The sequence below is a fragment of the Myodes glareolus genome, chromosome 10 (assembly GCF_982192425.1).
Source record: "Myodes glareolus chromosome 10, mMyoGla1.1, whole genome shotgun sequence".
Classification (NCBI taxonomy): domain Eukaryota; kingdom Metazoa; phylum Chordata; class Mammalia; order Rodentia; family Cricetidae; genus Myodes; species Myodes glareolus.
The window spans coordinates 74,368,667-74,427,948 of record NC_142035.1 but is presented as its reverse complement, the minus strand read 5'-3'; the positions used below and the strand labels follow the sequence as shown (position 1 = coordinate 74,427,948).

At 44.1% G+C, this 59,282-nt stretch overlaps 1 protein-coding gene across 3 annotated transcripts; it reads right to left on the bottom strand.

The window, feature by feature from the left end:
* Positions 1 to 7,627: 7,627 nt before the first annotated feature.
* On the bottom strand, positions 7,628 to 57,751 carry Tcp11l1 (t-complex 11 like 1). 3 transcript variants are annotated; one of them, XM_087911342.1, is made up of 11 exons: positions 57,539 to 57,751; positions 56,110 to 56,326; positions 51,377 to 51,563; positions 37,056 to 37,188; positions 35,715 to 35,835; positions 34,673 to 34,893; positions 29,699 to 29,835; positions 27,070 to 27,266; positions 16,040 to 16,221; positions 13,289 to 13,461; positions 7,628 to 10,403 (listed from the first exon to the last, which is right to left on the bottom strand). In XM_087911342.1, the coding sequence occupies exons 3-11, from the start codon at positions 51,537 to 51,539 to the stop codon at positions 10,201 to 10,203; spliced, it is 1,530 nt and encodes a 509-aa protein (XP_087767468.1). In that variant the 5' UTR covers positions 51,540 to 51,563; positions 56,110 to 56,326; positions 57,539 to 57,751; the 3' UTR covers positions 7,628 to 10,200. The 3 variants fall into 3 exon arrangements, with proteins under 3 accessions (XP_087767468.1, XP_087767467.1, XP_087767469.1); XM_087911341.1 differs by having other exon boundaries at positions 56,119 to 56,326; positions 57,539 to 57,749; XM_087911343.1 differs by lacking the exons at positions 56,110 to 56,326; positions 57,539 to 57,751 and having other exon boundaries at positions 37,056 to 37,184; positions 51,377 to 51,517.
* Between the last annotated feature and the right edge of the window lie 1,531 nt (positions 57,752 to 59,282).

Here is a 59,282-nt window from a genome sequence, read left to right as displayed (position 1 = left end):
CTCCAGCTCCAGGATCTCATACCTTTTTCTGGTCTCCGAGGACACTCATGGACACACACATAGCCACAGACATACAAAAATTTAATCTTTCTAGAATCAACTACTTCTACCCTAAAGCAAACTCCATTTACGGAAGTAGCTCAAAGGGTCACACTGAGCTTCTAACGGATTGGTATATTTTCAATATTTTAGGCTTATTTTATATGTATGAGTGATTTGCTTCCATGTATGTATGTCTGAAACATGACCAGAGGACACTGCGCCCTCTGGAGCTGTGAACTACTGTGCAGGTGCTGGGAACGGAACCTGGGTCCTCTGCTCTCCCCACTGAGCTCTCTCCAGCCTCAGAAATTCTAAGAGTTTCAAACAAAATCCTGGTGCCATGTTATTAAATCTTCAATATTCAATGCAGGTATCAGTGTGCCATGCTAGGGTGACAGCTAGGCATCTCGGGACATGGGTGTGTATGTCTGCACTTCCAGATGCCCAGGTGCGTGGAAGGCTAAGGCAAGAGGAGAGGAAAGCCCAGGATTCAAGGCCAACCTGCATAACAAAGGAAGAGCTTTCTCTCCAACAAAACCAACTGTTGGAGCCAAAAAGGGCTCAGTGGTTAAGAGTGGCTGCTCTTGTAGGATCCAGGTTTGAATCCCAGCACCCACATGGAGGCTCACAACCAAGCTGTGAGATCTGATGCTTCTTACCCTAACGGGTTACTGCAAGCATGTGGTGCACATACATACACTCAGGCATACATACATGTGCAGAGAGAATTTTTGGTTTTTGAGACAGGGTTTCTCTGTGTAATAGTCCTGGCTGTCCTGAACTCATTGTGTAGAAATATGTTTTAAAGCAACTGTTGTTTATAAAAGATCCCTAGTCTGAGCACTTGCCACAGTTCTGTTTGGAGCATGCCAACAGGGCTTCAGATAGCAAAGACAGAAACTGGGCATGGTGGCACATGCCTTTGGTGCCAGCACTTCCGAAGCAGAAGCAGGAGGACCTTTGTGAGTTCAAGGCCAGACAGGGCTGCAACAGTGAGACCCCCAACAAAAAGACCTGTGGGCTGGAGGTATGGTTCAATGATTACTCACTGGCTTCTCTTGGAAAGGACCAAGGTTTGATTCCCAGCACCCACATGATGGCTCACAATGACCATCTATGATTTTAGTTCTAGAGGGTCCAATGCCTTCCAGCCTCTGCAGGACCACACACACATGGTACATAGAGATGTATAGGCAAAATACCCATACATATAAAATAATAAAATTAAACCTACCAAATGAAGACCTAAAGGTGATTAGGTTTAAGGGAAGTGAAATCTGCCTGGCACTGTTAACACTGGACACACCTTCAAAACCAAGTGACACCATCATGCATGGCCTACATCTTAGTTCTGGTTCTTGAGGTCAGAGGATGATATATCCAAGACAGGTAGAGTGGGATATTATTTGTGTTTTAATAAAGCTTGACTGAGGATCAGGGGGCAAAGCAGTCATACAGGCCAGGGAACAGTGGCACACCTTTAATCTCAGGACTCCTGAGGCAGGCAGATCTCTGTGGGTTCAAGGCCACCCTGGTCTACACAAGATTAAATCTGTCTAAAAGAGAGACACCTCACACAAAGGTGATCCCTTGTACTTGCAATCCCACACCTTCAATCTCAGCACTAGAGAGGTAGAGACAGGAGCGATGTGGCTGGGCAGAGAGAGGAATATAAAGGGGAAGAGACAGGAACTCAGAAGTGTGGAGTTCGAGGATTTCGCATCTTAAGTCTGAAGATTTGGTAGGGGTAAAAGGTCTTTTTGGTGGCTGGCTGCTTTGCTTTTCTGATCTTCAGGTTGAACCCAGTGTCTCTGGGTTTTTATTATCCATGCTATAGACAGACGTAACAGAACACCTACATGAGGACATTAGGTAAAACTCTGTTTAAGAGTTATTTCTACAACCATCTATTTCTGATGGTACTAGTGAAAAATCTTTTTACATTTCCTTATGTGTATGGATGCTTTGCATGTCTGTATGTGCATGCCTGGTGCCCACAGAGGTCAGAAGAGGGTGTCAGGTTTCTTGGAACAGGAATTACGGATGGTGTTGCTATGTCCAAGTTTCTGGTCCCCAAATGAATTAATTCACAGAGCTGGATTTCCAATGCAAATTACAAGAGGGTTTTAAATAATATTCAAGCTTAAGTTTGGACCAATACCTTTCCAGCATCCCAGCACAGTGGGTCCAGAAAGTGTGGCCGGGAGCCCTGGGAGGGTAGGACTTTTAAAGGGGAAATGACGTAATCAGGGGACCTTATGTCCTGTCGTTTTGGGATTGGGTAAGGAGGGCATAGGGTAAGGTAGTTTCTGAACCCATTGGTCAGTTTTTGGGCCCGAAAACCTAACAAAGAGCCTTTACTAACTGACAAGGTATCTTCAAGGACAGGATGCCACCCAAGAACATTTGGACTTTGTTAAGTTTTATGGCCTGCTCCCTATCTTCTTAACTGGCCATTTTTAGGGCATCTGGCCAGGTCAGTATATGGCAGAAGATGAAGCCCTTCTTTAAAATGGAACTCACTGGGCTGGAGAGATGGCTCAGAGGTTAAGAGCATTGCCTGCTCTTCCAAAGGTCCTGAGTTCAATTCCCAACAACCACATGGTGGCTCACAACCATCTGTAATGGGGTCTGGCGCCCTCTTCTGGCCTGCAGACATACACACAGACAGAATATTGTATACATAATAAATAAATAAATATTTAAAAAAAAAATAAAATGGAACTCACAATGTGAGCTGCCACGTGGATGCTAGGAACCAAACCTTGGTTCTTTGCAAGCAGCAACAAGTGCCCTTCACTGCTGAGACAATTCTAGCCCTAAGATAACATCTTAGTGGTTATTAAGCTTTAAGGTTATTAAGCTTTAAGGTTGCCCCTCACCCAGACCATGACATTGCTGTAAAATCTGACCAAGGAGGCTGCGCACTGAGAAGTCAGCATGCAAAGCCCGACCTGCAAGTGCAAATCCTGCTGGAGGTGGACTATGGGCTGAGGGCCTGTGCACGTGAGGCTCAGAGCCCAGCCTCAGTTAGCATTCACCCACTCATCCGTCCCTTCGTGTGCTACTCATTCTGTAAGAGTGGGGATGGGCAGAAATCATGGGCGGAGAGGGCTGTCAGGCCGTGAAGAAAGTCTGGCATTCACAACCAGAGATGGTGGAAGTAAATGCCAGTCCTAAGGAGGGCTCAGGAAGGAAGCCCACCCTAGAGGCCTGTAAATAAAATGAGCAACTAAAAGGAGCTCTGGATACTACTGGATCTTGGCACTAAGCAGAAGTACATAAAGGAGGCTACATACTGTTCTTTACTGACACTGGAGAAATTATAGGCCTTTCTTATGTACAAAACATTTGAATGCTCAGTCCTATTGTTGGACCCTAGAGTCCAATCACCGAGGAGGAGTCTCCCCCTGTAAGATTTTAGACAATTCTGAAGCCATTTCTGACAATTCCAAACCCTCTCAGCCTCCGTGCCTTAGTGCTTCCCCTCCTCCCCTGCACGTACTCAGTTCCTGAACAATTACCCACATACGTATGTTTTGACTCAGTCCCCTGGGAAACGGGGTCAAAATGACCTCTTACCTCATCTGATCTGACAATAGTTCTCCAGTCAATTATTGGTACTAGCCCTTTTCGAATAAATCAATCATAATGGTCAAGGAACAACCCGTCTTGTTTCTATGGGGCCTTCTCCTTTAAAAGTAGACTGTACCAGCTAGTCAGGGTCTCTCGGCTTCCCGAATGCTGAGGGACCCTGTCATGACAGAATTAATAAAATCCTCATGCTTTTGCATCGGCTATGATATATGAGATGGTTTCTGGGGGCAACTCCTTCTCGGTTTGGACACTAGAGTCCAACACCCCAAGAGACCATCTCTCACACCACAGCTGATGTAAAAGCATGAGGATTTTATTAATTCTGTCATGACAGGGTCTTTCAGCATTAGAGAGGCCAGAAAGACCCAGAATAGCTGGTACAGGCTACTTTTAAAGGAAAAAGCCACAGAAGCAAGGGGTTGTTCTTTGACTATTATGATTGGCTTATTCAAAAGGGCTACTACCAATAATTGGCTGGAGAGCAGTTGCCAGGTAAGAGGAAACATCTGAGGGTCACTTTGACCCCTTTCCCAGGGGCTGAGTCAAATCAAGTCTCCGGGAGGCCTCCCAACACCTTGCCCCAATTGGGGTTATCTTGCCCCAATTTCTGGAGAACATTCACAAAGACTAATTGTTAGATTCCTGGTTTCCGGGGTGGGGGGGCACTACTGCTGAGAGGTCTCAGAGTTGTCAGAAATGGCTTTAGAGTTATGCTCCACACTGTCAGGAGCATTTCTTTTTCACAGGTGGAAACACGGAGGCCTAAGGGAGAAGACAACCAAGGGAAAAGATCCAAATGCTGTGTGATCATATGACTGTGTTCTGACAAACAAAGCTTGCTTCGAGTCAGAGGACAGAGTTAGCTGTCAGCTGACCAAATCATCCACAGAAGTTCTGGAGGACTGAGGACAGACAGGACAGGAAGGAAGGTAGGGCAGGGAGGGCTCTCGGCCCCTGTGGAGGAAGGCATGGAGCAGGCAGGGGAGGGCTGGTGGCTGCTCTGCTTCTCTGAGTCTTCAGGTTCTTACCTCAACATCCAACTCCTGAATTTTTATTTTTTTGGTTTTTTGAGACAGGGTTTCTCTGTAGCTTTGGAGCCTGTTCTGAAACTAGTTCTTGTAAACCAGGCTGGCCTTGAACTCACAGAAATCCGCCTGCCTCTGCCCAAGTGCTAGGATTAAAGGCGTGCTCCACAGCCGCCCCTGACTCCTGAATTTTTATTGATAAGGAATAATTAGATTAACACTTCACCTAAACCTAGATCTTCTGAACCAGAAGCACTGTCCACCACCCTGTCACAGATGGCCAGAGCTGTTGCTTCATTCTCAAGGTGGAAACGGGGGATGGGACAAGACTACTACGTAACAGAGAATAGATTCCTGATTTTTCCCCCTCACTATTAGCCCTGGTTGGACAGGAACTCTCTTTATAGACCAGTCTGAACTCGAAGAGATCCTTCTGCCTTCACCTCTCCAGTGGAGATTAAAAGTGCACTCCATTATACCTGGCTCACTTAGCGCAGCTAACAGTTACAAGTGGATCAGTAGGGCTCATTCCCTGAAATGTGTTCATATTGGGTTACAGAGCTAGTGAACCCCATTGGCTGCTTCAAATTTAGCAAAATCAAATCCCAAACACCTGCCTGCGAATCCACTCTCCTTTCCACCCAAGGGAGAGCCGAGGAGGCTGCAGTTCCTACTCAGGCTGGGGGATGCTGACTGTGCCCGGTTCTGCCCACGTGTGGCTGAAGCACCAACTAAACGGTGTCACAAAAAGACACATCTGTGCAAAGCTGTTAGGAAATTGAGTGACATCTAATTATCATGAAGCTTTTAAGAATTGGGGCCTCACGCTGCTAGAGAAGGACATCACACAACCTACAAAGAAATGTTGAATGCTTCTTGAGTAAATGATCATCTGTTGTGGCCACACGCTCGTGCGTGCGTGCGTGCGTGCGTGTGTGTGTGTGTGTGTGTGTGTGTATGTATGTATGTATGCACGCGTGCATGTGCATGCGTGTGTATGGCCGGGACCCAGGGCTTCATGCTGCTAGAGAAGCATTCTACCACTAAGCTACACAATACAACCCACAAGTAAATGTTGCCGAAGTAAATGACCTAAGTGGATTTTTTCTAGCTTTCACTGATAATCCTATGAGAAGCTCAGAAAGAAAATTAGGTTATCTTTTTTGTTGTTTTGTCACAGAAAGTATCAGGGGAGAGCACAAACACAGTTCCCCACTAACAAAAATTATTCAGTCTTTTCTACAGAGTGAGCTCCAGGACAGCCAGAGCTGCAACACAGAGAGACCTTATCTCGAAAACCAAATTAAATTAATAAGTAAAATATTTAATTAACTAAAAAAAAAAGAAAATTAGGTTAAATTACTTTCACAGAGCGACAGGTGATTTAGTGACTATCACAGCCACCAACCACACCTCCCTTGTTCCCAAGGAAACCCCGGCAGCAGTTAATACACAAGGGCTGAGCTGGGAGACTGTAAATGCCCAGTCCCAACTCCACCAGTTTAGGAATGGGGGGGAGGCTGAATCTTAGGAGCATTTTAGGGACTTAGGAGACCCCATGTGAGTGATGACTGCACCTTCCACCTGAGGGAAAGCTTTGCCCCCATCCTTGGAGGGGAGAGGAGTCCCAAACAAGGTGACTCGGGTCAACAATGCTGCTGCCATGTGAGGAGGCATCTCAGCCTCAATAAGCAGAGATGCCAGTGAGCGCTTCCCTAAAGGAACCTCCCAGAAGTGGCCTCACTGAGCACACTATAAGATGAGCTTCTGACATTTAAGGTACTCCCACCTAAAATGCTGCCAGCCTGCCCTGTTACAGTGACTGGGTTCGAGGGCTAAGACAAGAGGCAGAGGATACCTTTTGATCTCTCTCCTGGTATCAAACTGTTCAAACCTCACGCCTCAGTCACCCAAATGCTGAGAAGACAGGTGATTACATTCAATCCAGCTTTTTATTTTTATTATATCATTATAGATTAAGAGTCCCTTGAATAACGGTCTTATTATTTCTGACCGAGTTCCTACAAGCAGATCCAAGTCCTTTGTTTATATCCTGGGACTGGGCTAGAGAGGGCTCAGTGGACCTGGGTTCAATTCCTAGCACCCACCAAGCAGCTAGCACCTGTAACTTCAGTTCCAGGGGCTCTAATGCTCTCTTCCGGTATTCCAGGCACTGCATGCACTTGGTGTACAGACTTACAGGCAGGCAAACACCAGTACACAAAAATAATCTTAAAAAAAATAATCAAAACCCCCCCAAAGACATGTCCTACTAGTGCTGGGCCCGGTACGGCAGCACGGAGCGCTCTCCCTGTTTGTTCCCGCTACAATCGATGCCTCCCCCACAGCAAACCCTAGCGTACAGTCAACTCTTCTACAAACACTTCCTGAGCAGAAGGCTCAGAGCCAGCTACTCACACTGAAATGGGCCTTTGGCCCTAGTCATACAAGGACAGCTGCCAGTCTTTCTCAATAGCTTCCAGGTTACTTCTATGCTCGTGTGCATTAGTCTCTGTTATTACTAAATGATTTGGGATTTGGGGTACCAAGGATCAAATATGCAATCTTTAACACGCTAATCAAGCCCTTGATCATGGATCTACATTTCCAGGGCTATACCTAATGACTCTTTCCAACAATCTGTCCTGAAGCCTAAACTTAACACTTTTGTTGTTTTCTAGAAAGGGCCTCATTTAGCCCAAATTGGCTGTCAGACGGCTGTAGCCAATGCTGACCTTGGACTCCTAATCTTCCAGCCCCCACCTCTTAGGTTATGGTATTTCAGGTGTTTGCAGACACTTCTGGCTAAACTTAAACGACTTTCTAGCCAGGTGCTGGCACGTGCCTCAAGGCAGAGATGGAGGGAAATGTCTGAATTTAAGGCTAGCCTGGTCTACAGAGGGAGTTCTAGGACAGCCAGAGCCACCCAGAAAAACCCTGTACCAGAAATAACAAGAACAATCTGAGCACATAACATAGCATACTTTATTTGTTTTTGAGACAGGGTCTCACTATGCATCCCTCAACAGCCTGGAAAGTCACTGTGTAGACCAGGCTGGCCTTGAACTTGGAGTCCTTCTTCCTCTGGAGTGCTGAATTAAAGGTGGCTCCCCACGCCCAGCACATTATTTCACTTGGAAACAAATCAACATTAGGATCATTTGTCGCACATCTTTGAAGAAGAAATCATCCTCAATTCAGCCATTATCTCTTTTTCTTTTCCAGGTGGGGTCTTGCGATGTAACCCAGGCTAGCCTGGGCCTCAGCCTTGAAGCGTTGGGATTTTCCGTGTGCTCCCAGGCCAGGCGCACTGCGCACTCTGCATCCTGCCGTCACTGTCCAGGGAGCCGGCGGGAGAGCACTCCAAGGTCACGGCTCTGCCTCTACAGTAATGTCCTCTCTAAAATACACACAGCCGTGCATAAAATATTCTGTTTTTTGAAGATAGGGTTTCTGTTTAACCCTGGCTGTTCTGGAACTTGCTCTGTAGACCAGGCTGGCTCCAACTCACAGAGTTCCACATGGCTCTGCCTCCCAAGTGCTGGGATTAAATGCGTTTGCCACCACTGCAACACTGCACCACCGTCTGTTTTTTTCTTTTTTAAACAGATCATCTGTACCACATCCAAAGCATTCTCATGGTCACACGCTGTGTTAGGAATTCTGGTCACTCAAATACTGGGGACTTGTCTTTCTTCTCTAGATTAGTGAGGTTGGGCTATTTTACCTGGAACACGTAAATCTAATTTCTGAATTAGAATACCATCAGCACATCTGGATTATTACACAGTGGATTATTCTCTTTCCTTTATACTAAACTATATACATCTATCGTTTCAGTGGTTTTTTGTTTTGTTTTGTTTTGTTTTGTTTTTGTTGTTTTTTAGACAGAGTTTCTCTGTAGCCCTGGCCTGGCTGTCCTGGAACTTGCTCTGTAGACCAGGCTGATCTCAAACTCACAGAAATCCACCTGCCTCTGCCTCCCAAGAACGGGGATTAAAGGCATGAGCCACTACTGCCCGGCCCTATCCTTGTTCTTTTAAGATGAACTCTTTAAACCGGCGGTAGGGGGACATGCCTTTAATCCCAGCACTCAGGAGGCAGAGGCAGGCGGATCTCTGTGAATTCGAGGCCAGCCTGGTCTACAAGAGTTAGTTCCAGGACAGGTTCCAAAGCTACAGAGAAACCCTATCTCAAAAACAAAACAAAACAAAACCAAAAACAACAACAACAAAAAAGATGGACTCTTTATTACCCAGGCTGCTTCTTAATTCTTGGGTAAAAACAATCTTCCAGCCAGGCAGTGGTGGCGCACGCCTGTAATCCCAGCACTGAGGAGGCAGAGTTAGGTGGATCTCTGTGAGTTCGAGGCCAGCCTGGTCTACAAGAGCTAGATCTAGGACAGCCTCTAAAACTACAGAGAAACCCTGTCTCAAAAAACCAAAATAAATAAATAAATAAAATCTTCCTACCTTTCAAGTAACTGAAGCTACAGGGGCTTATGACTTCTCAATGCCTAGTGTGTGTGTGTGTGTGTGTGTGTGTGTGTGTGTGTGTGTCTTTTATTGTTTAGATGCAAGAGATAGATCCCAGGGCCTTGTGCATACTAGACAATCACTAACCACTGGACTACATCCCAACCAACAAAACAAGCATTTAAAAATAAAGTTCTATCCAACGGGTATGATGGCAAAGGCCTCTAATCCTGGCATGTGTGAAGTAGAGGCAGGAGGATTCATTTAAGTCTGGAGTCGGCTTGTTCTACATAGCAAGTTCCAGGCCAGTCAGAGAGACACAGAGAGAGATGCTGCTTCAAAAATAATAATAAAAAATTAGACAAAATATATTATCAAGTAACTCTGCTGAAGAACAAAAGGGCTCGGCAATAAACGGATGGAGGTGGGGAAGGAGTGGAACAGGACACTGTATGGCTATAGACAGCCTGGTCATAAAACACCAACAAGAGGCAGGCATTAGTGGTGCACACCTTTAATGCCAGCACTGGGGAGGCAGAGGCAGGCAGATCTCTGTGAGTTTAGGCCAGCCAGGACTACAGAGCTAGTTCCACAGATAGGGCTAATGGAGAAACTTTGTCTTGAAAATAGAAGGAAAAAAACCAAAAACGGTCCCAGGGAAGAATACCTGGAGGAATGCTGTAAGGGGGGCAAGGGAACAAGTCATGGCTTACGTGCCAGCCTGGGGTATCTGAGAAGGAATGACCCACAAGAAAGGTCCCAGGCTCCTTGGGAGAACTGGCTCCTCCAAGCCGATGTAGCAGGAGCAGAGACAGTGGCAGTCAACGGATGAAAGCTAGACGCTACCTATAAACTCAAGAGAACAAATGCTTCTTGAGTTTGTAAACTTGCACTCGTAAATACAACCCTCAGAGCAGAGCTCAGTGCGCCCTTCCGAGAGTCCTTCTTCCCCTGGAACCAGTGCCGTTAAACAGGAGGGTACCACATGCCATTCTCCAGAGCAGGGCACTGCAACAGCGGGCTTCTGAGGACATGAGGGGGAGCTGCGGCAGCTGTGCGCCTCAGGGGCGGAGAAGGAGCTTACTGAGGATTGTGTCATAGTAAGGACAGAACACCATCTTGTTATAGTTGACCAGGCGCACAAATTTCACTGCAATTTCTTCCAGCTCTTTCTGAATGGGACCCAAGCCCCCTGGCACCGTAGGCAGTAGCTTCTGATGACCAGAGGCAAGGTATGTCTCCAAGAACGTCAAAATTCGGGACTCTGTGGTGGAAAGAAGAGTGATCAGGGGTGTCTCCTTCAGGGTGACGTTAGACAAGTCTGACTAGGTTTCAGTTAGTTGACTTATCACCTTCTAGGGGAGGTCTTTCCAGTCACCCCTAGATCAAATCTGCAGAACTTTGCATTTCAGTGGGAAGAACACATAGGCACACAGGGAGGCTGCAGCATTGACAGGACACTAAGGCCAACAACTGGTCATGGCCACAGGGCACACACACAGAAAGAAAAGTAAAGCAGGAACAAGTTCAAATCTGGGGCTGAAGAGATGGCTCAGCCCTAAGAGCACTGACCTTTGAACACACACACACACACACACACACACACACGCACACACACATACACACACACACACACACACACACACACACACACACACACACACACACAAATCTAAGCTGGGCATGGCAGCACCACCTTTAAACCCAGCAGAGGTAAATGAATCTCTGTGAGTTAAAGACCAGCTAGACTTACAGAGACCTTGCCTCAATAAACAAACAGAATCTTAATATGCAGCTCCATGGTAGAGTGCATGCCCCTGGGTTCAACTTCCAAAGCTGAGAAGGTCAGAAGTAAAGAGGAGGAAGAGAAAGGACAATGGAGGAGGATTTCCCACTAACTTAAGCTGTTTTACCCTCAGCACTGTTTCCTTCTGTGAGGCTCACAGTGGAAGACCACACAAGTGATCTAGTTGATACTTTTTTAGTAATTCTAGACATAAACAGATTTTTCAAACTGCCTGCCTTTTGAACTGGGCTATGCTCTCAAGCAGGAACCCACACCAACACTGGCAGCTGCGTATGACTTCTCTCTATTCCTGCGTATGACTCCTCTCTATTCCTAAAGGGATCAGTTATCCAAGGCTCCAGAGCTGGAAAGCCCATCTGGAAGTGGAGGTCTGCTGTGGAATATTAATTACTTTAGTTAGGCAAAGAGAAGATGTGTTTCATTTGTTTATGCTGCATTTGTTTAACTACAAAGATGTGTTGTTTTGCCTGCCTAAGGCACCTGATTGGTCTAATAAAAAGCTGAATGGCCAATAGCTAGGCAGCAGAGGGATAGGTGGAGCTGGGGGGCAGAGAGTAGGAAGAGGAATCTAGGCTCAGAATGGGAAGAGAATGAAGGCGAATGAGAGGGAGACTCCGGGGGCCACTCAGGCAGCCACCAGACAGACATACAGAAGGAAAGAAAGGCAAAAAGGCCCAAGGCAAAAGGGAAATGAAAAAGAAACAGGTTAAATACAGTTATAAGGGCTATCAGGACAAGCACAAGATAAGGCCGGGCATTTCACAGCTGATAACAAGTCTCCGGGTCATGATTTAGAAGCTGGTTGGTGGCCCCCCAAAAAGCCTGCTGCAGAGGCAGGTGTCACTGCCACCAGGACCGTGTCTGTAGCTGGTGCTGCTGTCAGGAAACATGGAAGATGGAGAGACAAGGGCAGCATGGCGGCTTCAGGCTGGGCCTTCCCTGCTTGAGTACAAAGCTCCATGATTTGCAGAAGCCTTCTCCTCAGCAACCCACAGATTACACTGTGGAGAAAGCAGGCTTGACGAGAACTATCTTCATTTTTAAAAAATTCACATTATTTATTTTGTATGAAATATTACTGAGTAACAAGGATCTAAGTCAAGGCCTGTGACACTAAAGTTGGAATCTTATGATTCTGATCCTTGCCCGTCCTTCTAGATAGACTATCACACTGGTGTGACCTAACCCGCTCCTAAGCCAGCAGCACTCAACAGCATAATCCACCAAACCCTCTAGAGTTTGTTGCTATAGCTGTTATTTGGTTGGGTTTTTAATTTATTTACTTGTTTGTTTGTTCATTTATTGTTGTTGTTGTTTGTTTTTGAGGCAGGGATCCTAGCTATCCTGGAACTCGCGCTGTAGACCAGGCTTATCTTGAACTCACAGAGATCCTCCTGCTTCTGTCTCCCGAGTGCTGGAATGAAAGGCGTGTGCTACCACTGACGGGCCTTTGTTGGCTGTTTTGAGGCAGGGTCTCTTTATGGGGTTGGCCTACAACTTACTGTGTAGAGCAGGCTGGCCTTGAATTCCTGAGTGCTGGGTTAAAGGCCTGCACCAAATATCTAGCCCTCTCAGTTTTCTTCTGAGAACCTGTCTTCCAGCCCCTCTCTCCTGTTGTTTTTGCTATTGTTATCTTTTGTTAAATTTTATTTTGTTTTTAAATGAGCTATACATTTCCCCCCACTGACCTTCTTTCCTCCCTTCTCCCCTTTTACCCTCCCCCATTGGAGGGGTCAACACAAGCTAAGATTTTCTTGGAAGAGGAACCTCAACTGAGAAAATGCCTCCATCAGATTGCCTGCAGGCAGGTCTGAGGGGCATTTGTTTCTCTGTGTGTGCGTCTCTGTCTCTCTGTCTCTCTCTCTTTCTCTCTCTCTCTCCTCAAGACAGAGTTTCTCAGTGCAGTCCTGGCTGTCCTGGGGTTCTCTGTATGAAGCTAGCCTCAAACTCAGAGATCACATGCCTCTGCTCTCCAGTGCTAGGATTAAAGGTGCACCATCAACCCTGGCCATTTCTCGGTTAACGATTAATGTGGGATACCCCAGCAAACTGTGATTGGTGCCTCCCTGAGAGGTAGTCTTTGGCTATATAAGAAAGCAGGCTGAGCAAGCCATGTAGTTCAAGCCAGTAAACAGCATTCCTCTATGGCTCTTGCTTTAGTTCCTGCCTCTAAGTCCTTGCCCAGAGTTTCTGTCCTGACTTCCCTCAGTGATAGAGTGGGACCTGACAATTCTAAGACGAACTAAATCCTCTTCTTCCCAAAGAGGCTTTTGGTCATGGTATTCATCACATCAATAGAAAGGAACTAAGACACCCTCTGAGTGACTGTCCCCCAAACGTACCCACAATCCTGCGAATGGGGTCATCAGGACTGGCCAGGGCCTGAACCTGACCCTTGAGCACAGTCTCCTTATTGGTGGAGAATGGGGAGGATCCACATAGGGAGAGGCAGCTTCTCACCTCCAGGCACACTTTCTCCCCAATGGAAGTCAGAGCATCCTCCAGATGGAAGGAACTAGAACAGAGAAGGAAAAGGGAGCTAGGAAAACAAAGGCCTCATGATACAAAGTGCTTATCACTTGCCCTGTCCTGGCAAGATGGACAGCACTGAGTTTTGTGGGGACTGTGGCTTTCTTCCCTGCTCCTTCACCTCCTAGACTGTGCATCCCTGGCTAATCATACCAAGGTGGATCTTGTTTGTCTGTCTGTTGACAGGGTCTCATGGAGCTCAGTTCGTCTACAACTTACTATACAGCTGAGGACAACCTTGAACTTTGGATGCTCCTGCCTCTGCTTCCCAAGTGCTGGGATTACAGCTGTGAGATACCACATCAGGTTTGATAGCACTGGGGATGAGGGCTACGCGCATGTTACACACATACATGTTAGACGTGCACTCACCAACAGAGCTACATCCCCAGGCCTCAGAGCACGAGGTCTTGCTCATGCCAATGTGACAAAGTAAGCTTGGGACCGACTTATATCTTCCAACACCTCAGAGGAACACACAGAAACCAGAAATTCGGTAGCTACAGGACAAGAGTAGGGATAAAACCCTTTCATTGAGTCCTCCTTTGCATCTTGGTTTCTTTTCCCCATGTGGAGATCAAGCCCAGAACCTCATTCATGGTAAACACTCTGCCAAGTGTATGTCTCCAACCCTCTGCACCTGCTTTGTTTGGGTTTTTTAGACAGGTTCTCAGGTAGCCAAAGTTAGCCATGAATTCCTGGTCCTCTTGTTTTACCTTTTAGGTGCCGGGATCACAGGTATTCACCACCATGACCAGCTTACATTAGATATTTTTAGAAGAAACAATCCAGAAGAAAAAACAAATATCCTTGCCTCCTTGGGAGGAGCTGTGAGACAGGCTTCTGCTGGTGCCCCTGTGGGTGCTCTCTTCCCAGCTGCTGACTCACAGCTGTCTGTGGTTACAAAGCAGCAGTCTCTGGGTCAAGAGCCTCTGTCCTACAGGACTCCTGGAAGTAGGAAGCAAGGCCCAGGACTCGCTGCTGCTGCTGCTCCGTACAGCCCGAGCAGCCAGTGCTCCCAAGGAAGTCTGCTCTGGCAGGAAATGGAAGGGACAGCATAATGCTGAATCTGGGGACAGCATCAGGTTAGGCCTCAGATCAGCAGTGTCCTTGGCTGAGTCAACCGTCTGTCACAGTGTCTGAATATGGCCCACATGGCACTGACCACACCTACACACTGTTCAAACTCAGTAGTACAATCTGTTCCTTTTGTAAGGATGAGCCAGTGGTGGCTCATAACTTGAATCCCAGCACTCAGGAGGCAGCGCAAGCAGGTGGATCTCAGTGAGTGTGAGGCCAGCCTGGTCTACAAAGTGAGTTCCAGGATAGCCAGCGCTACACACAAAAAAAACCAAAACAAAACAAAACAAAAAACCAAAAGAACCCTGTCTCAAAAAACAAAAACAGCCAGGCGGTGGTGTTGCACGCCTTTAACTCGGGAGGCAGGGGCAGGCGGATTTCTGTGAGTTCGAGGCCAGCCTGGGTTACAAGAGCTAGTTCCAGGACAGGCTCCAAAGCTACAGAGAAACTCTGCCTCGAAAAACCAAAACCAAAACCAAACAAACAAAAACAAAACAACAACAAAGAACAAAAACAAAACCAGTAAGCTCCCTCTCTTCCTGCTGCCTGTGAATCTAGACGTAGAACTCCTGGTTCTTTTTCCAGCACCATGTCTGCTTGCATGCTACCATGCTCCCCCGCACCTCCCATGATGACAGTGGACAGAACCTCTGAACTGTAAGCCAGTCCCAACTAAATGTTTTTCTTTGTAAGAGTCATGTCTCTTCATAGCAGTAGAACCCTGACTCAGAGAGCTAAGGAGGTTGGGGTGCCTCTTAGAATCTCTGCATGAGGCCTTGTCAAACCCAGGGCTTCCTGGAACTATTCAAAGCTACCCTCTGTGCTGTGAATCATGGGAGTCACATCTGGCTGTATCCAGGGAGCACCTGCTAGAGATTTTACAATGTGAGGTTTGAGACATGATCAAATGACACATTCTCGTGGCGGGCACACTCCTAGGAGGTGTGTGCACAGGGCAGGGAGGTCATGTTATGGGTGTGCCCTGGAGGGTAAAGTTTGTTTCTTCTGAGATCTTTCTTTTCCAAGAGCCACACTGGACCAACTGGTTGTCCTGGGGCCAAGGCATAGGTTACATTGGTTTTGTAAGGCTGTGGTTTTCACTGCAAGTTGGCAGTAAAAGCAATTCAGTTGGTGGAAGTCGGTAGGGTGTTTTGTTTATTGGTTGGTAAATAAGACTAGGTTAGAAAGAAAGAGGTTAACACAGGGTAAGCTCCACTTTGGGAGCCGGCTATTCAATTCCGTGTGCGTGAGAGTGTACTGGATTCAGCAGAAACTGAATTGCTCACTGTGGGTCCTGAGCACAGACATCTGGAACCACAATCCTAAGAGTCTTATTAAGTCTACTGCTCCCTAAAACTTAGGGCATGACAGCCATGACTGAACTGCAGGTAGGCAAAACCTTTTCTAAGCTCCTCAAGGCCTTGCACCGGGAAACTCCCATGGTGCACTACAATTCCATCCACTGTAGGGTCCCAGCCACTTACGGCAGATGCATGTCCATTAGCAGAATCTTCACTGTCATCTTGAGTTTCTCAGCAAAGTCAGCCTGGCCAGAGATTCCAGGTGCAGCAGTGCTGAATGTGACGAGGAGCACCGCTCCCAGGACCGCCAGCTGCTCCAGCTGCAGTTGGAGCTCTTGGAAACGAGACTGGTCCATCAAAAGGGTCTGCAATGAACACACACGTCACCGCCGAGCAGAGACTCACGCTGGCCAGCAGACGGCAGTGGCGCCACACCTCCGCCTGCTCTGTGGAGACCTTCCATCCGTCATTCCTTTCGGGGACGGCAGAGCTCTAAGCATCCGCTGAGGCAGGCCTGGAGACAGATCCTGACTACTCCTTCACAGCAGTGTGACCTCAGGCAAGCTTCCTTTACTCTCTGAGGCTATGCAAAAATCGGGTTCTCTTTGTACAGCTCCTTGAAAGATGAAGAAACCCAACCAGCAGGGGCGTGGCTGAGAGCCACAATTTTAGTAGAAGGTACAGTGGTAAGCAGGGAAGATGGAGCTAGAGTGGCCAATACCATCCCATGTGTCCAGGGCCGATGGTCCCAGATTTGAAAGGTAAACATCCAAATCCTGTTACCCTATCTTTGTCCCCACAAACCAGGAAGTCCCCCGTGCCGACGAAGGGGAGGAGTTCCTTGAAGCAGAGCTTACGATTATTCATCTTAGTACACACAGCACAAAGGAGACTGGCACTGGGCAAGCTGGGCACGGTGGCTCCGCCTCTAAACTCCACCCTCTGCCCGTCCACAAACACACTCAGAAGGCTGAGTCAGGAGAACTGCTGAGTAGCAGGCCAGCCTGGGATACGACAAACAACCAATAACAACAACCACCTCAGTTAGGGAGAGAAAGAAGACAATAAAAAATGACAAAGTGAGCACAACTGAGGGCCACACCCTGCCCCGAACGAAGGTGGACTGCCTCTCGCATTAAAGAACAGTCTTTTCCTGCCAGAGACACCAGAGTTAAAGAGCCCAGATCCCAGCTACAGGAGCCGGCGAGGGCTGAGAGAAGAGCAGCAGGAAGGTTAAGTGGATGTTGATTGATTCAGTTAAGAGGTTTTTGATTGTTTTCTTTTCTTTTGGAGGATTAGGGGGGTATGGAGACAGGGTCTCACCATGTAGCTCTGGCTGTCCTGGAGCTTACATTGTAGATCAGGCTGGCCCTGGACGCACAGAGATCCACCTGCCTCTGCCTCCAAAGCACTGGGATTAAAAATGTGCACCACCACCCACACCTGCCTTAGATCTGAGTTTTACAGGCTAATCAAACAAGCTTTAGAAACCTGCTTTTCTGTAAGAAGCTAATCCAAGATATTGGCAATTTAGGGTCAAACCAGATGGAGTGGACTACGTTTGTAACCTTGGCATTGGGAAGGCGGAGTCAGGAGGACCAGCTAGAGTTTGGGGCTAGCCTAGGCTGTAGTGTTGAAAAAAAAAAAACAAAGCAAAATGGAGTCAGAGCCCAAACTTCTTAGCAGATAAACTATCTCTGAAGACTGCAAGGCCTCCGTCATCAACAGCTTTGCTATAACAGACTTTCCAGTGGCCTCTGTCTCATTGCTAATGTGACTATGACTGTGATACCACTTGACTTGGGCAGGACCTGACTTAAGGATGCAAAAGCTCTCCACGACTAAATGCCAAGAACAGATGTGCAGTCCCAGGGAAAACCACCAAGAGCTTTCCTGCCGCTCCCCAGAGCCACACTTTCCAACAAGCCAGCAGCACCCTGAGGGCCCGCTCACATACCAGCAGGTAAAGCTTACAGCTTCTGAAAGAAAAAAACAAGGAACACGAGACAGAGATTCATAGATGCTGCAAGGGCTAAAGCTAGAAACAGGAACAGGGGTCCTCAAAGAAGACTGAGGAAGCCACACACCAGATTAGTTATGCCAGAAAAATGGAGACTCCCTCACCACTCTTCCCTTGGAATGACTACTGCAACTACAAGTACTCAGAAAAGCCCTGGATACGGCCAGGAGAGCTGAAGCTACAGTGTGCACAAGATGCAGTGCGGAAAGAAGCTGGATGCACAACAGCCAACGTGGAAACAGTCACAGTGTTTGGCTGAGAAGGAAACACAGTGTGTGCACACAGCGGGATACTGACATGACTGCATGGATGAGCCCTGAGAAGGAAACGCAGTGTGTGCACACAGCGCGATACTGACATGACCGCATGGATGAGCCCTGAGAAGGAAACGCAGTGTGTGCACACAGCACAATACTGACATGACCACATGGATGAGCCTTGAAGGAAGACATCGTGAGAGCAAAGTCAGACACAAAAAGATAAATGCGGCATGATTCTACGTAAAGCAATAGGACAGACTGGGCCTGTTATCATAGCACTGGGAAGGCTGAGACTGGGAGTTTAAAGGCAATCTGGGCTACATGAGACCCTGTCAGAAAAAGCCAAAACAAATAAGATAAAAACAAAGTCTCAGAGTGATGAAATGCACAGATTTGCAGTAAAATGGTAATTGCCAGAGCCATGAGGGATTAGATTGGGAATTTCTGTCTGCCTTACTTTTTATTGCTGTGAAGAGACACCGTGGCCAAGGCAGCTCATATAAACAAGCATTCAACTGGGGGCTTACTTATAATTTCAGAGGATTAGTTCATTATCATCATGGTGGGAAGCAGACAGGCATGGTGCTGAACCAGGAGCTGAAGACACTGGGCCCGGCATGGGCTTCTGAAATCAAGCTCAATGGCTCAGTTGTGGAATAATCTTTTTGTACACGATGAAGATGTCACTCTAATTGGTTTAATAAAAAGCTGACTGATCAATAGCTAGGCAGAATTTCCAGACTCAGGGGACACTAGAAAGAAGAAGGGCAGAGATGCCAGGAGAGGCAGAGTGAAAGTGGAGTGATCGGACGTTTAAAAAAGGAATCCCACACTAGCTCAGAACTAAGAAATAGGCTGGTGTTTATTAAAAGGTAAAATTTACAAAGTCAGGATTCTCTGCTTGAACGACAGATAAAGATCAGATCCAATGCAAACTGAACAACAAATGGGGTCCAGGGGAAAACAGAGAGGAAGGGGCTGAACACGCTTCCATATCCAAGTAAATAGTCTATGAGGCCATGCCCCAATATGTGGGTAGTTGCTAGCTATACACCTTCCGGCAGCTGCAGAGCACGCAGGATGGGAAATGTGGAGATGAGGTAATAAAGCCATGAGGCAGAAAGTAAATTAATAGAAATGGCTTAATTTAAGTTATAAGAGCTAGCTAAAAAACAAGCCCAAACTATCAGTCAAACTTTCTTCTCTTCTCTTCTCTTCTCTTCTCTTCTCTTCTCTTCTCTTCTCTTCTCTTCTCTTCTCTTCTCTTCTCTTCTCTTTCTTCTCCTCTCCTCTCCTCTCCTCTCCTCTCCTCTCCTCTCCTCTCCTCTCCTCTCCTCTCCTCTCCTCTCTTCTCTTCTCTTTTCTTTTCTGTTTTGTTTTTAGAGACAGGGTTTCTCTGTAGCTTTGGAGCCTGTCCTGAAACTAGCTCTGTAGACCAGGCTGGCCTCGAACTCACAGAGATCCGCCTGCCTCTGCCTCCCGAGTGCAAGGATTAAAGCTGTGTATCATTGCCCAGCTCAGTCAAACTTTCTTACTTAACAAGTTTCCATGTCATTATTGGGGAGCTGACAGTCCTGACAAAAACATTTGACTACAAATGATGTACAACATGGGAGCTCAAATATCCAAACATACGGCCTGAAGGAGTAAAAAAGAGTTTGGGACAAAGAGTGAGATGTAGTTTCCTAGTCCTATAGTCTCTCAGGTGGGCTGGTGCTCAGTGGCATATGGGGTGAGGCTACTGCTGCTGCCTGCAGGTTGATGCCATCTGCCAGGACTATACGCCAGCACCATTCACTAAGTTTAACTGTGCAGTGGCAGACAGAGTACGCTGCAGACGCTCAGTAAAGACAGATGCATATGGAAACAAACCTCTAGACAGGTTACAGTATGTTTTAAGAAATGTGCATTGGCTTAAAAAAGAAAAGACAATGGATATAGACAGCCATAGAAAAAAGTAGTTTATTAATAATAAGATAAAGTCTTTAAAGAAAACAATAATATAAAAAGGACAAGCCACATAGAGATGGAAAACACACAGGGAGTCTGGATCCTGTGTGGTGTTATTTGTGGGCTTCATATTTTTTGACTGCTGCTAAGCAAACAATAGCTGCTGAGAGACACTGGATTATAAAAATACTAAATAAAATGAACCAATATATTTTTTATATTTTTTTAAAGATTTATTTATTGTGTATACAGTGTTCTGTCTGTATGTGCACATGCAGGCTACAAGAAGGTGCCAGACCTTACTATGGATGGTTGTGAGCCACCATGTGATTGCTGGGAATTGAACTCAGGACCTCTGGAAAAGCAGCCTGTGCTCTTAACCGCTGAGCCATCTCTCCAGCCCCAAACAATATATTTTAAAAATGTCTTCAGAATGGAAGTCAAAAAATGTTATGTTGGAGAAGCAGTTACGCTTTTGTTTCTACAGAAAATGAAAAGCGGAGGATTCACCTAAGAAGATCAGATTTGACCAGAGAAGACCCTCTGAAAATCCTGGCTACAGACATAAAGAAATAAATCTATAAAACCTACAAGACAGGTGATGTATATTTTATCTGCTCAAACATAAAACAAAAAAAATCATCTCTGGCTGGCTCGTGTACAATGCACAATCCAAACTCGTGTTAATGCAGATATGTATGTTACCTTTGAAAATTTGTGTGTTTTCAGAACAAAGGGTGAGACATCAGTGAAAATGGCTGGCCCAGGTGACCCAGCCTCTCAGAGCACCTCAGTTGCAGTTTCCCCAGAGTTCTACATCCAAAACAGCTGATGGTCCAGTCTCACAGACTATTCTAGCCAGGACTTGACCATTATCCTGTAGGGTCTGAAAATTGAGGGCCCATTCCTACACTGTCTAGTGGTCAAAAAATTCTGAGCAACCTACAAGATGCAATTTGCACCTTCCACACAGGAGATGGTTGCCTCGCTCTTTGATAGTAAAACAACCTGATGCCATTCTAATGAGTGGCCAGGATATGCTAATGTCATTCTGCTCCTTCTATTATAAATTAGGAGGTTGCCTGGGAAAGAGATGTTTTCAGTCTACATGATAAAATAGGCAAAGACATGACAAAATCGGTATAGATGTGACCTAAGTCATTCCCCTGCTACCTAGAAAACAATGCTAATAAAGTTTGTGTTACCTGCTCCCCTCAGTTTACCTTGATATAAAAGATGCTTGGAAAATAAACACAGGTGATTTTAAAATTTAAATGATCATTAAAACTCCCTCCCAATACTGTCGTGTAAATTGTGTCTTCATTTATTTCCACACCTCCACTCTGGTATGAGAGATAATTTATGTCTGGGCTGGTCCCTAACATAATGGCACCCAACATGGGGCTGATAGGTGACCACTGAAAAACACGGAAGAGTGACCAGACATACAGAGGAGAACGTGAGGAAACCGCAAAAAAATTATACCACAGGTGGATCGGTGACTAATGAGTGCTCAAAAATAAATAGTAAAATTTAAAAGGAGAGAGATGCAAGAAATAAAAGTCTGGAGTAAAAATTTGTAAATAATAAATATAACTATGGGACAAGGCAGAAGAATCAAATGGTTATACAACTGATTGGAGATATAAAGGACAGGGGAGCCCAAGTACAGCAGCATCAGATACAAAAATTATTTAAATTTACAGAGCAGCTATGCCCTCGGTTTTCCAAGCGCAGGACTTTAGATGCTGTGACATGGAAAGAAGTCGGGATAAAGATTCAACAACGTTATTACAATTATGAATCAGAAAGCGTTTCTGCAGATATGCTTCATTTCTGGATGCTAATACAGAAAAGGTTGGACTTAAATCCCAAACAGCAGGAGATACTTCCCTGTGAGCCAGTTAGAAGGGAGATGATACCCTCCACGTCACTGGAGGAGTTGCTAGATGAATTTATTAAACTGAGTGTTTACAATCAGTCAGAGCCTAATGACTGAGAGAACTATAAAGAGGAGTCTTCAATTCCCTTGTTAATAAACCAGCAACGCTGAGAGACAGGGGCGTGATGATAAAATTCAAAAGGAGATAAAAGGCTTAAAAGAGGTGGTAACCTCAGTCCCGGAGACTAAAAACTCTGCAGTTTCACGACTCTTACCAGAAGAGTAATTCTCTTTCTACCATCATAGCTGGTTTAGATCCGCCTACAGTTCAAACAACTGCAAAGCTGAGGCAGACGGCCAACATTAGAAAATAAGTCTCCTTTACAAGCTTGTATCAGAGAAGCTGCTAATAGAGGGGGAGAAATGCAAGGATTTCAATTATTTCCTGTAATAGAGCAAAGAGAAGCTCAAAAAAGTCTGCTTAGTATACATACTACCATATCATTTAAGTTACTCAAAAAATTAAAAACTGCTTGTGCTCAGTACGGTCAATGGCTCCATTACTCAGATGCTATTTAAAAAATATAGCAATAAAAGCTCTGTCCCCAGGGGATTAAAAGCAGAAAGTCAAAGCTTGCCTGTCAGAAAAACCCCATCTATTGTAAAAAAACAAACTTGCAAAACAATGTCAGGCCACAGCTGAGAGAAACAGGGCTCAACAAGTTTCTATTTCATATGAAATGCTTGCAGGTAAGGGACCTCATACAGGGGCAAATCAACATATGTCCAAATAAATACAACTGCCAAAAAGGCCTAAAATAGGCTTCCATCTTCTAAAAACCAGGCTAAGAAATTGTCTAATATAAGACAAGGACCAAATAAATTTTTTCAAAACTTTGTCTCCAGACTAACACAGACATCTAACAGGTTAATTGGAGACACAAGCAGGACAGTTAGTAGTTAAACAGCTAGCCTTTAAAAACACTAATGCTGTATATAAAGCAGCTCTATGGCCTTTGAAAAAGCAGGGTAACAGTGTAAATTATATTCAAATTTGCATGGATATCAGCCAATTGTATACACTCAGGGTCCCTCAAAGATTACAGTAGGCATCAGTCTAAAAACCATGATGGCCACCAGAGATGGGTTGGGGTTTTTGGCCATTCCACTGGTTATGGATGTTTATCATCATTTAAGGGAGTTGTTATTGGTCATGATCAGGAAAAAACTGAAGAAAAGAGATTAGATTCAGGGATTTCATTCTGAAAAGAAAAAGGGGGAACACAGAACTGACAGGATAAAAGGGTGGATTACTGAATCTACTTTTAAACTAAAAAAGCAACTACTAGTCTTAAATATTTTACTGTAGTGTGAAATTTTGTATAATAATAGAAATCTAAGGTTATTTTTGTTATATATTTTGTATTTATGTTTATACTCTTGTTTAAGATATTTTGGTATACTGATACAAATTAAAAGGTCATTTTTGTTAGAACATACTGAACAAACATTTCTACCCTTTTTTTTTGGTTTGTTTGTTTGTTTGTTTGTTTGTTTTTCAAGACAGGATTTCTCTGTGGCTTCGGCGCCTGTCCTGGTAGAGCTCCTGTGGACTGGGCTGGCCTTGAACTCACAAAGATCCACCTGCCTGTCTCCTGAGTGCTGGGATTAAAGGCATGTGCTACCACCAACCAGTACATTTCTACTCTTGTCTAAGGTATTATACCTAAGGAGCTCATTTAACAATGTAATGTAAATTCCTAGACATTGAAAGTTATTACTACAAATTATTTAAGATAATAAAAAATGCAGGTTAGTAGTTAGTCACCAATAACGATCAAACTCGTTGTCATGTTAGATATGTTTTTAAGGTCAAACACATATATTTTAGATAGACAGGTGGTCTTCAAACACTTCAGAGATCTACAGAATATGGCATTTAAAATATTTAATATGTTTTAATAATATAAGGCTTTTCATGACAGTGAGACACGTCTGCTCCTGGTAGCACCAATCTACTTCAGATATGATGGGCACTGAAGAATCTCCATATGGAGTTTGCTTTCTTTGTGGCAAAAGGTAGTCACTGGGTAAAATACTATCCTTGCCTTGACTTCTGACTGTATTCTCTCCAAATTGGACGAGCAGAACACAAAAGGAAGCAACTGCTGAACTTTGTCAAGACAAGACACTACAGTCCTTCAAAATTCCTGCTTCACAGAGAAGTCTGTCAGATATTCTAGGCCTGTAGGCCAAAGATGATGTCCCAACATTACAGAGGAACCTTGGGTGACTGTCCAGGCAATCAGATGTCTCTGTAATTTCTATAGTTTTAGAAGTTGTTTGCTCTGCACTTCCGGTTTACTCAAGTAATATTTTATCCTTCTCACATCTCTGGAGTTGAAGAAGAGATAGTTATATAATTACAGTTTTCTTTGTTACTAAATTCAAAACAAACAATCTTACATAACAGAAATTTATAAAGGTAAAAAAAATAAAAGTTTAAGTTCTTTATATAGAAAGATGTTTTAAGATTTAAAAAGATATTTTTAGGATGTATTACTAAAAAGATATTTTTAGTAATACAAGTTATGACAAAAAATGGTTCAGGTATAAAACTTTAGACTAAAATAGGATAGATGATAGATAGATACAGTGCTTTCTCCAAATCTGCGAAATGCAAATGGACTGGACACTGTGAATGTAATTCTTACTTGATAATTGTTGATACTGTATATAATTTTACTATATTATAGTCAAAATCCTTCTTTTTTGTTTAGACAAAAAAGGGGGAATGTTGTGGAATAATCTTTTTGTACACTGTGAAGATGTCACTCTGATTGGTTTAATAAAAAGCTGATTGGTCAATAGCTTGGTGAGATCTCTAGGCACAGAGAATGCTTGAAAGAAGAAGGACAGAGACACCAGGAAATGCAGAACAAGTAGGATGGAAAATATGGAGATGAGGTAATAAAGTCATGAGGCAGAAAGTAAATTAATAGAAATGGATTAATCTAAGTTAATATGAGCTAGCTAGAAACAAGCCTAAGTTATTGGCTGAACTTTCATAATTAATAAGTCTGCATGTCATTATTGGGGAGTTGACGGTCTCGATGAAAAGATCTGACTGCACTCAGTGATTAAGAGAATTGGCTGCTTTTGACTTGGGTTTGATTCCCATCACCCCCATGGTGGCTCACAACTGCCTATAACTCTAGCTCCAGGGGATCTACTGCTCTCTTCTTACCTCTGTGGGTATTACATATACCCACATAGACACAGACATAGGCACACATAATTATGAAATAATAAATCTTTTTTTTTTTAAGAAAAAAAAAGCAACCTCAAAACTCACTTCCCTGTGACATACCTCCTCAAACAAAGCTATACCTTTTAATCCTTTCCAAACAGTTCATAAAAACGTATAAACCTATGGGGTCATTTTCATTCAAACCAACGCATTGACTGATGATGGGTAGTTTCATCATCTGTGGGGATGGAAACATTCTGCAATGAGAATATTTGCACAATGGTGTGCGTTTTTAATTGCCACTCAACTGTATACTCAGAAATGGTAAAAAATGGTGAGCCAGGTGTAGTGGCGCACACCTTTAATCCCAGCACTTGGGAGGCAGAGGCAGACAGACCTCTGTGAGTTCAAGGCCAGTCTGGTCTATATAGTTTGCTCTAGGGCTATCAGAGAAACCCTGTCTTGAAAAACCAAAAGAAAGAAAGAAATGGTAAAAATGGTATAAAAGCACAATGGGGCCTTCAAGATGGCTCACCAGGTAAAAGCACTTGCCACCAAGCATGACCACCTAAGTTTGAGCCCACAAGGCAATGGTGGAAGAAGAGAACAATTTCTGAAAGCTGTTCGTCAACCACACACCCCACACACCTCCCATGACAGCATAAACAATGTAAAAACAAGTAATTCTTTATACAACAAAAAATAAAATGATTAAGTACTGGTCCATGCCATTAAGTTTCCCATTATATTCCCCAGAGAAGACAGACACAAAAGGCCCAAGCTGAACACTGCATTTGTAGGAACTATCAGAGCAGGCAAGTACAGAGACCAAAGCAGAACTGGAAGGAGGAGAAAAGCACGCTGATTACCTATGCCTGTGAAGGTAGCACTGCCTGAGTCTGAGACACACCAGAAGCCACTGAGCTCCATAAGGTAAGGAGGGATTAGATCCACAGTCATTGTAGCATGATTCACAACAACCAAATATGGAACCAGCCTAGATGTCCATCAGCAGCGGAGGGAATAAGGAAAATGTGTTTCATATACACAAGGACATTTCATTCAGCCATAAAGAAGAACAAAATCAGCCCGGCATGTGACACATACCTGCAATCTCAGCATTCAGGAAGCATCAGCAAGTGAATCTGAGTCCAAAGCCACTGGACTATGCAGTGAATTCCAGGCCACCCAGTACTACATAGTAAGAACCTCTCTGTGTGTGGAGAGAGAGACTCAGAAATAATCACACTTCTCTCTCATAGGCACAATCTTCACAGAGATGTGTGTGTTTTGAAGGAAGAAGGGGCTCAAAAGGAGAGAGAAAGCTGGGCATGGTACGTACATCTTTGATCTCAGCACTAGGAGGCAGAGACAGGCGTATCTCTGAGAGTTGGAGGCTAGCCTGGTTTACAGAGCAAGTTCCAGGACAGCTAAGGGTACACAGAGAGAGACCCTGCCATGAAGAGAGAAGTGGGGGGTAGTGAGGGGAACAAGAGAGAATAAAGGGGGAAGGGAAAGAGACCATACTGCAAGTTTTCTCATGTGAAGACTGTACCTAGATACAAACACACACAGCAGGGGGATTACAGGGAAAGGAAGGGGACAAGAGGAAGAGAGAGAAAGAGAAGGATGGTAACAGAGATGAATATGAGCAAAGTGCAGTAATATATATGAAAGCGTCACAATGAAACCATTATTTTGTACATAGAAACACTCATAAAGAAGTAATTACAATTCCAAATGAAAAGAAGACATTTTGTTCTGTGGTTTATATCAGAATATCATGGTTCTTTCAGAAAAGCTGCGCTGTGTGAGACAAAGTCTGAATGGTTAAGTGCCAGTAGCACCTACCTCGGGGAAAGGTCTCCGGAAGTGGTCCCATTTTAGAAGCTTCAGGTAGGCATAATTCTGGACAGAAACAGGGGTCAGCACTGGAGCATCCCCTGAGCCAGCAGCCCCTCCCCCAGCTGGCAGGGCATGTTTGTACTTCTGAGTCAAAAGGTCATTTGAGGCCTCCTCCAGCCACTGGGTGACAAAGTCCAGGGAGTCTGTGGAAAACAGGGCTGTGTTCATCACTCTGACACTTGCAAGGACACTTCTAGAAATTGCCTTAAGGAAGAGCAGTCCAACAGTGAAATTCAGGATGGAAAATGAACTTTGGAATCCACAGAACTCAATCCAGATCACAGTATTGCTCAGTGCTAGCTTCATGACCTCAGACAAGTCTATCTGAATAGAAGGTGGTGGCGCACACCTTTAATCCCAGCACTCAGGAGGCTGAGGCAGGAGGATCTCTGTGACTATGAGGCCAGCCTGGTCTATAAAGCAAGTTCCAGGGCAGCCACAGCCAGGACCGTTACACAGAGAAGCCTGTACTGAGAAACAGCACGAGAAGCACCTGCTGCTGGAGCTCAGGAGCCAGTCTGCCCCTTCCTTCCTGTCTTCTCTCGTTCTGACCACTGCATCAGGTGACTGCAGCTCTGAGGGATGGTCCCCAGACAAACAGGACAAGACAACAGCTGGAGTACCCTGTGTACACGTGTACTGAGGGCTTGTATCAGTCAGGATTGCTCACGGCCTGGTGTCTGCTGTGTAACTCACCGCATGGGGAGCACTGTGGGGCTTTCTTTAGCCAAGTAACACAGCAGGTCCCCCATAAGAACACAGTTTGGAGTAAAAAGTGTCTCGGGAGAGCTGCATCCCTGTGGAGGCCTCCTTCAGAGCACACAGGCAGCTGGGGCTACAGAGGCTGGCAGTTCTTCCCAGGTACAAGATGCTCTGCACAAAGTACTTGCTTTGGTCCTGACTGCTGAGCTGCAGAGCCTCACCCTGCCTTTAGCCTTCTAGAGACAGCCTTTCTCTGTGGCTCCAGGCTTTGGAAACCTCAGTGGACAAGTACTAGACTCTGATGACCAGAGAGAGTCTAGGCAGGCTCCTGTTCAGCAATTCACTGCAACTGAGCTCCTGGGGCATGACTCCATCATGCTCCAGCCTGAGGCCGTGTCCCCAGGTGCCTCCAGAGAGACAGAATGGTGTGTCAGTCAATCTCCTTCCACTACTTCTAGTCTCTCTTTCCACCCTGGTCCCAAGCATCCACCCGAGGATGCAGGAATTAACTTTTGGGGCCACTGAATTAAGAAACCTGGTCAGGCAAGAAGAACTATTCAGAGACAGTCATTTCCATCTCATCAGCAAAGCTGTGCTATGTGACATTCAAGCACGCTGCACCTGAAAACACAGCGAGTCTAGACTCCTCAGTCAGGTGTTCACCTGCAGTCATTCTGGGCTTCACAGAGAGCACCGGGCCAGCCTGGGCTTCACAGAGAGCACCAGGCCAGCCTGGGCTTCACAGAGAGCACCGGGCCAGCCTGGGCTGCAGAGCAGGACAAAACAAAACAAAACAAAACAAAAACAAAAACAAAGCCGGGTGTGGTGGTGTATCCTTTAAACCCAGCGCAAGAAAAGCAGCAAAGCAGCCTACAGGCTGCCAGGGCCACATTTAGAGAACCCTGTCTCAAAAACAAACCAAAACAAATAACAATAACAAGGAAAGACTGACATTTTCTGGTTGTGAGACTGAAGTTCCCTGCTGCTGCCATGAGTAGGAGGAAAGTTAACTGAGATTTGTCAAGATTTCAAGATCAAGACGCAAAATATAAGAGTAAGAGAAACTGGTATTTTCCTTAGGGGAAAACCCTTAATCCAGTGATCTTCATTCTTTTCATGTCTGCTCTTATGGTCTACCCACACAGCTTGTCAGCTGAATTTACTATTATTTTGTTTTCGAGGCTTTAGCAGCATCCCATGCTTTTCCTTCAACTTACACCACCCTCATATATTCTAGACTTGAATGAGAAAGTTGTTGGATTTTGTTTTCTTAATTTATTTAATTTTGGGTTTTTTTTTTTTTTTTTTTGCGTTTTTCCCCCCAAGACAGAGTTTCTCTGTGTAGCCCTGGCTGTCCTGGAACTCACTCAGTACCCATAGCTGACCTTGAACTCAAAGATCTGCGTGCCTCTGCCTCCCAAGTGCTGGGATTAAAGGCTGTTTGCATAGAAGCATCACCCCAGCCCCTGGCATCCATATATTCCCAAGACTCTGGGATGTTCGGGTGGAAGCTCCATTCCAAGTCCACGGCCCTGGAGTTGCCCCAGTTCAGATTCCACCCCTGAGAAAGCCCGTCAAACGGTGACCCCTCCCTAGGGGTGCTCAAGACCATTCCCGCAGGATATTTAAACTGTCCCTTCCTTCTCCGCCTCCTCTCTGAGGGCTGGAAAGCATTTTTATCCATTCAATCTGGTTTGATTTGGTCTGATCTGGACTACTGCGTCAGCTGAGAGGCTGATGGGGTCAGGAACTTTCAAAGGCATCTGTACACCACTGCCCAGCTCAGTTATGGGCTTCTAGTCATGAGAATCCACAGCAGCTGAAGCACAACACAAAGCCAACAGTGGAAAGGCGCCACCAGCATTCCACTTACTTGGCTGCTTCTCCAAGACTTCCTGAAACTTCTTCCTCTCATACTCGACTGACTGCTGCATGAGGTGCGGCCGAATGCTAGTGATAGCAAAGTTGGCCATGTCTACTTTCATTAGGTCCAACACAGAAAAGATTGCTCTGAAAAAAAATAACAAGATTTAGAAGCAGGCAGTAGTGACATAAACACAGTTTAAAGGAGAAGAGAGGTATGTTTCATCCCAGAAGGGCAGCAAAAGAGCCACATGATGGTTTAATCCCAGCACTTGAGAGGCAGAGGCAGGAGGATCTCTGTGAGTTGCAGGCCAGCCTGGTCTACAGAGCGAGTTCCAGGACAGTCGGGACTGTTACACAGAGAAACCACCGTCTTGAAAAAACAAAACAAAACAAAATTAAGGAAATGAATGTGGGGGACTGGGAGATGGTTCAGGGGTTAAGAGCACTTCCTGCTCTTCCAGGGGACCCGTGCTGACTAATTTTATGTCAGCTTGACACAAGCTGGAGTCATCAGAGAAGAGGGAGCTGCAGTTGAAAAAATACCTTCATTAAGATGTGTAGACAGATTTCTCTTTGCGCTTCCAGCTCACAGAAAATGACACAGAGACTTACTATTAATTATGAAAGCTCAGCCTTAGCTTATGCTTGTTTCTAATTAGCCCGTATTTTTAAATCTATGTTCTGCCACGTGCTTGTTACCTCATCTCCATTTTGCTCATCCTGTTTCTTCTTCCCTGAGCTCTGGCCAGAAGTCCTGCCTCTATCTCCTGCCTAACTATTGGCTCTTTAGTAAACCAATCACAGTGATACATCTTCACATAGTGTAAAAGAATATTCCACAACAAAGATGGGGCGTTAGGGAAGCCCGTAGGGTATTTTCTTAATTAGTGTTGATGTGGGAGGGCGCTGCCTGTTGTGGTCGGGGTCACCCCTGGGATGGTAGTCCTGGGTCTATAAGAAAGCAGGCTAAACAAGCCAGGGGAAGCAAGCAGCAAGCAGCATTCCTCCGTGGCCTCCAGGTTCCTGCCCTGCTTGAGTTTCTGTCTTCGGTGAGTGAAATAAACCCTTTCCTCCCCGAGCTGCTTTTGGTTATGGTGTTAGATCACAGCAAAAATAGCCTAACAGCACTGATAGCAGTGCCAGGGTCAAGGGGCACTGCTGTAACAGGCCTGACCATGCTGTTGTAGGGGGATTGTGGAAGAACTTTGGAACTGTGGGTTAGAAAAGTCCTTGAGTGCTCAAAGCCTAGTGGCCTTTCCTACAGGAGCTCGGAATGAGAATGTTGAGAGCAGTGCAGATGATGGAGGCCGGGCTTGGAAGCTCCAGAGGGAAGTCTGAGAGCCACTTAAAGACTCTATCAGGGCTGGTGGCTATTTTGAGTTGACAGTTTGTGGTTCTGGTTAGCTGGGGCAGAAGAATCAGCGGTGACTCACAAGAGACCAGAACCACTGACAGAAAACCTTGGCTTCGCTGGGACAACTGATGCTGCATAATTTGTGGTGGTGAAGACGAGACCAGCATCACTGAGGTGAGGTCCTCTGGGAAGTGTTTCCTCAGTCAGTACACAGAAGCTGTGGTCCAGAGTGGCCAAGGTGGTCCCTTCACTGGAAGCTGAACTTGGTAGTGTAAGAGTCACCCAGGTGGTACTGGTTTTGAAGGCAGAAAGGAGTCATGGAGAGCAGCTGAAGCTTGGCACCGTGAAAGGCCAGGAGAAGCCACTGGCGAAGGTGGAGTCAGAATTGCAGCGGAAGTCCCAGGAGTGAAGGAGTCATGAGGAGAAGGCGAGGCTCTGCACCATGAAGAGAGCCCAGGAAAGGCTGCTGATGGCAAGTGCAGCCCAGCTGCAGCAGAAGACCCCAGCGTTTTGGAGATGCCAATACCACGGGGCAAATGCCAAGAACAGCGGTACCATGACGGAGTGGAGCCTGCCTAAGCCTAGAAGACAGGCTGTGAGTGCAGCAGGGCAGAGCCTGGGATGTCCCAGGCCCTCTGCGGGAGCCCAAAACATCAGGAGTGAGTCCCAGACAATGGGCACTGAATGATTTACACCGTGGGAGTTTGGTTTTACTTCCATCTGTTGGTGACTGTGCCTGGCTCTTCCCTCTTGAAGTGAAAGCATTTAACTTAACACTGACTTTTATAAGAGTGCACAGTTGAGAGACTTTGAGTTTTTGAAAGAGATTTTGGATTTTTAGAGACTGGATATTTTAAAGAGACTGAACTTTGTTTGCTTGCTTTGTTTTTCTGAGACAGGGTTTCTCTATGTAGCCCTGGCTGTCCTAGAACTCATTCTGTAGACCAGGCTAGCCTTGAACTCACAGAAATCCACATGGCTCTGCCTCCCGAGTGCTGGGATCAAAGGAGTGCATCACCCATCACTGCTTATGAAACTGAACTCTGAGGTGTTTGAATATGTAAAGACCATGGGACTTTTAAAGTTACTTACATTTTATATTGTAAAGTTAATATTATTGTGCCATATTGAGGATAAATAAGAAAGAAAGGTTCAAATTGAAAAATAATGTTTGCATGTCAAGCTGACCATGGGTCAGCTGTGCTGGCTAGTTTTATGTCAACTTGATACAAGGTAGAATCACTAGAGAGGAGGGCCTTAGTTCACATTCCAGCACATATGTTAGGGAACTCTCTGGCCTCCTCAGGTGTCTGCATTCATGTGCATACTCCCTCAGACAGGCATATGTATGATTTTAAAAAGATAACAATCTTTTCTTAAAAGTAAAACAAATTTGGGCCAGGCGGTGGTGGTGCATGCCTTTAACCCCAGCACTCAGGAGGCAGAGACAAGCGGATCTCTGTGAGTTCAAGGCCAGTCTAGTCTACAAGAGCTAGTTCCAGAACAGGCACCAAAGCTACAGAGAAACCTTGTCTCGAAACAAAACAAAACAAAACAAAAAATTTGGAAAACAAACACAAAACTAATGGCTTGAAAGAGTGTAAAATTTGCCTAGCAGTGGTGGCATACACCTTTAATCCCAGCACTCCAGAGGAAGAGGCAGACGATCTCTGTGAGTTCGAGCCAGCCTGGTCTACACAGCAAGTTCCAAGCTAGGGATACATAGAGAAATCCTACCTCAAGAAACAAAACAGAACAAAAAGCTGCAAAATTTTAAGGTGTTTTTAATCCCCTTTCCCTCCCCCTCTGCTTCTCACACTTGATGTTGCCTTTCTAGTCCAGAGCAGGTTCCTTGGCTCTGGGCCAGCCCTCCTGGAGGCCAGAGGAAAGACAGGGTCTTAATCTGAGCTGAAGCTCCTTGGTATTCGTGCTTATACAGATAGATTCATTTTCTAAGCAGAGAATGAAAATTAGCCAGGCAAGGTGGCACACATCTTTAATCCCAGCACTCTGAAGCAGAGGCAGGAGGATCTCTGTAAATTTGAGGCCAGCCTGGTCTACATATCAAGTTCCAGAAAAGCCTCTTGGACTGGTGTGGGTTTGTGAGCTGAAGGGAGAGGGCTCCAAATGCATCCTTTCCTGCACATGAGCCTGGAGAGGAAGACTGTGCTTCTGAAGGGCATGGGCCTGGAGCACATTTGATCCTAGTCCTGCTTCTGTGCAGGGCCACACTGCACGTGAGCCTTGGGGTTTTTTGTTTGTTTGTTTTTTTGAGATAGGATTTCTCTGTGTAGTCCTGGAACTTGCCTTGTTGATCAGTCTGGCCTCAAACTTACAGAGATCCAAGTGCTTCTGTGTCCTGGGTGTTAGGATTAAAGTTATGTGCCACCATACCCAGCAAGCCTTGGTTTTTGCTTCTTGTTTTTTGATATGCGTTGGTGTTTTGCCAGCATGAGAGTATCAGATCCCTGGACTGGAGTTAAAGACAGCTGTGAGCTGCCATGTAGGTGCTGGGATTTGAACCTGAAAGACAGCCAGTGCCCTTAACTGCTGAGCCTTCTCTCCAGCCCCTGAGCCTTGGGTTCTTGACTGTCTCCTGAGCTGGGTACTCAGCGATCCTTAGTCATGGTGTAGGCCAGGCAGAATGGAAGGCATTCTCAGAAGCAGGTCAGGAGTTTGTCCTTTGGGTACAGAGTGTGAATTAGCAATTATACCACTGAACTAGAGCATAAAGTACCTCTTAAAACACAGAGGAACTGGGGAAAGAGGAAGGAAGAAAGGAGAAAGTTAATTTTTGTTCTTTTGGTCTGGGTCCACTTGTCCTGAGAGGCATGTCATCTCTACTGGAAACACTCCAATCAGTCTCTTAAGGCCACCCACAGGGAAGCAAAGGCCATCAGAAACCTGCCCATGGGCAGCTGCTGACTTACAGTAATCCCAAACATGCTCATACAGTGCTTCCAAAAACCAGGGGGCTGGAGAGAAGGCTCAGAGGTCAAAAGCACTGGCTCTTTTAGAAAGGTCCTGAGTTCAATTTCCAGCAACCACATGGTGGCTCACCATCATCTACAATGAGATCTGATGTATGTATAATAAGTAAATCTTAAAAATAGAAAAAAGCCAGGTGATGATGCAAATCTTTTAATCCCAGAACTCAGGAGGCAGAGGCAGGCAGAGCTCTGTGAGTTCAAGACCAGCCTGGTCTACACAGTTAGTCAGGATAGCCAGGGCTACACAGAGAAAGCCTTTCTTGAAAAACAAAAAAACAGCCAAGTAGTGGTGGTGCATGCCTTTAATTCCAGCACTCAGGAGGCAGAGGCAGGCGGATCTCTGTGAGATCGAGGCCAGCCTGCTCTACAAGAGCTAGTTCCAGGACAGGCACCAAGCTACACAGAGAATCCCTGCCTCAAACAAAACAAAACAAAACAACCAACCAACCAAACAGATCTCCGACTTTAGTCCCTTAGTACCAGACAAGCAGTGGCTGTGAGTGGCAGGATTTCTACATTTCTGGGTTTTAGATGTTCGTTTTAGAAACATTTTTGAAATGACCAAGTCCCTAGACTTCAAGTGTAAATCTGCAAATAGGTCTTCAACAAGGTGTGCTGTGATGGACTTATTCCATACCTGAAAAGAGGCACTATTTCCTTAATGTCCTTTAGTTTCTTAACTTCCTCATCTCGAGCAGGTGCACACAATGTCCCCATCATGCCAATAATGAATTCTGCCAGCTTGGAAATGTCTAGGGCCCCATTCTCTGCTTCCTGTTTTATCAGTTCCAGATCCAAGACCTCAGTTATCTGGTTTCTTAGTCTAGTGTGACCAGGCAGCAGGAAAGACAGCAGAGTCTACAAGAGAGCACAGCCAAGCTCAGACAGCGTTTCTTAGGCATCAACTTACGCACAAAAAGATTTATAATGTACAAAAGTAAAGGATCGCCAACTGCTATTATGATGCTACACATATTTTTAGCCTCTTACTTAACAAATCTATAGACAAACATGCACATGAATCATTTAGAATAGCTATTTAAGCCTTGTTTATATTCTAGCAATCGCCTGGATACAAGAAAAAACTGAAAGTTAGTTGGTTAGTTTGTGTTTGTTCTTTGAGGAAGGTCTTGCTGTGAGTGCGGTCCAATCTGGCTACAAGCTGGAGACCACCTGCCTAAGCGAACCAAGTGCTAGGATCATGGGTATGTATTGCATGTGTGGCTAAGAATGACTAGTGATAATCAAAGAAAAATATGGTTGCTAAGGAAGCCTGTGGGCCATTTTTCCAGATAACAATTCTTCAGTGTGTGAATAGTAAAGCCACTGCAGAAAAAGCCCTTCCACGTATAGCCCTCTCTATCCCAAGGCGCAATTACTTTTTGGTCAACATAAATTGAATGTGTCCATATCTAGTAAAATTCATAAGTACTCTATATTTCATAATGTAAGTTTTGTTGTCTCTAAGCAATATGAACGTTTTCTTTGTACAAAAGTAGCGTCTTTGGGTTATCACAGTTTGGTTGAAAATTTTTTTAAAGGGGCAGCGGTGCTAAGTCAAAAGTACTCAATTCAAATTCCTTCAAATGACTTTGTGACCTCAATCTCTGTAGAGTCTTCTGGAATAGCAACATAGGCTGGATGAACACTCTCTAGGCACGATTCACTCTTTGCCTCACCTCTTTGATCTCTCCTACAAGTTTGATGGCATGGTCATATGTTGGGGGGTCTTCACTTAGCTGGACACTCAGGCAATCCCAGAAAGCTTTATGTACAATCTCCTTTACTCTCTTCTCCAAGCTGAAGACAAGAAAAAATAAAAAGACAAATGCAATACTATATATATATATATGTATATTCATATATATATGAATCTAAATCATTTTCAAAATCATAAATTCTATGGCTATAAGGTAACAAATCTTCAAAACCATAGGACCAAGGAAAGACGTCCCAGATATAAACTGACAACACTCTAGCTACTTTGCCTCTTAAGAGTGGATTTCACGGGCAGGAGAGATGGCTCAGAGGTTAAGAGCACTGGCTGCTCTTCCAGAGGTCCTGAGTTCAGTTCCCAGCAACCACATGGTGGCTCATAACCATCTGTAATGAGATCTGGTGCTCTCTTCTGGCCTGCAGGCATACATGGAGACAGAATGTTGTATACATAATAAATAAATAAATCTAAAAAAAAAAGAGTGGATTTCACATCACTTAGTAGGGCAACATGAATCCAATGAATAGCGTATAACAATGCCATAAGGGGAGATGACCAGAGGCTGGAGAGATGGCCCAGCAGCAAAGAGTATTTATGCTCCTGCAGGCAGAGGATGCGGATTTACTTCTCAGCTCCCCCACATGATGGCTCATAACCATCTATACATAACTCCAGTTCCAGGATCCAACACATCCAACGTGTATGTTCCTGCGATACATACACGTGAATACAGGTGCCCACAGAGAGCAGTACATACACTTAACTGCTGAGCCTTCTCTGCAGCCTTTTTATTATTACTATTATTATCTTGTTTGGGTTTTGCTTTTTGAGATAGGGACTCACATAGCCCTGGCTGGCTTCTGAATTGCAACATAGTTGAGGATGACCTGTAACTGGCCCTCCTGCCTCCACTTCCCCGCTCTGGGATTACAGCTGTGTGCGCCCCTATCTCCCCCCCCCTCCCCGGCTTCCTTGTCTTCACACAGTTAATTCGGCAAGGGATGCGAGTTAGAGCTGCAATGCAGTGACAGTCACAAGGAAATGGATGGGACATGTGCTGCAAACAAAGAAATGGCTGAGCCCTCACGGGGAAAAGCAGGCATGAAAGCTTCCAGACTCCAGACTCTTTCCTTGTATCCTGAAGCATCCGTGGCTATGAGACCCATGTTCACAAGTCCCTCCTAACCTAGGAATATTTTTAGCACTGCTGCACAAAAGGAAGAATGTACTGCATACACTGGCACTGAACGGGAAGCCATTCCCAGAACTGGAAATGCTCTAGTAAAAAAGTCCATGCACGTACCTGCCTTCTGCTAACTCAACAGCGTTAATCCGGAAGTCTCCATTTACCACAATTTCATGGGCTAGAGCCATGTTGGTGACTCCTTTTGCTGTTTCTAGAAGTTCCTCTACAGTGACAAGCCGAGGAGGACTAGCTGCAATGGAAACCCAGTTTAAGAAGTTTGTTGAGCTAAGGCCTACAGCAGTAGCTACAATGATATCTGGAACCCAACATTTCAAACAATAGGTTTAGTTTTTTCTTTTTATGTAGAATACTAAAAGTAATGAGTACTAATATAATACACAAAACATATGTATGTATGTTTCCACTAACACTGCTCAATAGAAAATAGCACAATAAATTGGGATTGAAAACTTAAATTGCCTATTTTCACTGTCTCAGTAAGCTAAAGGTTTATGTTCTGCCTCTGCTAATTCCTGTCTTTCAAAAAGAAAAATAGGAGTTCAAGGCCAGCCTGGTCTACAAGAGCTAGTTCCTGGAAAAAAAAAAAAGAATTGAACGAGACTCCTAAGACAGAGAGAGAGCCGGAGGAAACAAGCTCCACTGGGAGCAGAAGCCAGAAGCAAATCCAGCCCTGGGAGCCAACCCAGTCTTGGGACACTGGCAGACCAGAATTGAGTCAACGACCTGACTCAGAGTCCAACCTCCACTGGAACTGGAGTGGGACTGAACCAGTTACCTAAGACAGAGCAGAAGCCAGGAGCAAACCCAGCCCCGGGACATGAGCAGATCAGGATTGAACCAGAGACCAGATCCAAAGTCAACGATCGCCACCAGAACAGGTCTAACTCCAAGCCAGGGACTTCTACAAGGGGGGATCCAGACCAAGATTTACAGAAACAGATCAAAGCCAGCAACCTAGGCCAAAGTAGGCCTGAGACAGCAAACTACACGGGAGCAGACCAAAGCACAGGAGTACTGAGCTATCTCCAGGAACAGGAATAACCAACAGGGTAACTAGAACTGTGACACTGACTGTACCATGAGGAACAACCATCTGAGCTTTGGATTCACTGGCACCTAGAACATTATTCAACAGAATCTCAGACAGCCCCAACCACACCTTTTAGAGGAAAAGATAAGTAGAAAAGGTAAGATCACATGCTACACCACAAAGAGCAACACAACACCAGTAAAACCGAAAGACCCTGCAAAAGGAAGACCTGAATAACCAAATATGGATGAACCAGAAGAAAATGATCTAAAAAATAACCTCAAGAGAATGTTTGAAATTCTTAAAGATGAAATGAGAAATTACCTTAAAGAAATGGAGGAAAAAAACAAACAAAAAATTGGAAGATATCAGCAAATCATTTAAAGAAAACCAAGAATAAGAACTCAAACATATAACAGAAACTATTCAGGACTTGAAAACTGAGATAGAAAAAATAAAGAAAACACAAGCTGAAGGAATTATAGAAACAGAAATCATGAGGAAAAGAGCAGGAACCACAATGGCAAGTACGAACAACAGAATACAAGAGATGGAAGAGAGAATCTCAAGTGCTGAAGATAAAATAGAGGAAATAGACTTCATCAGTTAAAGAAAACATTAAATCTAAAAAAAGCTTAACCCAAAATATCCATGAAATATGGGACACCATAAAAAGGCCAAATCTTAGAATAATAGGTATAGAAGAAGGAGAAGTTCAACTCAAAGAAACAGAAAATTTATTTAACAAAATCATAGAAGAAAACTTTCCCTATCTAAAGAAAGATATGCCTATGAAGATACAAGAAGCTTACAGAACATCAAATAGACTAGATCCAAAAAAAAGTCCTCTTGCCACATAATAATCACAACACTAAACATACAGAGTAAAGAAAAAATATTAAGAGCTGCAAAGGAAAAAGGTCAAGTAACATATAAAGGCAGACCTATCAGAATTACACCTGACTTCTCAGTGGAGACAAGGAAAGCCAGAAGTTTGTGGTCAGGCGTTATGCAGATATTAAGAGACCATAGATGCCAGCCCAGACTACTATTCCCAGCAAAACTGTCAATCACCCTGCATTTTCAGAATTAGTATAACAATATAGAATTATTTTGATTATGTAGTATGATATCAACTTTCCTAATTTTACTTTTAATATTTTGCATCTTACATGTAAGTCATATTTAAGTAATAAACAGATGCTTGTTACTTTTGTAAGTAAAAAAAAAAGCTGTTGATCACCACAGAAGGACAAAACAAGATATTCCATGACAAATCTAGATTTCACCAATACCTAGCTACAAACCCAGCCCTACAGAAAATACTAGCTAGACGGAAAACTCCAACCCAAGGAAAATGGCTACACCAACACAAACACAGACAACTGATGACCTCATAACAGCAAATCCCGAAGAAGAAAAAAATGCACAAATTAACATCACCAATGATAAAAACTAAATTAACAGGAGATAGCAACTACTGGTCATTAATATCCCTTAATGTAAATGGACTCAACTCACCCATAAAAAGGCACAGGCTAAGAGATTGGATACGAAAACAGAATCCATCCCTCTTCTGCATACAAGAAATGCATCTCAACCTCAAAGATAGACATCATCTCAGAGTAAAAGGTTGGGAAAAAAATATACAAATCAAATGGACCTAAGAAAGAAGCGGGTGTAGCTATCTTAATATCTAACAAAATAGACTTCAAGCTAAAATCAGTCAAAAGAGACTAAGAAGGATATTTTATATTAGTCACAGGAAAAATCCATCAGGAGGAAATTTCAATACTGAACATCTATGCCCCAAATACAAGGGCACCCTCATATGTCAAAGAAACACTTCTAAAGCTTAAATCATATATTAAACTCCACACCCTAATAGTGGGAGACTTTGACACTCCACTCTCACCACTGGACAGGTCAATCAAACAAAAAATGAACAGAGAAATAAGAGAACTAACAGATGTTATGACTCAAATGGACTTAACAGACATCTATACAATATTCCATCCAAACAAAAAAGAATATACCTTCTTCTCAGCACTTCACGGAACCTTCTCAAAAACTGACCACCTACTAGCCTAAACAAAATACCAAAAAAAATTGGAATAACCTAATGTACCTTATCAGATCACCATGCTTTAAAACTACAAGTCAACAGCAATACCAATTCCAGAAAACCCACAAACACATAGAAATTAAACAATGCTCACTTGAATCATCAATGGGTAAAGGAAGAAATAAAGGGGGAAATTAAAGACTTCCTAAAATTCAATGAAAATGACCACATAACATACCCAAATTTATGGGACACAATGAAAGCGCACTAAATGCCTACATAAAGAAGCTGGAAAAATCCCACAGTAGTGAATTAAAAGAACATTGGAAAACTTTAGAACAAAAAGAAGCAAACTCACCTAAGAGAACTAGATGGCAGGAAATAATCAAATTGAGACCTGAAATCAACAAAATAGAAACAAAGAAAACAATACAAAGAATCAATGAGACAAAGAGTTGGTTCTTCAAGAAAAATCAACAAAATAGACAAACCTTTATCCAAACTAACCAAAAGGCAGAGAGAGAATATCCAAATTAACAAAATCAGAAATGAAAAGGGGGATATAACAACAGACACGGAGGAAATACATAGGATCATCAGATAATATTTTGAAAACCTGTACTCCACAAAATTGGAAAACTTAAAGGAAATGGACAATTTTCTGGATAAATATCACTTACCAAAATTAAATCAAGACCAGAAAAGCAAATTAAACAGACCTATAACTGCTGAAGAAATAGAAACAGTCATCAAAAGTATCCCAACCAAAAAAAGCCCAGGACCAGATGGTTTCAGCTCAGAATTCTACAAAACTTTCAAAGAGGAACTAATATCAATACTCCTCAAATTATTCCACACAATAGAAACAGAGGGAACACTGCCAAACTCTTTTTATGAGGCTACAATTACCCTGATACCCAAACCACAGAAAGACATTACTAAGAGAATTACAGACCAATCTCACTCATGAACATTGATGCAAAAATACTAAATAAAATACTAGCAAATCGAATCTAAGAACACATCAGAACCATCATCCACCATGACCAAGTTGGCTTCATCCCACAGATGCAGGGATGTTTCAACATACGAAAATCTGTCAACGTAATCCACCATATAAACAAGTTGAAAAATAAAAACCACATGATCATCTCATTAGATGCTGAAAAAGCATTTGACAAAATACAACATCCCTTCATGATAAAGGTCTTGGAGAGAGCAGGGATACAAGGAACATACCTAAACATAATTAAGGCAATATGCAGCAAGCCAACAGCCAACATCAAACTAAATGGAGAGAAACTCCCAGCGATTCCACTGAAATCAGGCATAAGACAAGGTTGTCCACTCTCTCCATACCTATTCAACATAGTTTTTGAGGTCCTAGCTAGAGCAATAAGACACCAAAGGGGAGATCAAGGGGATACAAATTGGAAAAGAAGTCAAACTCTCACTGTTTGCTGACGATATGATAGTTTACATAAGTGATCCCAAAAATTCTACCAAGAAACTTCTACAACTCATAAACACTTTTAGCAATGTAGCAGGATACAAGATTAACTCAAAAAAAATCAGTAGCTCTCCTGTACACAGATGATAAAAGGGCTGAGGAAGAAATCAGAGAATCAACACCCTTCACAATAGCTACAAATAACATAAAATATCTCGGAGTAACTCTAACTAAACACGTGGAAGAATTGTATGACAAAAACTCTAAATCTTTGAAGAAAGAAATTGAAGAAGACACCAGAAAGTGGAAAGACCTCCCATGCTCTTGGATAGGCAGAATTAACATAGTAAAAATGGCAATCTTTCTGAAAGCAATCTACAGATTCAATGCAATGCCCATCAAAATCCCAGCAAAATTCTTCAAAGACCTCAAAAGAACGGTACTCAACTTCACTTGGAAAAGCAAAAAAACCCAGGATAGCCAAAACAGTCCTGGGCAATAAAAGAACTTCTGGGGACATCACAATCCCTGAATTCAAACTCTACTACAGAACTACAGTACTGAAAACAGCCTGGTACTGGCAGAAAAACAGACAGGAGGACCAATGGAACCGGATAGAAGACCCGGATATCAATCCACACATCTTCGAACACCTGATATTTGATAAAGAAGCAAAAAATATCAAATGGAAAAAGGAAAGCATATTTAACAAGTGATGCTGGCATAATAGAATATCAACATGTAGAAAAATGAAAATAGACCCATATCTATCACCATGCACAAAACTCAAGTACAAATGGATCAAAGACCTCAACATAAAGTCAGCCACACTGAACCTTATAGAAGAGAAAGTGGGAAATACACTTGAATGTATTGGCACAGGGAACCACTTCCTAAATAGAACTCCAGCAGTACAGACACTGAGAGAAACAATTAATAAATGGGACGTCCTGAAACTGAAAAGCTTCTGTAAAGCAAAGGACACGGTCAACCAGACAAAACGACAGCCCACAGAATGGGAAAAGATTCACTAACCCCACAGAGGTCTGGTCTCCAAAATATACAAAGAACTCAAGAAATTGGACACTGAAAGAACACATAATCCAATAAAAAAAAATGGAGTACAGACATAAACAGAGAACTCTCAACAGAGGAATCTAAAATGGCTGAAAGACACTTGAGGAAATGTTCAACATCCTTAGTCATCAGAGAAATGCAAATCAAAACAACTCTGAGATTCTATCTTACACCTGAAAGAATGGCCAAGATCAAAAACACTGATGACAACTTATGCTGGAGAGGTTGTGGGGAAAAGGGAACACTTCTGCATTGCTAATGCAAGCTGGTACAAACCCTTTGGATGTCAGTGTGGCAATTTTTTAGAAAATTAGGAAACAACCTTCCTTAAGGCCCAGTAATACTACTTTTAGGTATATATCTAAAGGATGCTCAATCGTGTCACAAGGACATGTGCTCAACTATGTTCATAGCAGCTTTGCTTGTCATAGCCAGAACCTGGAAATAACCTAAATGTCCTTTGATTGAAGAATGGATTAAAAAAAATGTAGTACATTTACACAATGGAGTACTACACAGCAGAAAAAAGTAACGACAGCTTGAATTTTGCAGGAAAATGGATTGAACTAGAAAACATTATTTTGAGTGAGGTAACCCAGACACAGAAAGACAATTATCACATGTATTCATTCATAGGTGGCTTTTAAACATAAAGCAAAGAAAGTCAGCCTACAAACCACAATTCCAGAGAACTTAGACAACCATGTGGACACTAAGAGAGACTTAGATAGATCTAATCTACATGAGAAGTGGAAAAAGGTAAGATCTCCTAAGGAAATTGGGAGTATGGGGACCTTGGGCGAAGGTTGAAGGGGGGAAGGGAGAGACAGGAAGGGGAGCAGAGAAAAATGTAGAGCTCAATAAATATCATGGAAAAAAGTTAAAAAAAGAAAAATACACATATTTACAATCTTTTCTGGTGTCAGTGAGATGATGACTCAATGGGTAAAGGGGTCTGCTGCCTGTAGTGGTATATTATTTGTATTTTGATAAATCTTGCCTGAAGACCAGAAGCAAAGCTAAAGTCACTAGAGGTCAGGCAATGGTGATACAACACCTTTATTCCCAGGGTTTGGAAGACAGGTGAATCTATCTCTGTGAGTTCAACGCCACCCTAGGCTATACAAATTCAACACAGAAACAAATCCACGTGATGATGGCTCACACTTTTAATCCCAGTCCAAGGAAGTCACATATCTTTAATCCCTGCACTAGAGTGAATATAAAATGGGAGGAGAGAGGCTTGGCTGCTTAGTTTGTAGTCGCCCAACCTTGGTAGAGGAAAGACTTCTCTAGTGAGTTCACTGCTTTGTTTTTCTGGTTTTCAGGTTAAACCCCAATTTCTGTCTCTGGGTTTTTATTATTTGTGCTACAGATGCCAAAACTGTTGATTTGAGTTCCATCCTTGAAACTCACATGGTAGACAGACAGAATTGAATCCTGCATGTTGTCCCTCTGACTTCCACGCGTGTATTGTGGCATGTGTGGCCATAAGTACTCACATGTAAACACAAATAAATATATTTTAAAAAGATTTCTTTCTGCTTCCATAAACATTTTGCTGATAATTTCTCAAAATTAAAATTGCATTAAGTCTTAAACAAGTTTAAAATCCATACCCTGGGATTCATAAAATGGTTCAGCAAGTAAATGTCCTGGATCACAAGCCTGACAACCTGAGTTAAATCCCTGGGACCCACATGATGAGAACCAAACCCACAGCTGTCTTCTAACCTACACACAGACACTATACACAGACAGAGATACACACACACACACACACACACACACACACACACACACACACACACACTAAATGTTAAAAATTTTAAAAAGAAAAGGTTAACTTAAGCAGGACATGGTGGTGCATGTCCTGCAATTCCAGAACTTAAGAAGAAGAGGCAGGAGGTTCAGGAGGATCAAGGCCAGTCTCATCTATGTAACAAGTTCAAACCAGTCTGAGTTACATATGATAATGTCTCAATATCACAACCGTATGTAGGATAGACAGACTATAAGATCTCTGTTGCTTGCCAACAAAGAGGTCAGAGGTTGGGGATATTAGAATTCTATAGTATTCAGACCTGCTAAATCAAAACCCGAAGAAGTCCCCAGGATTTCCCCCTCCCTCATGGCCTCTCACTCAGGTCCTGTAGCTTTAGTTCCTGTGCCGACTGCAAGGTCTCGGAACTGCTCTCAGTTCTCTCTACACGGCCTGAGATTTATCTTCCACATCCAAAGTTCTGGGAAGATTCTCCCTAGTGTTCTACACCAAGGAATAAGGGGTAAGTTTACTCCGAGGGAGCCGGAGGCCACGCTTCTCCAGATTTAAACTACAGGAGGTGAGGGAGGCTGGCTGCTGGCTTTAGTGTATGGCAGGACAGATGAATTTTACTTGCACAGGATCTCAAGCTGATGCTGACTGTCGGGAGCCCTGAGTTAGAGACTTCCTAGTCTCCTGAGATGGGGAAAAGGTAATGATAAACAAGGCTGCTGGGCTGCCCAGAGTTTTACAGATGAAAAACTCTTAGGTTAGAGAAAAATAAATTTTCTTCTAACTTTATTCTTTCCTTTTGCTACCCATTGCCTCCTGAAAAATGAAGCAAATCTATGAGCTGGCCATATCCTGTTTGGTTAAAAAAAAACTTTATTAAATTGCACATGGGGAAGTTGTGGAACTATTGAGAATTCTTCCTCACAAAATTCTTAGCATTTCCAGAAAATATTAATAAAAATACAAAATAAAAGTAAAATTAATGTCATGCATATTAGTAAAATATAAAAATGTTCCAAATAAAGCCTAGATAATATTTTTTTCAATTCTTGATATTATGAAGATGTCAATTTTCTCTAAGTAAATCTATTGACTAAACATATTCTAACCAAAACCCAAGCAGGCTTTTTTGAAACTTTCCAGTTGATTTTAAAATTTATATGGAAATGCAAAAGATCCAGAGCACCAAGACTATTCTGGAAAGAAGTCTAAAAGACTTATACTGATTTCAAGATTTTCTGTCAAACTATAATCATCAAGACTATAGGGTTTTGCATACAAATTATTGACAGAGAATACAGAAACAGACTCAAGTATAGAAAGAGAGAGAAACACACTGACACACTCATATGTGTATGTGTATACACACACATATACATATATGTAGTCAGAGGGCAAGCATAGTATTTTTAATAAAAATATTTCTAAAACAATTAAATCTCCATATACAAAAGAATGACAGCCAGGCAATGATGATTCATGCCTTTACTCAGCACTCGAGAGGCAAAAGCAGAAAGATCTCCGAGGATCTCTGAGTTCAAGGCCAGCCTGGTCTATAGAATGAGTTTCAGGACAGCCAGGAATACATAGAAAAACCTTGTCTTCAAAAACAAAACAAACAAACAAAAAAAAAAAAACAAAAAAGGAAGAAAGAAAAAATAAATAAAAACAAAACCAACACTTTGCTAGGTGTTGTGGTACACATCTTCAATCCCAGGACTAGAGAGGCAGAGGCTGGCAAATCAGTGTAGGTTCAAAGCTAGTCTTGTGTACTCAGTGAGTTCCAGGATAGCCTGGGTTGCACAGAGACCCTGTCTCAAAACAAAAACAAGACAAAAACCCTGTCTCAAAACAAAAACAACAATGATATAATTTTTTTTAAAAAGACCCAATTCTTTCCTCCATGACAAAGAACTAATTCAATGTGCGTTAAAGACATAAATGAAACAGCTAACATGACAAAACTTGTATAAGATGACAGAAAATCTTTGTGATTTTATATTAAGGGATTTTTTATGATACAAAAAACCCTCAAACTATAAGAGGAAAGGATAAATTAGACTTTTCTAAAACTTGTACTCTGTGAAGGATGCTATTAGGAACATGGAAAGTGCACCAGGCATGGTATCTCACACCTTTAATCTTAGCACTCAGGAGTAAGAGGCAGATGGATCATTAAGAATCCATGGCTACCCTGGTCTACAAAGCAAGTTCCAGGACTGCTGTGGAACAATCTTTGTACACTGTAAATATGTATTACTCTCACTGGTTAATAAAGAGCTGACTGGCCAATAGCTGGACAGGTAGAAGTTAGGAAGGACTTGCAGACAAAAAGAGAATACAAAGAAGAAAGGAGGAGTCTCAGGAGTGGTGAGATGCAGAGAGAAGCAAGATGAACTTGCTGTGTTGAAAAACAGTACTACCACTGTCAGAGAATAGGTCAATATGGGTTAAAGTTGTAAGAGCTAGTTAGTAATAAGCCTAAGCTATAGGACAAGCATTTATAATTAATATTAAGTGTCTGTGTGGTTATTTGGGAGTTGACCTGGTGCGGGAGAATTGTCTGTATTCTGTCAATCATGTTTTAAATAAACACTGATTGGCCAGACAGGAGGTGTAGGTGGGAAAACCATACAGGAAGTGGAAATGATGCAAGGAGAGCAGGAGAATTCTGTGGAGGAGGAAGTTGATTCCTCGCACTCCTACCCAGATCACCGAAGCAGCAGGATGTGAGCTGCCCCACTGAAAAAGGTACTGAGCCACATGTCTAACATAGATCAGAAAAATGGGTTAATCAAGATGTGAGAGTTAGCCAGTAAGAAGCCTGACCTAATGGGCCAATCAGCTTTATAACTTACAGAGATCTCAGTGTGATTTTTCTCTGGGACTAAACAGCTGGGAGAACAGGGTAGGACAGAAACACAAACAAGCAGGCCCGGCCTTTTCATGTTACACTGACCAGCAGTGCCAACAAAAACACTCTGCTTACAAATGGCATTCTCATGTGGGACACCTACATCCACAAAAGATCTGAGAAAGCTTTTAAAAAGTTCTAAACAAACAACAGTTGAGCCAAATGCAGCTTCCTAGTCTCATGTCTCTCATATTGACTGCAGTACAGAGACTTGTCTCCTGGCAGCTGCCAGAGGGATGGAGCCAGCTGCCAACCACCATGCACTAGCACCACACACTAAACTGAACAGTGCCAGCAGCTAACACAGCAACTTAAGATTTGTCTCATGCAATCAAAAAATAATACAGATACTCAGAGAAGACAGATCTAGATGGAAAAGGAGGAAATGTTGTGGGACAGTCTTTGTAAATTTAAATATGTATCACTCTCATGGATTATATAGGCCAGAGCTGACTGGCCTGTAGCTCGGCAGGAAGGGACTGGGTGGGAGAGCCAGACTAGAAGGAGGTTCAGAAGAAGAAGTGCAAAGTCTGCGGGTCCCGAACAAGATGCAGAGGAAGGAGATAAACATGCCATACTGAGATAAGGTACTGAGCCACATGGTAGAACATATATAGAAATATGGGTTAAAGTTGTAAGAGCTAGTTAGTAACAAGCCTACGCTATTAGCCAAGCATTGATAATTAATATCATGTCTCTATATGGTTATTTGGGAGCTGGCTGGTGGTGCTAACAAAAATTCCGCCTACACAGGACAGTCAGGACTCTTAAAAAGAGAACTTGCCTAGAAAAAAAAAAACAACAAACAACAACGACATCAAAAAAACCATGGAAGGTGTGTCACAAGAGAAAACACAGGTAAAGCACTCGACAGCACAGTCAGCTCTGTAAGATCCCACAACTCAGTAATAAACAATTAACAACAATAAGAGTGGACAAAAGAATCAAACACACACTTCTTCAAAGAAGATGTACAAATGCCTACAAAGTACCTGGAAAGATGGTCATTGCCATTGAAGAAATGCAATAAACCCAGTGTGAGCTATAATTACACATCTATTAGCTCTGGCCAGAAGCAGGAAGACTGACCATGCCAAAAAAGCTGAACACTGGCACAAAGGTAGAGTGTCTGGACTTATATGTGGAGTGTGATATAAACCAACAGCCAATGTGGTTTCTCTTTCTCTCTCTCTCTCTCTCTCTCTCTCTCTCTGTGTGTGTGTGTGTGTGAGAGAGAGAGAGACAGAGAGAGACTTGGGGTCAGAGGTCAATCCTGAATGTCATTCCCCAGGAGCCATCCATCTTGTTTTTTGAGCAAGGTTCTGGAACTTGAAAATTACCAAGCATATCAGGTGGCCAGCAAACTGCAGATCTGACTGTCTCTGGTGGAATTATAGACATGTACCTCCATACCTAGCTGGTTTATGTGGCTTATGAGATTCAAGCTCAGGTTCTTAAGCTTGGGCAAGCACTACCAATTATCTATCTCCTCAGGCCTCTGTGTAGTGCCTTATAAAGCAAAACATACGATTACCACGTCCCAGAAACCCCACTCCTAATCCACCACCCAAGAAAACAGACAGTAGGGTCATGTAAAGACTTGTACTCATACATTAATAATCTTATTCATAAAACCTTGATAAATCCCAAAGTCTCTCAATTACAGAAAGATAAAGAAGCTATATATCACCACAAATGGGATACTACTTGGCAATAAAAAGGAACTACTGTTTAAATGCAAAACCACAAATTTCAGAAGAACTCTATTGACAATGTCAGGTATGAGTAACCACAGTCACTAGAATTCCATTTTTAAAAATATTTTAAAATTAATACAAGTGCATTGTATGTGTGAACATGTGCATACCACCACACATGTGTGGAGGCTAGATGACAAGTTATGGGAGATAGTTCTCTTTTCATGATGTGAATCCCAAAGACTGAACTCACATCATGAGGCTCGGCAGGGAGCAACCTTTCCCCACTGACCCACCGCATCAGCCCTAAACTCCATCCATATAAAGTTATACAAACAGCAAGACTATACAGAAAGCAGATCAATAATTACCAAAGGCTATGATGGACAGAGCAGTTTGCTGCCAAGTGTACCAGATGATTATGGGAGTGATGATGATATCCTAGCAGCCCCAGGTCGTGAGTAGTTATAAAGGCTGCCCACCATGCTCCGACTGTTGTATGCTCCATTTGTAAAGTTCTAAGGCACTCAAAGATTTGAGCTATATTCGTGTGTGTGTGTGTGTATAAATATATATGCACATCTTTTTGCTTGTCTGTTTTGATTTTGTTTTTATAGACAGGGTTTCTCTGTGTAACAGCTCTGGCTGTTCTTGAACTCACTTTGTAGATCAGGCTAGCCTCACACTCAGAGGTCCTCCTGACACTGCCTCCTGAATACTGGGATTAAAGGTGTGAGCCATCACCACCCCACTAATTTTTAAGTCTTAAGAAAAACACACACAAAAAAAAACAGTACTTTAGTAGACATATAATTTTATCAATTTATTAAACATCAAAGAAAATTTGCATACTAATAGATATGTTTATAAAATATTTTATATAATTAGTTAAATCTTGGCTGAATAGTTGATACTGAAGTATAGCATCTTTAATGCTTTTCAAAGTTGATCAACATCATGACTTTGTAATTTGTACTAAAAACATTGCTTTATATATGTGTTAAAAATGGCAGAAGCACATTTAGTTAGGGTCCTTTAAGAAATTGTTAGAAATTTTGTCCTAACCCAAATTTTAATTTTTTAATGAGCATAATTTTTAACATCAATTTTGTTTGTTTGTTTGTTTTATTGTTTTGGTTTTTCAAGACAGGGTTGAGGGTTGGCGTATAGTTCAGTAGTTCCAGCCCCGATCTAGTAGATCCATCCTTTCGTGCCTGCGGTGATCTGCACATGGTGGCAGCAAAAGGAGAATGAAGAAGTGGTTGGGCCCCAGAAGTCCCTCACAGGGCAGTTCCCAGAGGCCGTCCCTCCTAGTTTCTCCTCACAGTGTCACAGCTGGACCCCAGCTTTTAACACAGGGGTTATGGAGGACATTTCAGACTCACTACATAGCGTCCACACTACAGCACTCAGCCCCGCCATTAGAAATGCAGCAGATGATATAATACTGGTAGGAGTGACACCACCGATGCTTATTGAGCACTTACTGCTTCTAAGCACTATTCGTAATGCTTTACATGAACTTGGCTAACCTTCACAACTACCCTAGGAGACAGAGTGCCTTAGGAAGAACATGGAACCACCTTCCTACCTTCCTAAGTACACACATTACTGACAGTAACTCATGCATGCACACCAATTTGGGCTACTTTCATCAGTCTATATGACCATAAACTAAGAAAACAGGCCCACTTGTAGGTATAAGAACACTATGTTGACTGATAAATTATTCAGGAATGGCTTTAATTATTTTGGAAACATACCTCAAAACCCTCAAATCTGTGTCCTTCCTCCCAGTCTGCAGAACAACTGTTGGTTTACACTTGATAACATCAGCACCGACATTCTTAGACTATGACACTCCTTCTTAAGATCTGCATTTCTGGATTCGCTTCAAAAGGTTTACGGGTTCTTAAGAAAAGACCTGAGCCGGGCAACTATTGGCTACTCTTTTTATCTAGAAGGCTGACTCCCTGCTGAGGCCTAAAACGATTTCTTCACTCAGCAAACTGTATCCCCTCTGCCTGTGGCGACCAAGCTCTGGGAAATGAACGTAGGGTGTGGCCAAGCACTAGTTTTCTCTCTTTCAACCTGCGTCAGCACAGTGAGGAGCCTCAGGAGCCTCAGACTTCACATTCCTTAACTAAAGTTTCCCTCTATCCCCGTTTCTCAGACTACGAGAGAGAAAACAGAATGCCATTGAGGCTAGAGAGAGACAGGAACATTCTGCTACTATTCTAAAACTTTAACTTCTCATGCAATTGCAAACCCACAAGGAGCTAGGCTGCTACTGACGATTGCTAATTATTGGCAGTCTTGTCACACTAGGAGAACTTAGTTCAGAGCCACAGGCACAAGGAAGCCATTTGAAAACAGCACACAGTTTTCAGTCCAAGTCAAGTCTGCTTACAGTGAGGTCTTCCCACTCTCTGGGGACTAGGTGCATCCGACTTTACTTCTTTCTGCAAGGCTTCATCAGAACGTTCCAGAGCACCTCCCAGGCCTTGCTCAGAGTCACTCGGCTTTGACTCTCCTGCTTTGTTTCTGTGGGACTTGTCGAGGTTTTCAGACATCCTCAGTGAGGTCTATTCGCTGCCCTAGGAAAGAAAGACAATGAGCCAAATGTGTTCAGACTGTGTCACTAGCCGACTGAGCAAACCCTTTCATTTATACTCTACCTCAGTGATCAAAGACACTTAACCAACGACACCTGAAGTCTTCGAGAAGAGCTGGAATATTTGTACCCCACTCCTGAATATCATGTCACAAGGAAGGGGGCTTACACTGCTTACTTCAGGTCAATCAAAGGGGTTGGTGATTCCATCTTAAGTCTGTATGTATTTAGGGACAGTGTTTCCCTGCATAGTCTCTACTGACCTTTAGCTCTCTACATCACCCAGTCTGGCCTTGAACTCATGAACTTTCTGCCTCCAATTTATAGATGCTGGAACTACATATGTGTACCACCATACCCACCTGAAACTAACACTCTTTACCTTCATGGCTGGGAGCTTACAGAAAAAGCCCTTGGAAAGCTGGGCCTAGCTATACGCTCTTGTAGTCCTAGCACTTGGGTGATGTAGGAGAGTCTTCTTTCTATGTGTTGCTTTCATTGATTAAATAAAGAGACTGCCTTGGCCTTTTGATAGGACAGCAGCTTAGATAGGTGGAGTAGACTGAACAGAATGCTGGGAGAAAGAAGCAGAGTCAGGCAGATGCCATGGCTCTCCTCTCTGAGACGGACACTGGTTAGACTCATGCCGGTAAGCCTCAGTCAAGTGGCAATACAGATTATTAGAAATGGGTTGAATCAATATGTGAGAGTTAGCCAATAAGAGGTTAAAACTAATGGGCCAAGCAGTGTTTAAACGAATACAGTTTCCGTGTAATTATTTCGGGTGTAAACTAGCCGGGCGGCAGGGGGCCAGGAACACAGCCCGCTGCTCCTCTTTACTATACTTGGGAGGTGGAGGGCAGAGTAACTTCAGGACCAGGGTCACTTAACTAAACACAAACAGCACCAACATGCAACTCTTTGGAAACAACACTTCTGGCCACCTTTCAGTACTGTGCTGAGGAGATGGATGCCTTCTAGTCTGACTGTGTGGGGGGAAAAAAAAGACCTGGAAATGGGGGCTGGGGAGATGGCTCAGTAGGTAAGGTGCTTGCTATAAAAGTTTGAGGACCTGAATTCAGATACTTAGAACCCACTGAAGCCAGGCACACAATCATGCTCTGGTTTCCATGCACAGGAGAGTACTCATGCACAACCCTTCCCCTAGATTCTAAAAGAATAACTGGGAGAGGTAGGCAGATCTCTGATTTAAGTTCAGTCTCATCTTTATAGTGAGAGTTCTAGAACAGCACAAGCTACATAATGAGATCCTGTCTCAAAAACCAAACAAATCAAATAATAAATAAATAAAAGGGAGTGACAAGAAGTACTGTCTAGACTCGATAAACTAACTAAAGAGAAATGTGTGGGATATATATATGCATATATATATACACATACATATATATGGTGTGCGTGTGTTTTTCCAGAGAGGAGTTTCTCTGTATAAAAGTTCTGATTGTCCTGGAACTAACTCTGTAGATCAGGTTGACCTCAAACTCAGATCTGTCTGGCTCTGCCTCCTAAGTGCTGGGATTAAAAACGTGCACCACCACCGCCTGGCATATATTTTTAAATAGTTGCTAATCAACAGGAAGAGCATATGAGTAAATCAGGAAGCAGCAGAAATCACAATGAATGTGACTGTGTTTCCATTGAATCAGCTGCTGAGAAGAACCTGACACTCCAGTCTGAACCAGTCAATAAAGGCAGTTTTCAAAGGAGTTATTTTATGTGTATGAGTGGCTTTGCCTGCACGTGTGCCTGTGCATTGTATGTCCGAGTTGGTTGGAAGGTAACAGACCCCTGAAACTAGAGTTACAGATGGTTGTAAGACAATGGGTGGGGGCCGGGCGGTGATGGCACACACTTTTAATCCCAGCACTCGGGAGCCAGATCTCTGTGAGCTGGAGGCCAACCTGGTCTACAAGAGCTAGTTCCAGGACAGCTAGAACTGTTACACTGAGAAACTCTGTCTTGAAAAACCAAAAAAAAAAAAAAAAAAAAAAAAAAAAAGACAACAGGTGGGTGCTGAGAATCAAACCTTCAACATCTGGAAGAGCAGTCAGGGCTCATAACTGCTGAGCCAGTCCTCCAGCCCAAGATTTGTTTATTTTTGTTTTATGTGTATGAGGGTTTGCCTGCACATATGTGGACTATGTGTGTGTAGTGCTCACAGGAACCAGAAGAGGGCATCAGATCCCCTGGAATAGGAGCTAACAGGTGGTTGTGAGCTACCTAAGATGTGTGTTGGGAACTGATCCTGAGTCCTCTGTGAAAGCAGTCAGCGTTCTTGATGGCTGAGTCATCTCTTCAGCTCCATAAAGGAACCTTTTGATTACATTAGTTTCTTAAGTCCTCCCCACCCTTCTCTATTCTTAGGACATTTCTAGTTAAGAAATGAAAATAATTATATTCAGAAAATGACAAACTATTGTCATAAAAACTAATTTGGCCAAATTACACACTTGGAAGGTAATTGGGAATCTAAAGAAATGTCGGCTGTTTTAAGGAGATTTTGGCATATTTTTCTCCTGCAATTAGAGAGAGAAGAATAGTTTGGTTTAATTATCTTAAATCTCAAGAGACCTCTATTACATAGAATAAAGTTACCGGAATTGAAATTTTCAGGCCTGTTGTGATGGCCAGTCTCAATTGTCAACACGGTGATATGTAGCTTTTTCACCTTGGAAAGGACCAAGGACCGTGGTGGTGTTTTGTTTATGATCTAACAAACAAAGCTTGCCTGAAGATCAGAGTGAAGAGCTAGCCACAGAGGCCGGGCAGTAGTGGCTCACACCTTTAATCCCTGGACTCAAGAGACAGAAGCAGATGGATCTCTGTTAGTTGAAGGCCACCCTGAGCTACAAGAAATTGCTCCAGTCTAAAGAGAAACAGAGCTCACACAAGAGTGGTCCCAGCACTGAGGAGGTGGAAACAGGATGGATATGGCTGAGTGGAGAGAGGAACATAAGGTGGGAGGAGACAGGAGCTCAGTGCAGTCAGTCTGAATCAGTCTGAGGAGATAGTTTGAGAACAGGACCGCTCCTTGGGTCTGAGCATTGGTAGCGGTAAAAACTCTCTAGTGGCTGGTTGCTCTGCTTCTCTGATCCTTCAAATTTCAATTTTCACCCTCTGATAGCTGACTCTGAGTTTTTATTATTAAGACCAAAGAGAATTCGTGCTACAAAAGACGCTGTTGTGGATGATGTTTTACTTTTTTGGGGGGGTGGGGAGGGTTGAGACAGGGTTTCTCTGTAGCTTTGTAGCCTGTCCTGGAACTAGCTCTTGTAGACCAGGCTGGCCTCAAACTCACAGAGATCCACCTGCTTCTGCTTCCCAAGTGCTGGGATTAAAGGCATGCACCACCATCGCCTGGCTGATGTTTTACTCTTTTGCTCTCTTGGCTTTTTGGGGGGCCCGCCACCTGGTTCCAAATAAATCACACATGGAGGTTTATTCTTAGTTAGGAATGCCCAGCCTCAGCTTGACTTGTTTCTGGCCAGTTTGTCTTAGATTGTCACACTACCTTTTGCCTCTTTCTCTATTTCTGTATTCCTTACTTTACTTCTTTCTCTGTGGCTTGCTGTGTAGCTGGGTGGCTGACCCCTGGTGTCCTCCTCGCCTTGGCCTCCCATAGCTCCTATTTATCCTCTCTGCCTGCTAACCCTGACTATCTTTGCTCCTGCCTCACTATTGGCCATTCAGCTCTTTATTAGGACCAGCAGGTGTTTTAGCAAGGCAAAGAATCACAGCTTCACAGAGTTAAACAAATGCAGCATAAACAAAAGACACACTTTAAATAATTTTCCCCAACAGGACCCTCTATGAGAACTGTCAAGATCAGGCTGGCTCACGGGAATGCCTGTGAGAGATCAATTATGTTGACTGAGATGGGGAGGCTCTCCCACATGTGGGCAGCACCATTTCCTGAGCTGGGTTCTGCTCTAACAAATGGAGAGGGGACTGTACACAAGCATTTGCTGATCTGTTTCTTGACAGAGAATGTAATGTGACCGGCTGCCTCATGCTGCAGTGATTTTTGCTAAATGGCAGACGATAGCCCTGGACTGTGAGCCAAAATAAGTGCCGAAGTAACTTTTGCTATTTTTTTGTTGATTCATTTATTGATTTTTGAAGGCAGGGTCTCACAAGCCTGGCTGGCCTGCAACTCTATAGAGAAAACAGGCTGCCACCTCACAGAGATCTGCCTGTCTTTGCCTCTCAATGGCTGGGATTAGGGGCTACCACCATGTCTAGTGGCATTTCACCTTTCTAATCCATGGTCACCTCCCCTTTGGAGAAAGTGTCTTAAGCCACATAGAAAGTTACTAAGTTAACTAGGTTGGTCCTGAACTCATATAGCTCCACCTGCCTAAATTCTGGGACAAAGGCATGTGCCACCACACCTGCCCAATCTTTCCTTCCAAAACTCATCTCTTCACGGTCCTAAATCCTACTAGAGTTTGGAAGTGCAACAGACCCAATGTACAACATCACCATAGATTTCATAAGAAACAAAAACATACCTAACTTACCCTCTTCACATGCGGAGGAGCTGCCCAGACCATGAAGAGTGGGTGCAGAAAGGAGAAAAGGCAAGACTCCTTTGAACTCAGCAGACTGCCCCCAAGACCCGCGCAGGTTCTGTCTCCTCCCAGGGCACGCCCTTCAGCCCTGTGTTTGTTTACACTTTTCTCCAAAGTCCTGAGGGCTGCTGGCTAGACCGCTGGCATCCGTCCCTGCCTTAAATTCCAGCCAAAATATGGTTATTTAAAGAGGGATAGAAAGATGAAAACAATCTAGCCAGAGAGAGACAGACATGTTTGCAGGGAGCCACAATGAAACACAGTAGCATGACTTTGCTATTCTGAATAGCTGGAGGGAACCGAGAAAGCCTTCCCAGAAAAGATGACACGTGACCTATCTTTGAAAGGAGTAGAATTTCACCCCTTTATAAAGTTGGGGGTGGGGGGATAGAAAGTGGGGTACTTCATTCCTCTGGCAGAAGCCATGGCAACTGAAATGGAACCGGGACAGGTAGGGAAGATGGGAAAGAGGGGTTGGGAGTCAGATGGGGAAAGTGCTAATTGGTACTTAAAAAACAAAAGGAAATCCTTCGCCTAGATCAAGAGCCAAGACCAACCATATTCTCCACAAAGACTCTGTTCGTATATCTGCGCCACCCCCAACCCCAGCAGATACCCATCTGTTGATAGACATAAATCCCCGTGTCATTGTTGTGATGTCACTGTATTTGGGAGAGGTTGCCCAAGGTGTTTAGGGTAACACTGGACCTGTGGTTTGCAACTCACAATATATCTTTAGTAAAAGTGATCAATTTTTCATAAAATATCCTATTCTCCGCCACTTCTGAGATCCAATTCTCGCTCTTTAGAGTGCGACTTCAGCTTTCTACGGAGTTGTGAACCTCCTCATTTAACGCTAAGACTACCCAGCGACCACAGGCTGGCACACAACCACCCCTTCACGATCGGCAACTCTAGTTAAAGAGCTGTAGGGTGCATCCCGGCGCTATTTAACTGCTCCCATTCATTCGCTCAACCAACATAAAATCCTCCCGGTACCTAATCAGGAAACCGAGGGGGAGGAGGATCCTGGCACGGGGACACGCATCTGTCGGAGCTGCACGCGGGCCCAAGCTGAACACAAAAGAATCCTCCAGAAAGGACCTCTCAGGGAAAGAAAGATCTCTGGCCACCGGCGCGGCAACCGCGTCCACATTCCGTTGTAAACAGCTGTTTGGGCGGGCGAGGAAGAGGCAGAGGCGCGGCAGGAGGACGGTCTGGAGGGTAGGCCCCCACCCGCCCCTGTCTCCTCCTCGTCTCCACCCGGCATCCCCGGGACCCGACCAGCCGAGAGAGGCCAAGAAACGCCGGTGCTTCCGCCCCGCGCCTCCCGGGCTGGCCCGCCGGCCCGCGCGGCCGCCCCGCTCACCTGCCGCGGCGTCTGCGATCTCCCTGCGGTCGCTCCCGCTGCGAATCCCGCGAGCCGGCGCCGCGAAGGGGTGGGAGCGACGCGCGGCGGGCTGGGCGCCTGAGCGGCGACCCCTCCGGTCCGGACTGCCTGGGCTCGTCGGGCTGCTGGCCGTCCTCTCAGCCCGGCTGCGGGGGGCAGCCGCCACGGTGACCGGTCCTCAAAGCCGGGCTGTGCACGGGAGGCGGGTGTGAGCCGGGATGCGCCTGCCCAGCGTAGGGCGCCGCCATATTCCTGTACGGCAGCTCTGCCGCTGTCACGGAGAGGCTCTCGGTAGCTCGGAGCTGAGCCGCACCGTGTTTTTGTGTGGAAATGAACCAGCGCGGGTTGTGGAGCGGGACCTGGTGCGGGCCGAGGGTCGCGGGGAAGGGCGGCTCGAAGTCGCTCACGCCGCACAGGGAAGCGCCATGTTGCCGTACTGAAAAGCTGAGGCAAGCTGCCTGAGGAGCGGGAGAAAAGTGGAGCGAGGGGCGCGCAGTTAGTCAAGGGAAGCGAAAGGTAAAGGAGCCACCTTCCTTGCCAGGACTTTGAAAGTTGAGTTTTTCATCATCTACTCCCACTTCACTCATTGCCCTCATGTTGGCACCACCACCCTCGCCCGCATACTTCATTGCGTCCCAATGACACAAACGCCATTTGGATTCCGAGCCGAGTGGACCCTTCCGTGTGTGTAGGTGACCAAGGTTTCAGCTGAAGCGATGAAAGTGGGGGTGGGGACGAGGTGGTAGGCACAGCGGTTCCCGAGCTCCGCTGGCTTCTGTTCACAAACTAGATGAGCGCTCCGAGCAGTTGCGTTCCTAAAAGGAAGATCATTTCCTCTAAATAGCACGTCAGGACAAGCCCACTTGGGAGTTCATCTCCTTAGGTCCATGAAGTGGGGGCCGACCTGATCATTGCTGCACCAAGAAAACTACCTCCTACACACCTTCAGCCCTGCAGCGCTAAAATACCAGACTAACTACACTAACAAATACTTTGTTATCGACCTTGATCTTAAATAGTAAAAGACATGTGACTTAACTGTTTTTAATGCTTTAAACTGCTCATTAACTATGCTTTTCTTAAAGCAGAGCTGGAAGTCTTCTACCTGTAGCCTATAAAATGTGGGTTTATTTAAATAACTAGAACAAATAGGATTAATACTTTCAAACTCCATTAAAGCCCATGTAATTATTACTAAAATATTTAAGCCTGGGTACAGTGCAGTAGAGCGCTCTCAAACCGTTTAGAAGGAGGCACATTGTTTTTCTGTTATAACAGATGGGCTCGCTGCTCTTCCAGAGGGTCAGAGCTCGGTGCACATGGTGTGTGGCTCACAACCACATGTAATGTATCTCCAGCTCCAGGAGATCCCATGCGTTTTCATCTCGTACGAGCATGCATGCGCCTGCGCACACACAAAAGCACATGTAAATAAAAATCTTTAAAAACAGCGCTGGTGAGATAGCTCAGTGGGTAAAGTGGCCTGACACCAAGCCTGTTGCTTTTTTTTTTTTTCCATCATAATTTCTGGGACCCACATGGAAGGACACAGCAGAGGCCTGGAAGTTGTCCCCTCACCTCCACTTATGGGCTCCGAGCCTTGAGAATGGACTCACACGCACACTAACTATAAATACATAAACAGTCCTGCGATGCTGAGGGGGAGATGGCTCAGCAAGCATTTGACAAGCAAGCCTGGCAGAAGGAGTTGACTCCCAGAACC

What these genes read in the sequence shown, in the direction of transcription:
- Tcp11l1 (XM_087911342.1), bottom strand. Translation starts at nt 51,539, where the DNA reads ATGTCTGAAAACCTCGACAAGTCCCACAGAAACAAAGCAGGAGAGTCA. An exon ending in AGTCTTGGAGAAGCAGCCAA is followed by an intron (nt 27,267 to 29,698) that starts GTAAGTGGAATG and finishes TGTTTTCCACAG; the next exon opens with ACTCCCTGGACTTTGTCACC. An exon ending in CCCCATTCGCAGGATTGTGG is followed by an intron (nt 10,404 to 13,288) that starts GTACGTTTGGGG and finishes TTTCCACCACAG; the next exon opens with AGTCCCGAATTTTGACGTTC.